At 58.8% G+C, this 68,445-nt stretch overlaps 2 protein-coding genes across 5 annotated transcripts in view; both read left to right on the top strand.

Moving 5' to 3' along the window:
* The window catches only part of DUSP8 (dual specificity phosphatase 8), a 14,920-nt gene extending 14,789 nt beyond the window's left edge, over positions 1-131 (top strand). The window contains exon 7 of the mRNA XM_022565357.2: positions 1-131. This exon is cut by the window's left edge and continues 1,079 nt beyond it. The gene's annotated coding sequence lies outside the window, so the exon portion shown is untranslated.
* Positions 132-13,679: 13,548 nt separating this feature from the next.
* MOB2 (MOB kinase activator 2) lies at positions 13,680-65,238 on the top strand. Of its 4 annotated transcripts, XM_030763164.2 has the most exons (6): positions 15,381-15,450; positions 19,512-20,118; positions 55,169-55,329; positions 56,083-56,176; positions 63,792-63,916; positions 64,391-65,238. In XM_030763164.2, the coding sequence occupies exons 2-6, from the start codon at positions 19,652-19,654 to the stop codon at positions 64,693-64,695; spliced, it is 1,152 nt and encodes a 383-aa protein (XP_030619024.2). In that variant the 5' UTR covers positions 15,381-15,450; positions 19,512-19,651; the 3' UTR covers positions 64,696-65,238. The 4 variants fall into 4 exon arrangements, with proteins under 4 accessions (XP_089770425.1, XP_022421000.1, XP_030619024.2 ...); XM_089914299.1 differs by lacking the exons at positions 15,381-15,450; positions 19,512-20,118 and adding an exon at positions 13,680-13,711; XM_022565292.3 differs by lacking the exon at positions 19,512-20,118 and having other exon boundaries at positions 15,339-15,450.
* The last annotated feature ends 3,207 nt before the right edge of the window (positions 65,239-68,445 follow it).

Raw genomic sequence — 68,445 nt, 5'->3', positions numbered from 1 at the left:
GCGCCCCCAGCCCTTCCGCTGCCCTCCCTCGGCTGGGCCCGCTATAAATACATATTATATATAATGCAATGAAAGGTAAATGGTTTTACTGCGATTTTTATCGAGAAGTAAATATTTCCATTTTTTATTTATTTAAGCTGTTCATTCTGGCAATGACTTGGCAACAGTGCGGGCGGTCCTCGGAGCTCTATTTTTACTGTCTGGTATTTAAACTGAAGCCCACGTTTCTAAGCAATATGAGGCCACCTTCAGTTGCAAGCTGGGGTGCCAGGCCTGGGGTTCCCCCCTCCCCCCTCCCCCAGGAAACACTGCTGACCGTTGCAAAGAGGCTGCTGAGCTTTCGTGCACTTTTTACATAAGGGGAAAAAAAGATGAAAAAACCTTTGCCACAAACTGAGCCGCAGACCCTCCCCGCCCCTCCCCCGCCCCACGACCTCCTCTCCTCCCTCTTCCTTCTCTGCTCCTTTCTGGGCACTTCACCAAAGCCATGGGTGGGAGGAGGTGTCCCGGGAGCGGAGGAGGCACCGCCAGCCCCCCGGCCAGCTCCAGGCGCCACGTCTCAGTGCCCTAGAGGGCACCCCCACCGCCCATGCCCCCGGGCCCGTTGCCTGGCAGGTGTTGGGGGCCCAGGGTGTTCAGAGGACTGAGGTCTGGAAGAGGGGAGGAGCGCGGTGAAGGGGGCTCCCGAGTGTCAGATGACGTGGGTCCACAGGGCAGGGACTGCAAGTGGAATGCCCCCACCCCTGCCCGAGGGGAGGCCGCTGCCCTCTCCTCTGCTTTGGGGGTGCCCCCTAGCGCCAGCTGCCAGTGGGAGAGCCAGCAGGAGGGGGAGCTTGGCCCCAGGGGGTGGCAGGCTGGAGGGGCTGGGCCGCCAGTGCTGGCTCGGCTGGTCAGAGGGGCCAGATAGATTTAGGGGCTTTTTCTGCAGGTGGAGGTCCCTCCAGGAGGAGTGGCTGCCTTGCAGAGGGAGGGGGCAGTCAGCGCCTGGCAGACCCTTATGCCTCCGGGGGTGGGGGCCTTAGCTTGGGAGGGCCGCCTCCACGTAAATATCCCTGATGTGAGCAGATGCAGGAGGTGTCCCCCACGTCTGCCCAACCTCCATAGGGACCTCGGAGGAGAGAGACCCCTGTACACCCCTCTGCTCTCCTCTGAAGCCTCCCCGGTATCTTCAAGGTGACATGCCAGTCCCTACTCCCAGGTGGCTTTTTGGCCCAGGTGGGCCAGCCTGGGGGTGAGGGCAGGAGAAAAGCCCCAGCTACCCCTCCTCGGTCAGTGGGACCCAAGGCTTTGGGAGGCAGGAGTGGGTGTCCCCCAACCTTCAGATGTCCTAGAGTGTCCAGGAGTGGGGGCTGGTCACCTTGGGGAGAGGCCAGGGGCTTGGCAGAAGGGGTGGCCTGGGCAGGACTGAGTCCTCAGGCAGGCGTTGTGGGGCGGGGGGGGGGGGGGGCGTGCCTGCCCCCAGCTGCCCTCTAGCTGTTTCTTCTACTTGTTCTTCTTTTGACCCCCGCCTTATGTCCCGTCATCCCCCCTTTGAACAAAATTTCTGTTCCTGTTCCCTCTGTCCCCACCCCGTCCCCCAAGAACATAAGCTATCATTGTTGTATTTGCAATCTATGGACTAGAGGTTTAACTATTTATTACTATTGGTTAATTATTATTATTATTATTGATTATGTAAATTTGCCTCCTGTCTGTCTATCGCGTTGTGTTTCTGAGGTGACCCCGGGTGTGGAGGATGCACTGGTCCCCACTCCGCGCCCTACCCCTAAGCTGTCCAGGAGACAGTGCTCAGGGCCACTGGTTGGGCCCCACCACCCTGGGGGCAGGTCCCACGGCCCGTTCTCCCCTCCCTCCGTCCTTGTCCAGGGCTGAAGCCCCTGTGGCTTCTGTCCTGGGGCGCGTGGAGGCTGTTGCTCTTGAGATGCTGGTCGAAGTGAGCAGCTGTGATGAGAGAAGGTCCTGTCTCGGCCGCCGCCCCCTGCCCCCCGTGCTGGTGGCACTGGGCACCGGGCAAGAGCCCCTCCCTGGTCACTTCCACCCACTGTCCCAGGCAGGGAGGGGAGGGGGCAGGGCCCCAGCTCTCTCCAAGTCTCTCTTGGCCCTCCCACCCCTCCTGCCGGCCCAGTGCCCCGGCATCAGGGGTCCCCCAGAATGGACCCGGCCCCCTCCTATTATTTGCTGGAAAGTCCAGCGGAGGAGAGGTGGCAGGTCCCCCCGCATGGCTCCCGGTCCCTCTGGACGGGGCCGCCCCACCTCAGAACCCCTTCCCAGCGCGGCCGCTCTCTCATCCCTGTCCTGTCCCCTTCTTTTGTATTTGGAAACAACGTGTTGTAATAAATCCTGAGATGGATGTTTTCTCCACGCCTCCGGCTGCCTCCTTCTTTGGGCTGGTGGGCGGTGGTGTAGAGGGGCTTCCTGGGGCCAGGAGGCTGGGGTGTGGGGCCTGGAGAGTCAGACTGCCCCCGACTCACTGCTCAGAGCCCCGAACCCAGAACCCAGTGGGCCTGCTGTGGCGGAGGGGCAGGTGTACGATGTAGCACAGCCCTTTTTTGCTGTTTCAGGCTACTGACAATTTAAATAACTTAGAACTGTATAAAATGGAGACTCAGTTTTGCCCCTCAGCTGCCCCCACCCCACTCTCCAGAAATAACCACGGGGAATAGTTCCACAGCTCCCTGCACACCTCCGTGTGTGTGCATGCGTGAGCAGCGTGTGGGTACACGCACGTACGTACCACACCACAGCTTGCCTTCCCAACAGAAATGGGGGTCTAGCTATACAGAGTGTCTACAACTGGCTTTTACGCTATTGTTTAAATTACTTATTGAAGGTTCAAGGCCCAAAGGCACACAAGGGTACCTGGTGGGAAGTACTGATGTGTGTCCCCAGCCACCGGCTTCCTCTCCCTGGCACCAGCGCCCCCCTGCAGGCCTCCCTCCCTCACTGCCAGGGCTGTAGAGACTGCAGTGTCAGTGCGGCGGGGCTGAGGCTCCCCGGCCCACGTGTGTTTACAGCGGCAGCTCTGAGCATCCGTGCAGTGCTCTCATGGGACACATTTTAGACCTGACTCCTCTGGGCCATTCCAAAGTTTGCCTGGCCGTTACTATAACAACGGCTCTGACATGCTGAGCGCTTGCTCTGTGCCAGGCGCCACTCTGAGCATTTCCGGGGACCCTCACCTCCCAAGTCCCTGGGCAGCCTCCCCAGCAGGTCTGTGCCCTCAGCCCCAGCGTCCTCTGGCTAATGCAGTGCAACCTCCCCGCAGGGGGTCTGACCCTAACGGAGGTTTGGCCTGCTTATCCTGGGGACCCTCCCCCTCTGCAAGCAGGCAGGTAGCCCAAACCAGTGACACCGGCCAGACCTGTGTCTGTGCATGTGTGTGTGACCACACACACGTGTTATATGAGCACACACACGCGTGTGTAGTAAATGTGTGGTTTCAAGAAGCAAGAGAATGTGAAAGGGCCAGGCCGGGAGGGCCAGGGCTGCCGAGGAGGTAGGGTCCTTGAAGCCTGCATCCGCAGGAGTCCTCAAAGAGGCCGAAAGCTAGAAACACTGACTGCCTCTCTGGCAAGGCTATTTTTAGCTCGAGAACATCTATTTATAACTCTGGCAGCCCCCTGGAGTCAATGAAAGGAGGATTGGAAAAAGCTGAAGGCCATTTGGAGCAGCACCTAACCCTGAGGGAGGTGGGGTACCCAGCAGGGGCCCTGGGGCCAGCGGAAGACTCCGAATCCCCCAGGCTCCCAGGGGTCAACTTGCCCAAGCGCTGAACAAGCCAGGTAGTGAGGCTAGATCTGAACCCTGGGGGCTGGCCTCCCCCCTGCTCTCGACCACCACAGTCTGGTCCCCACCACACCAGGTCTCCTAGATGCTAGGCACCCCTGCTTCTGCCTCTGTGTCTCCCCCCTAGGCCAAGGGCTTTAGGCACTTGATGGCTTTGGGATGCGGGGGTGGGGGTAGATGGGTGGCATGGGATTGTCTGCGGTTGGTCTCAGCTTATAGACAGTGATGCCATGGGCTAGGGATGCCCACGGCCCCTGCCTGGGCCTGTCTTACTTGTGGACGCCCCCATAAGTAGGACACACATTTGGTGGCACACATCTCGGCAACGACCATCAGGGAACTTTGAAAAAACAAGGTTAACTACCGGGCCTGAAGGTACACAGTACGCCTGGGGTCACACAGAGAGGTCACCGGTAGAGAGAGACAGAGTGTGGGCCTGGGGTTCTGCTTGTATTGGGTTCGAGTGGGGGGTGCCTAGGGTTTCGCGGGTTCACTCTTTCTTGGTAAATTAAGACATAAGAGTGGGAATAAGGGAAGGGAAACACGGGGTCACACAAGGGGTCAGTTATCTAGGTCACCCAGGGCTTTCTTCATGGGGACCCTCACGGGTGGGGCGGCCTGGCTCTTTGGCTGTGTAGTTGGCATTGTGTTTATTCCAGATAGATGCCTTTTTTTTTTTTTTTTTTTTTTTTTTTTTGCGGCACGCAGGCCACTGTTGTGGCCTCTCCCGTTGCGGAGCACGGCTCCGGACGCGCAGGGTCAGCGGCCATGGCTCACGGGCCCAGCCGCTCCGCAGCATGTGGGATCCTCCCGGACCAGGGCGCAAACCCGCGTCCCCTGCATCGGCAGGCGGACTCCCAACCACTGCGCCACCAGGGAAGCCCCAGATAGATGTCGTTGAAATGAATGCCTCAGCAATCAAAAGCTTAGTGTCAGGCACTAACTTTACAATCAAAAAAGCTAATTATCAGGCATTTACACTACAGGGGTGGGTGGATGGGTGAGTGGGTAGATAAATGAGTGGTGAGTGGATGGGAGGGAGAGTGGATGGACGGATGGATGGATGGATGGGTGACTGGTTGCATGGATGGGTGATTAAGGAGTGGATGGGTGAATAGGGGTATATGGATGGCTGGGTAGGGGGTAGAGGGATGGGTAAGTGGGAGGAAGGCAGGGAGGGAGGGGAAGAAGGTGGGTGAGTAGTAACCTTCCATCACACCTAGTGCACCTCTATTAGTCGGCCGTATATTAAAGCTGTGTGCTTACCTCCATCCTCCCACTGGACCATAGGCATCCTGTCCTTGCTAAAGAAGGTGCCCAGTGGGGCTTCTCTGGTGGCGCAGTGGTTGAGAGTCTGCCTGCCGATGCAGGGGACACGGGTTCGTGCCCCGGTCTGGGAAGATCCCACGTGCCGCGGAGCGGCTGGGCCCGTGAGCCATGGCCGCTGAGCCTGCGTGTCTGGAGCCTGTGCTCCGCAACGGGAGAGGCCACAGCAGTGAGAGGCCCGCGTACTGAAAAAAAAAAAAAAAAAAAAAGAAGGTGCCCAGTGAACGTTCAATGAATAAACCATAAACTACCAGTGTCGGAGCTGCACACCACTGTAGAGACCCAGTCAACCCTCTTCAAGGCCCAACTTCTCCAATGTCCCCCAGAGGGTCAGGGTCAGCCTCAGTGGCCCCTGAGGCCCCGTCTAGCTCAGACCCTGCTTCTGTGGATGGATCTGTCGAGGCACTCCGGAGGCTCAGAACTGCTGGGGCTCAGAGCAGGGCAGGAGTGAAGAGGGTCGGTTCTCAGTAAGGCTGTGGGTGGTGGTTTGGCCTCCGGAGGCCACGCTGCATGTGGAGAGGCTGGGGCATGTGTAGGGAGAGGGCAGAGGTGGGACTGTGCCCTGCTGGGAAGCTGACCACCTCTGGCCAAGGGATGGGAAGGAAAGCATGGCTCTGCGTGGCTCTGGACGGCAGGTAGGCTGGGGGTGGGGTTCACCTCTTCTGCAGAAAAGTGGTCCATCCTGAGCAGGGGAGAGGCCCTCTGCCATCCAGGAGAAGCCATGGAGACTTCGAGGTCTGAAGAATGGAAATGGGGAGTTGGTGTCCCATTCTCCCAGAAAGGGAGGGGGCTGGGTGCTGGGCAGACAATTGGGGGTGGGGCTGACTCCCAGCAGGGCTTCTTGTGGGTGCCTAGCCCACCCAGTCAGTGGGGGCTCATGAGGCTGAGCCCCCAGAGAAACCTCATCGTTTTTGGCAGGGGCAGGGGTGTCGAGACTAGTAAAAGGCAGTCCCAGGACCTGCTTCTGGCCCAGGGGTTGGGGGTCTCCAGACATGGGGTCTTTTTGAAAGAGTGGTGGGGCCCTGATTATGTGATGATGGTTTTAGAAAGGGAGAAGGGGTTGAGGGCAAGAAAGAAGTGGCTCCCCCTGAGGACGGGACCAAAGTTGGTCTTGGGCAGAAGGGAGGGAAAGAGGCTGCCATAGGCGACCAGTTCCCAGAGCAAGAGCTGGGGAGGGGGACGGGGAGGACAAGTGAAACCCCCCCCCGCCCCCGCCAAAGACAGAAAAGCTAAGGGTCAGGGTAATGCCAGGGCCAGGCTTGGCCAATTCTAGGCAGGTCCCTGGGGGAGCTCCCTCCAGGCTTTCAAACTTCCAGGCCTGGGGAACTGCGGGGGGGGGGGGGCGGGGAGGGGCTGGGGAGGGGGAGGCCTCCGGGAGGCTGCGGCAGGCGGACCTCGGTTTCTCAGTCTCTGTGCAAACACCACATGTGAGACCAGAGATGCGAAGGCCTTTCCTCAGGGCAGCCCAGCCGGGCAACTCTGGGAACAGAAGGAAAGCTGCCCCTTTCGCCGTCAATTAAGCGGGGTACCCCGCCCACCCGCCGCAGCACGTGCGCTCCCGGGACTCCTCGCCGGCGCCTCAACCCCAACCAGGGCGCTCTCCCCGCTTGCACACCTGGGGCCTCCGCGGGGGCCCAGCAGGGCAGGTGACTGTCCGGGATGGCGGTGTTGGCACCATGGGCATCCGGGCGGGCGGAAGCCAGACTCAGCCTGACGCAATTGGCGGACGTAGCTATAAATAGCCAAGGAGAGCTTGAAATAGACGTGGGGGGAAGGGAGAGGGTGGGTGGTGAGGGGCCGGAGTCCTGGAGAGCAGCGGGAGGAGAAAGGGTCTGAGCGCCAGACACCAAGGGAGGAAACAAAGCCCCACTTTAGAGCGCGCCCGTCCGGTGGGTGTTCACACCCGGAAACATTTGCGGAAGCAGGGTGAAGTCCAGCCAGCCCAGTGCCCACATTGGCGGCGGAGGGCGGAGTGGGGGGTGGGGGTCTGGGACAGGATGGTGACCAGTGCCGGCCACAGCTCACGGCCTGGCTCTCAGCCTTCGGCTCCCAGGTGACCTGAGGGCAGAGCGGCCCCTCCTGCCAATGCCTCCCAGGACCGGCAGAAATGAGATTTCGTTCCTCTGCCCCTTCCCCAGTCAAGCCCCTGGCGCTGGAGACCCCTCCAACACCCCCCCCCCCCCCCCCCCCGCCCCACACACACTCCGCAGGGACCCGGCATCAAGGGAAACTAGGCCTGGCAGGAAGGAGGCTCCGCCCCCTGCACCTTTACCTGAACCGTCTACCAGAACCTCCCTGGCTCAGCGGCATTGCCCACCTGCCCCAGGACACGCTGCAGCTTATGGGGGTCCCACGTATCTCGGGCTCTGGACATCTAGGCCAATACTGGGCAACCACAGGCCTGCAGGACTAAGACCCCACGTGGGCCCAGAGGTGGAAGAGAGAACCCCAGGCTCCCTCCCCGAGTATCTCCCCCCCACCCCCGCCCCTACAAGTGATTTCACACCTAGTTTCAGACCGCACTCTCTCTGAGGTTCCCCCACCCAGGCGCCAGTCCCTCCGCTCCTGGCCTCTGCTGGAGGTCTGCCATGGGGAGCTGGGCGGCAGGCGTTAGGGCAGATCAGGAACAAGAGGGTGGCGCGGGAGCTGCTGATAACGCCCTTCCCCGTGAGGCAACCCTAACAGGAAACTCCAGGAAGGGCAGGATTTGGGGTCGAAGGACGGGCTGGGGGAGGGTACGGTCAGGGGCCTCACCTCACCCAGCCGGTGGCTGGCTGCCCTGCTCCTCCCCGAGGGGAAGGATGCGGCTGCACCGCCAGTGGGGGGACCGTGGGCGCGGCCCCACCGGCCAGTGCTGGGCTGTCCCGCTGGGCGGCGACGTCAGCCCAGGTGTAGGGGCGCCCAGAGCCTCTTGGCTGGGGCGGGAGCAGCCGGCCTCTGGGCCCTCCGGAAGCGCCCCCATCACACTCCGGCCCCTGGGGTCCCCCTCCTGGGAGCCCAGACCGCACCCTACCGGCGCGCACAGCCGGGCCAGCCCCGGGCTCCCGGGACCGGGAGGCTGGGTGTGGTGGGTGCTCCGCGCGCTCGCACTGAGCTCACGCCGGGAAGGCCGCGCCCACCCCCGGACGCCGCCAGCCGGGCCCGCCGCGGCGTCCTTCATCCTCAAAGCGCCGCTGCCCCTGGGCTCCCGCCCCTCCGCGCGCCCCGGGCCGCGAGTGAAGGGGGGCGCCGTGAGCACCTGCTTCGCGCCAAGCCCGAGGGCATCGCGCCCCAGCCCCCGGTCCGGCCCCAGGTGGGCAAACACCTGCCGGGCGGGGACGAGGCGAGCGCCCTTCCCTGCGTCCCGGGCCGAGCCACACGAGAGTAGGCCTGCCCACTCAGGGGGCGCACGGTGAGCTCCTCTCCGGCCTCGGGCTCCCACCCCGCGCTCCTGGAGCCGGGCGAGCAGCCCGGCAGCGCCACCTGCTGCCCGCGCTCGGGGAGGGGCGGCCGGTTCGCGGGCCGGGACCCCCAGCCTCCACACATCCCGGGGGCCCTGCTGGCTGGGAGGAAAGCGTGGCTTGGGAGTTCGGGTCTTCAGCGGTCTCCAGCACCACGGCTCCCTGCCCCCACCCTCCTTCTGAGGCCTCGCCTTTGGCCCATCTGCAGCCTCACCTGCTCCGGGCCTCCCAGCCCCACCGCCACACCCTCAGAGACACCTCTGCAGTCAACAGCCACAGCTGTGTCTCCAGCCAGATTTCATCCTTGGCCTTCAGACCCGGAAAGGCCCAGGTGCTGGGTGCCACCTACAGTCTAGCTGGCATCTCGTCTCCCTCCCCTGCCCCTTGCCCACACCCCCTCCCCTCCCTTCCCCGCCCTCACCCCACGGCCCTCCAGTAAGCAGCACAGGCTATGGCTCTTGACTGTTACTTCAGTTCCACTCCCTGCACCCCTCATCTGGATGGTGACGCCCACGTCCAGGCCTCCAGTCTCTGGTCTCCTTCAGCGGCCCCCACCCGCACTCACCTCCACTGAGCGGCCTACCAAGCACCCTCCTTCTGCAAGTCCTTCTCTCTCCCTGGAAGGTGCCCCTGCCCTGGTCTGCAAGTGTGTCCATGGCTCCCCCAGTCTTAGGTGCATGGCCTCACTCAAATCCCCCCCATTGCTGAGCAGATATACACACTTGTCCCCCTCCATTGGGGGTCTGCCTCTGCCCCCACTGCCCAGCAGGGCGTGGCACTGAGAGTCCCTGATCTCTGCCTTCATGTTCGCGTGACATTCTCCTGTGTGTGTGTCTGTGTCCAAATATCCCGCTTATAAGGACACCAGTCATATTGGACTAGGGCCCACCCTCATGACCTTATCTTAACTAATTTCATTTGGAAAGACCCTATTGCCAAGTAAGGTCACCTTCTGGGGCACTGGGGGTCAGGACTTTGGCATATCATTTTGGGCGGGACACAGTGCAGCCCATGGCGGGTGTCAGCAGGTAGACGCGCACACTTCAGGATGACCAGGAAGCCCCTCAGACCTTGCTCACGGCACTGCTCAGCAACCTGCTCTGGGAACAAGGCTTTATGGCCGCAGAGCCGGCCTCCCCCGCTGACTAAATGGGGTCTTCACAGATCAGAGCAGGCACCAGGTTGATCAGTAAAAGCCACTAGGTGGGGCTTCCCTGGTGGCGCAGTGGTTGAGAGTCTGCCTGCCGATGCAGGGGACACGGGTTCGTGCCCCAGTCCGGGAAGATCCCACATGCCGCGGAGCAGCTGGGCCCGTGAGCCATGGCCACTGAGCCTGCGCGTCCGGAGCCTGTGCTCTGCAACAGGAGAGGCCACAGCAGTGAGAGGCCCGCGTACCGCAAAAAAAAAAAAAAAAAAAGAAAAGCCACTAGGCGCCTGCAGACTAGGAGATCTAGCATTTGGAGACCCCCGATCTCGTAGCCCCCTCCCATTGGATGGAGAAGGGTGAGCCAAAGCAGGCTCACGGCAGGGCTGGGAGGACGGCCCAGTCTCCTGGCTCTTTCCTGGGCCTGCTCGTTTCACGGCTACCAGCCAGGGGCCATGGGTTAGGGGTGCTTAGCCTGTCCTGCCCCAGCCAATCCAGGGACTCGAGCTGGGGAAGGCTGGATGGAACAGGGCAGAGGCTGGGGGGGAGGGGAGAGGCCAGGGGCCACCGGCATTAAGCATTAGCATGGCCCCTAGCCAGTGGTAAGTGCCCCAGAAGTAATCCCAGGTGACAGTGATTTTTGTTGTCTCTATGGATACCTGGCCCTGAGCAGCAGTGCCCACCCCCTCAGGGCCTAAGCCAAATGCCCCACAGAGGGGGCAGGGGGAGGGGCACTGGAGCCTGAAGCTCTCCCAAGGCAGCTCAGCCCTCCTGCCACCGCCAGACAGAAGGGCCGCTGAGCGGGCTGCTCCCACGGGTGACGTCCTCCACCGTTCTCAAGTCCCAGGGAGGAGAGCCCCTCTGTGAGGTAGAATGTAGTGGGAAGACGGTGGGCTTAGGAACAGAGGGTTCTGGAATCCCAGCTCTCCACTTGCTCACTGGGGGACCTTGGACAAGTTCCCATCCCTCTAGGAGCCCTGGTCTCCTTCCTGCAACCACTGCCCAGAAGGGCGTGAGGCTGAAGTGAAGAAGCGTGTGTAGGGCAGCCAGCCCGGCAGCGCGGGTCTGCAGCATTGGCTGAAGGCTTGGAAGGACCGATGCCTTGGGAGGACCTTGCAGCTCCCAGGGGATTGGCTTTCTGAGGTGCCTTCCCCAAAGCAGACCCCCAGGCTTGTCTGAGACAAGCAATGCTGACCCTCTACACCATGAGGCCAGCCCTCTCTGCTGCCCTCGTGCTGCTGTCACTCACCCTCAGCCTCACTGGGGACTGTCCCACACATGAGAACCAGCTCAGGAGGCAAGAGGGAGCCACTGTTCTCCAGCCTCCGAGGTGTAGGAGAAAGTGTATCCTTCTGGCCAGGCAGCCCGGCACTGGGAAGGATGCTCTGGACCTCCGACTGGCCACGTCCCCCATCGGCTGTCGGACACAAGGGAAGGCAGCCAGAGGCGGGCCCTCTGCCCACAGCATGGGCAGTGAGTGGGCCCATGGGATGGACAGACAGGGTCAGGCCAGAGACAGTGAAAGCGAAGGAGGACCCAGCAGGGCGCGGCTTGCGCCCGGGGTCACTGTTGAGAGTCAGCTTTCTCCGCGAAGACTTGCCATGTGGTCACTGTTAGCCTGGAAGCCTCATCCTCCACCCCACAATGGAAGACAGCTCCTTCTGGAGGATTCCTGCAGGCCCCCAGCCTACAGCAAAGCATAACTGGGAAAACCACGCCCCTCATTTCCCTGCCCAGGAACTCCCTGCTGGCACACACTCCAGGCGCCCCTCTGGGCAGAATCTGGGCAGAAGGCGGGTGGCTGGTGGAAAGGACAAGGTTGAGGGTTGGCGTCTGCATCAGTGTCCTGTGGCTGCTGTAACAAAGGACCACAAACTGAGTGGCCTACGGCAACAGAAATTTGTTGTCTCACCGTTCTGGAGGCCGGAAACCAAAATCTTTGGTGTCAGCGGGGCTGGTTCCTTCTGAGGGCTTTGAGGGAAGGCTCTGGCCCACGCCTCTCCTTGGCCTGTGTCTCTTCACACCATCTTCCCTCTGTGATCAAATCGCCCCTTTTTATAAGGACACTGTTGGACTAGGTGCCCATGCTATTTCCATTACGACCTTATCTTAACTAATTCAATCTGCAATTTCTCCGTTTCCAAGTAAGGTCCCATTCTGAGGTACTGGGGGGTTATGACTTCAACATACCTCTTTTGAGGGGTTGGGGGGGCACAATTCAACCTGTAACAGCCAGAACGCCTTGTCCCCGTCGTTGGCGTCATCATTCTCCAGAGCGCTTAGCACTGCCTAAAGTATTATATGCCTTGATTTTTTTCATTGACTGTGTACTCCCATTAGTCCGTAAGCTCTATGGGGGTTACTTCTTGTCCGTCTTGTCTGCCGTTGCATTCCGAGCACCTACGGAGGGCCTGTCACATGGTTGGCACACAATACTTATTTGCCAAGTAGATGGATGAATGGAAAGAGGGCTGAGTGGAAAACCTTGCAGTTCCACCTCCCTGCCAAAGTAGTAAGACCACAAGCAGAACTGAACCTCCAGGAAAGTCACAGAGGTTGGTGCTACCACCAGAGAACTGCAAGGCGCAGAGGTCCTGTCACGTTCTAGTTTCACTCATACATGTTGTCTGTGCAGGAGATGGAGGCCTGTCAGTGACTAACAGTGGGTTATTGCAAGTTTAAGGCCCTGATTATGTGGACAGCGACAGCTGTCCTTCCAGATGTGGTATCCTTCCTGGAGCCAGTCAGTACAACAGTCCCCACCCTACCCCCACACCAAGAGCACCAGGAATGGTGAGCTGTCCTTTGCCAGGGTTAGGGGTGCACCACCACCATCTCACTGCAGGGTCACATCAGTGCTTACGCCCTCCACCATGGTTTAGTCCACGCAGAGTCTGATTATGTCAGGATGCCACACCGTTCCATCATATGGACGATGTCCCGTTGATAGGCTGCAGAACCCAGGACTTAGTGATATTCTAGACACTAAAATAACATACGTGGTTGCCAAAGGGATAGATCCCATGAAAATTTAGGAACTTGCCACACCTAAGTGAAATTTTAGAGGTTCAGTAATCTGGACATCCCCTCCAAAGTGAAGGACACCTTGAGCACCTCAACACTGGGAAGAACACACACATTTTGATGGATATATCAATCAGGCAATTGTCTTTAACTTCAAGTAACAGAGACTGGAAAGAACAGCGACTTGAGATTTTTTCAATTAAAGAAGTCCAGAGGTAAGAAGTTCAGGATTGCTGTGGAGGTTCCAGAGTTTCAGCAAGAACTCAAATTCTTTCCATCTTTCTGCTCTGCCGTCATTAGCATGCCTCATGGTCCCAGATGGCTGCAGAAGCTCTAGCTGTCATTTTCCTATTATTGGCAGGAGCTAGGAGACTGGGCCAGGTTGGGGTGGGGAGGAAAGACAAAAAGGATTTCCTGGAAGCCACCCAACAACTTCCACTTCCATCTCATTGGCCACCCTGTCTACATGGGAAGCTGGGAAAAAGAAGGAGGAGGGGGAGGAGGAAGGGAGAAGAAAAGCTATGAACATTGGGCAGCTAACGTATCATCTCTGACCAGTGCTCACTGAGGGTGCTAGTCTCATCTAGTTCGCAAGAGACCTGAGGGTTTGCCAGCTTTGAATATGCTCCAGACTGAGGAGAAGATTTAGCTGAGGCTGCAGTACATGCAGTTCTACCAGTTGGCACTTATGACTCAATGGATCCAGTGGTGCTTGGTGGAGATTGTGGAGCTCTATCGGGTGAACAAGATAGAAGGGCCCCAGGGTCTTGGAGCAAAGCCACATCCTCTTACAAAATAAACCATGATTCTTTGAGATGTGAGTTTTGACTTGCCACTGGGCTCCACTTCAGACCGTACATAAGACCACGGGACGTCTCATGACTATGTGATCTGAATGGCCCATTATGGACTGGGTGACACAAAGCCATAAAGTGGGGTGTACCCAGCGGTAAACCACCATCGGGGGAAGGGGGATGGACCTTCAGTACAGGTAAGCAGCCTGCGCAGGGGGATCACACTCCCGATACTCTGAGTCATAGCTCCCTGCTTCCCCATCTTCAGCCTACACCTGTGACCTTATGAAGTTTCTTAGGGCACTATTATTCCCATTCCACTAATAAAGAAGTTGAGTCACAGGGACATTAAACAATTTCTCCAAGTCAACCAGCCAGTAAGTGGAAGAGCAGGGACCCGAGGCCCAGGCTACCGCGGCGACGTGGGATGGGGGACTGGGGGGGGGGGCGGGTCGCGGGGCAGGAAGATGGATGCAACCTGGGGGGTGGCCCGAAGCTCGGGTAACAGTTTAGGGAAGATTACAGCAGCCGGATGCAGGCAGGGTCCCCAGGGGCTCATACTCCTCGGGGAAGAATGGTCTGGGTCACTGTCCTAGGTAGAGATGCAACCTGCAGATGGCCGGCCACAGGCAAAGTCCTAACTACCCTGGCCACTTGTCCAGCTGTGGAGACGAAGGCCCTGGCCCATATCTGCGTGCTTTTCCTCCCTGAGATGGGACATGCGACAGGACTTCCCCTCGTCCCTCTGTCTTTCCTCATTATTTCTTCTCAGGTGGCTGGTGGTCAAGTGCGCAATTTTCCCCCACAAGCTTCATGATCAGCAAGGCACCAGAGGGAGAGAGGCAACCTCCGCACAGCTGGCGGCAGCTGAGGAGACTCGGGTGGGGCCGTAGGGTGGGGCGGGACCAGGGCCAAGGGCAGCGGCCCTGGGCGGGGGGCGGGGGTGGGGTGGGGTGGGGACGCAGCGTGTCATCCGTCCCAAGCGTCCCATGTGTCCCAAGCACCGTCTCCTCCATTCTTGATCTCAGCCAGCGGCTTCCACCACCGATGTGGTCCCTGGACAGGCACCCGTCCCTCCAGGCATCTGCCCTGTAGGGCAGCCAAAGCCCAGCGCCTGCCCCAGGCTCTCTCCTTCCTTGGGGAAGGAGCCGCCCCACAGACCTCTGTTTGTCTCGTTGACTGTCCCCGCGTCCAGGGCCCCATGGCTGCCAGGAGGCTGGATGGAGGGGTGTCGCGGGCTGGTCTCCGCCGCCGGGACGGGCAGAGAGTGGGGCTCAGGTCACGGGAAAGGCCGCCGGGATGCGAGGGCGCGGGGCTCAGAGGGTCTCGCTCCCTTGGCCGAGCCGGGAGCATCCAACACCGTGCCGATCCTGTCCCCGAAAACTTCCCCTGCTCCCAGCTGACGGCTCAGCCTGACATGCGAAGCTTACTGAGCCTGGAGAGAAGCCAGTGGCCGAGGGGACCCGAGGAGGGGGGGAGGGGCTGCGGCGTTCTGGCGACATGGGGCGGCCAGGGCGTAGGGGGCAGTATGGGGAGCAGGGGGACAGCGAGATGGGAGGGGACATCCCGGACGTGGGGAGACATCCAGGGTGTGAGGGGATAGTGGGGTGTGAGGGGACATCCCGGGGTGTGAGGGGACAGCGGCTTGTGTGGGGACATCCTGGGGTGTGAGGGGACATACCGGGGTGTCAGGGGACGTCCCCGCGCAGGCTCCAGTAGGTGGGTGGGGGACAGGGCTGTAGGGGCGGCAGGGGCGGCCCGGACTACGTTTCCCAGCAGGTAGCGCGCTCACGTCACTTCCGGAGGCGCCCGCGGCGCGCGTGTGGGAGTGAGCGAGCGAGTGTTTACTTCCGGCCGCCGCCGCCGCGAGCTGAGGGCCGAGAGAGTCGGGCGGCGGGCGCGGCGGTCCCCGCGCAGCCATGGACTGGCTCATGGGGTGAGTCGGGCGGCGGGGCGGCGGGGTGGCGAGGCTGGCGGGCCGGGCCGCGGGAGGGGCCGCGGGGCGCGCCGCGGGCGGCACCGGTCAAGGGCGGCGGGCCGGGCGGCGCGGGCCGGGCCGGCGAGGGGCGTCCCCGGGTTGGGCGCGGGGCCGGGGCTCCCCGGAGCGGGGTCGGGGCCGGACCGGGAGCGGGGCCGCGTCCGGCCTGCAGTCGGCGCCCGCGCGGCGCGTCGCGTCCCGGGAGCCGACCCCGGGCAGGCGGCCACACCTCGCCTCTGGGTGTCGGGCGGCGGGGGGAGGTCGGACGGAGGCTGCTCTCGCCGGTCGCCGCGGCGAACTTGCTTCGGGAAGAGATAACTTTGACGCCGGCAGAGAACAGCCCCTTGAAAAACGAGGGAAAAGAAGCAAACAACCCAACTCTGCCAGCGTCCGCCGGGGCGAGGTCGGCGGGGCCGGGGTGCGATCGGCGTCTCCGCGGGCGGCTGCCGCAGGGCGGGGTAGGAAGCAAGCATCAGCACCGGAGCTTGGGCTGGGCTCTCCCTCTCGTCGGCGTGTGTGTTGGGCTTGCTGGAAGTTAGATAAACGTATAGAACGTCACGTCGTCTTCAATAAGTTATTCTCCCTAAAAACATCATTTTTTTCCCTGTTCTTTCTCTTTTTTTTTTTTACTTTTTGAGGATCGAGAAGGGCTGGCACTTTTCACCCAGTAACGTGGTCCTCCATCCGATCTGTGCCCAGCTCTGGTTTGTATAGCACCCCTCTGGAGTTAGGTTAGTTACTCCGGGAGCTTGGGGTGGGAGTGAGGGAGCGGTTGCTGTGTCCTTGCCCTCGACCGGTGGAAGGGCTTGTCTAGACACTGAAGTCCGGGAAGGGAGTTGAAAGGTCCGATGTACGTTTCGTGTCAGTGTCTGTCAGGCCCTAACGGGGTGTAGGCAGAGTGGAGGGTGCTGTCGGCGTAGTCAGGGACATGAATGAGACCCACCCTTCCTGGCAGGTTGGGTGGAGTTTAGTGAAGGGGGAGACCAGACAGCGTGAAGGGTGAATAAAGAGGCCAAAGGGTTGCTGAGTGCGACGGGGTAGACCTGGAGCCAGAGTGCAGGGCTGAGGGTGGCATGTGGGTGATGCAGGCGGCTAGCCGCGGGGCAGGGCCGCTCACCTGGCTTCTTGCAGAGGCAGCACTGCCGTCCCAGCCCCACTGCTTGTTAGCTGTGTGACTCTAGGTGGTTACTAATTCTCCAGACCTGCTTTTAAAAAGTCATCTGTGAGGTGGAAATCATGGTCCTTGCAGCATGGTGTTGTGGAAGGGTTCACTAAAGCGTTTACCACAGTGCCTGGCATTGGTGGATGCTGGTTACTGTTAGTAAGGAGAGATGCTTGTAGGAGGCCTTCGTAACCCACGGGCACCGAGAGTTGAGGGCAGACAGCTGTGTTTGCTTTATTTTGAACCATAGATGCTTGCTTTCTGTGTTTATCAGGAGGGACTGCTTTGGAGGCTGCCTGGCCCCCCGCGAGTCGGTTTCAGGGGAGTAGGCTGTCGACTGGCTGAGTTGAGTTAACAGGGCTTAGGGTCGGAGGGAGCAGCCCGATCAGCTGGGCTGCGGAGGGGGCAGCTGATTGCATTTTGTCTGTGTGTGGTTATTATGTGCTCATGTCCATAAGAAGCGGGTACTCTGTGCCTGCAAACTGACCAGCAGTCCGTTTTTTTTAACTGCCTGAGGTCTGTGCTTTATGGACTGTATTGTCATCATTGTGAACAACCAGAAATTTACCACAGCTAGGCTTAGAAGGGTCTGGTTCTCCAGGCGCTTGTCAGGACTGTCTGGGTAAGATCAGCGGAGCACTTACCTCCCTGTGGGGGGGAGGCCGGGCCCAGTGTTGGAGGAAGACAGCTTTGAAAGGGACAGGCTTGGAGCTGCTGCCTGTGGTTTCTGGGGAGGGAAGGAGCCGACTGGATGTAAAGCAGGCAGTTGGCAGTTCTGAAAGGGAACTAGAGATCTACAGAAAGGGGTTAGGATGGAGTTTGCTTATCTTCGTGCATGTGTTTTTAAACTTGGTGGATTGCATATCAGACTTGGTGAATCATGAATTCTTTAACATTTCCTTAACTATGAACCACCCCCCTTAAAAAAAAAAAAAAGTGGAACAACCTCAGTAGTCAAGTTCTGATCTTCTCGAGAGCATGTTTCCAGGGTGGTGTCTGAGTATGCTAGAGCTGCGAGGCCCGGTGGCCCTCTGTCCCTCCCACAAGCTTACTGAGCGTCTGCTGTGAAGCATGAGGATGCAGAGGCCTGGGCTTCACAGCTGCAGAGGGAGTGAGCGGCAGAGACCCCAGCTCTCCCACCCTGGCCCACCTGCCACTCCACCTGGCCCCTCCTGTGAGGAGAGCCAGCCGGCGGCGCGTGAAGGGCCTGGCTCCTGCCCGACGCCCTTTACATGCTTAATGCTAGGACTTCAGTTAATCCTTTAGCCAGGTTTCAGCCTGGAAGAATTGGGGAAATGTGTGATTTTTTTTTTTTTTTTACTGTTTCTTGATATTTTTATTAATTCACATCATTCCGCGTCAACCGGTTTGTTTGGAATAGAGTTCTCATGTTTTTAATGTTTTTTGTTCTTTTGAGAAGCAGTTTCTCTGCATTTGTCCATCACGGGGACAAAGTATGGACTCAGCTGTAGGCAAGCGGTGCGCCCTCCTCCTCGTCTTCTGATCGCTGTTACGACCAGAAGAGCGGGTTACAGATGTTCGAGTGAGACCGCACCGTCCCTGTCGCTGAAAGGGCCTTGCTGAGTAATGCCGGCAGCCTCATCTTCAGCTCTCCCTGCCGTGTGTGAGGGAAGGGAGGCCTGCAGGAAACCTGCTCAGGGAAGCTAGAAAGAAAGCCAGCATGTCACAACTTGCTGCTGGACTTTGCTGGGGCTCCCTTGCAGGAGAGTTTTGCGACGAGCAGCTCGCATCCGTCGTCTTACTGTATGTTTCCTCTGCTTGGCATTGAGCGCCGAGGTGTGTGGTAATTTTTTTCCTCTTTTTTTACAAAAGTAATTTCTAACTTGAAAAGGGTTGCGCTTCTTGTGTAGGTCACCTCTGGGGTCCTTGGCTCTACCCGTTCTGGACAGCAGCTGACAGGGTGGCACCCTTGCCCGGAGCAGAAGCTGCATGAGCTGGGGCAGCGAGGGAGCCACCCCGCAAGTGTGGTAGTTTGGAGAGAACTTTTGTCCTGTCCTCAGCTGGCAGTGGCAGCCATCTGTGAGTGGACGATAGGCGTGTGGTTTACATTTTACCCGACAAAGCTGGGTCCAGAAGCTTCCCAGCCGGCATCTGGGAATATAGAAGAGGAAACACACTTCCTCTGCTCCTGACTGGTGGGGGCCTACGGGGTGAAGTTTGCAGGGACCTGCCCACCCGCGCCCTCTAGCCCAGCCCGCACCCTGCGAGCCCCTTGCTGGGGCCGCTCGGGCCTTGACGTCAGCACCTCCTTTCCTCCCTGGCGGCAGATTGAGGTGGGGTGAGGCGCAGGGTAGGGCTTCCTGGCTCTGGCCAGAGGAGACAGGCCTCCCGGCCTGGCGATTCACTCCACAGGGCGGTGGAGTTGGCGCTCTCGGGCAGCGCCCAGGGTGTGCTACGCGGTCGGGGGCTTTCGGGCCTGATGGGTCTGCCGGCAGGAATCCTGCACTCAGGTGAAGGGGATCCAACCCCGTGGATGCCGCCTCTGCGGGCATTTGAACCGGATGTTGATGACTTTCCCTTGGCACTTGGCCTCTGGGGAGGGTGTCGCGGTGGCTGGCAGTCAAATCCCATATGAGGGCACCCAGGCTGAGCTTGCTCGATTCTCTAGGGTTTGGGGTTTTTTTTTAACAGTCTCCTTGAGGTATAATTTACCTACCATAAAGTTTACTTGCTTTAAGCGTACAATTAAGTAATTTTTAGTAAAATTACAGAGTTGACCATCACCACAGTTTAGTTTGAGAATGTTCACCTCACCCTCGAAAGAAATCTCGTGTTCAGGGTGCCCCGTTCCCTCCCTGACCCTAGGCAATCACTGATTTACTTTCCATCTCTACAGATTTGCCTACTCTGGGCATTTCGTGTGGAAATGGAATGGAATCACAACACGTGGTCTTCTGTGACAGTTCACTTAGCTTAATGTTGCGAAAGTTCATCGGTGGTGTGTCGGCTGTCCTTTTTGTGGCCAAATGATATTCCATGGTGTGGAGACACGCACGTGTTGCCTCTCCACGGACACCTGGATTGTTCCTGCTTTTTGCTGATCCTGAAAGATGCTGCTGTGACCCAGCCTCTTCCAGCCGTGAGCCGGACCACTTCCTGCCACGAGACCTCCAGTCCCGACTGCGTTCACCGTCTGTCCTGGGCCAGACCCCGAGCTCAGGATCAGTGTCGCCGATGGAGAAGACAGTCCGCGCTCTGTCAGGCTGGGCAGCAGGAGCAAATGATGTGGCGGCAGAGGGCGGGCCGGGAGGGCGGCTCGGGAGGGTGCACAGGAGTTTTCCAAGCAGAAAGGAGGAAAGGTCACGGCCCAGGAAGGAGGAACGGCACGTGCAAAGGCATAGACGCACGAGGAGAAAAACTGCGGCCAGTGGGCCCCGGAACCTGTGGTTGCAGGGCACACGCAGGAGCAGCTGCTTTCCAGGCAGGCAGTCACTGTGGCCTGGGTGTGTGGCAGTGCTCGCCTGGGGCTACGGTGCATTCAGATTCCTCTAAAGAGGGCCACGGTCACACAGAGCCCTTGCAGAATGAGCCCCACGTGCCTGGACACTCTTGGGAACGCGTCATTTCTCATTTGTCCTCCTGCTTGGGGTGTCTGCAGGGAACCCTGCACAAGTGTCCCCGGGGACCCACCTGAGCACCCCAGGGAGGCTCTGCGGGTGGGCAGGGCCCGGGGCAGCCGCAGTGCCCTGTTCCAGCCTCCGTCCTGGCTTCTCACCCCCAGGCGTCACTGTCTGCTGGGCTCACCGAGGCCTCTTCTCAGGATGCTGGGGAAGCCGGGTGGCACTGGGGCGCTGGCTGCTGGACTTGTTGTCCAGAGCTCATGGTGGCCTGGGAGGGGTTCGCTCGAGTGGGTGCTGGAGGCTGCCTCTGTGGGGATGCCTGTGTCGATGTTCTCACTGTCCCAGCCTGTCCCACATTGTCCTTGCTGTGGTCCTGGAAACTTAGACGCACCCAAGCACACGTTCTTGATTTTGTCAGGGACGGGCCTACGTGGCCTGGGAGGGAGGCCGAGCCCAGGCATAGGTGTGCTCGGCGGGGCACCCTCCGTGCCTGTGTTGGGCGCGTCGGCCCCGCAGGCTGGTCTGGGAGCTGGTCTCAGTGCCCAGCGGTGACTTCTGTGCGTGTCCCCCGCCAGCAGTGGCCGTGTCCGGAAGAGGCGGTGGCGCGGGCTGTTCCCAGCTGACTTGGCTGGAGGGCCTGCCGTTCTTTGTCTTCCTCGTGTTTGTTTTTCTTTCTGCACAGGATTTCTCCCGGCCCCGGGTACCCCCGGTGGTGTGCAGGGCTGTTCTATGGGACAGAGCCTGGGGACATGGGACTAGGAACAGTTGGAACCGGAGGATAGAATGCGGATACTTAAGGAGAAGACAAGGAGGTCGTTGGTGGGTGACTGGGCCACGTGTGACCCGTGGTCCTGTTTGAGCGGAGCCGTGTGGCTTTGGGCCGTGGCCACGTTCTCCTCGTCACCTGGTTTTCTTCTCTTTGAAGAAGTTTCCTTTGCCGGTGGGAAAGAGGTGCTGTGCACGGTCACCTGCGGTGGAATATGCATGCGTCCTCCCTGCAGTGGTTGGCATGTGTGTCCCGGGGATGATGCCGCACGGAGGCGCAGAGCTCCCACGGAGGGATCCTGGCCATGCTGGGAAGCAGGGTGGAATCTGGTGGGTGCGTGCTCGAGAGCCATTTTAGTAGGGCTTCTGGAGTGTCTTTGAAAAGGTGCCATTTGAGCTAAGACCTGGGGAGGTGAGAGATGGGAACAGGGCTCAGGGGCTGGATGGTTTGGGTTTGAACCCCGATTGCAGCTTCACGAGTCATGCTGTTTTACCTCCCCAAGCCTCAGTTTCATTGTCTGTGAAATGGGCGTAGTAGTAACCTTCCCAGCGGGTGGTGGTGGGATTTTATGAGGTGTCCACCGTGGAGAAGGCCCTCTGTCCCCTCAGAGTGAGGTGGGGCTTACCTGGCAAGGCGGCGCCTGCATGAAAAGTGAGTGCAAGGGCTCCGCACCCTGCGACCCCCAGGCCGCCTTCTCACTGTCACCTCTGCCCTGCCCTTGGGAGTGCTGCTGTGGCAAGGACCCAGCCCTGTGTCCCGACGCACGGCTGCCCTTAGCCCCGCAGCCCAGGTTTATGCAGTAGGTCTGGCTCTCGGGGTGACTTGTGCGGAAGGCGAGGGGTCGAGGGGTCAGGGGCTTGGCGCCCTGGAGGCCGCTTGACCCCATTCCCTGCCGATGGCGCCTTCCATCTGTAACCTGCCCGCTCCCGGTCCCCTGGTCGTGCCACACCCCCCTTCCCCCGCCAGGTGCCAGTGCTGAGTGTCGCTCTGGGGCTGATCCCGGGGTGGCGGGAATGGCGCGGCCTGAACTGGCTCACCCGGTCCGCTCTCCCGCCCCCGGGGTGCTGCGGGAGCTTCCCGGCCACCCCTCGCGTCTCCCCTCCCGCCGAGATGGCGAAGCTCGGTATGGAAGGTGGAAGGTGCTGTGGCGGCCTGCTGTCGGTCCACGCCTTCTGCACTGAGAGTCTGTCCTGGGCTGCTAGAGGGCCATGTGCAGAGGGCGCAGGCCTGGGCTGGGCTGCCAGGCTGGCTCTCCAGCAGCTCTGTCCTCCTCAGATCCCGCACTCGTATCCCCTTGTTGGTGCGGTCCAGCTCTGGTCGCGACAGGCCCCTTTGGCCTGTTCCCCGGGTTCCTCAGGACTGAGGGTTGCAGAGGGGCATAGAGGAAGCGGTTATCACCTGTCCCAGCTGCTCATTAGTGAGACGCTTCCAAAACAAATAGGCCTCTGGGCTGTGGCAGTTTTTATTCCACGGGGTGGGGCTGCCTCCCTCTTCCTGCCAGCCTGCAGGCTGATGGGAGCCGCAGACCCCCGGGCAGAGACTCTTCCTGCAGGCTTCTCAGAAGTGATGCTGGGGGCTTCTCCCACGGGGAGTGATGTCTCCCACGGGGAGGGCGTTCTCGAGGCGCGCCGGGGGCTGCAGAGGAGGCCTCCACGCTGGGTTCTCCAGCTGAGTGTGGACTCCTTCCCTACTTCCAGGCTGGCTCAGCAGGTGTCACGGCCCGAGCAGGTCCTCAGCGTGGCCCGGGGGACACCCTCGGGGAGGAAAAGTGTCTGGAGGCGTGGGGCTGCACCCACTCTGGCCCTCACCGCCTCAGCCAAGGCTTCTGAGTGGAAGGAAAACAGGGGCTTTTTACGACAGGGGCTTCGGAGTGGCCGGCCTGCTCCCGCAGGCTGGGGCTCGCTGCGCCTCCAGAGCGCTCACCGCCCGCTCAGAGACCTTCGTGCTTTTCGGTGGTTTGGGTCAGGCCTCTCGTCGGGGCAGCTCTCCCTGTCGGGCCCTTTCTCTGCACCCTTATGGGCTCCTTAACCCGGCTTGGCTTCCTTGGCTGCTCATCAAAACAGCCCCGTGACTTGTTTACAAGGACTCTTCTGATTCAACGGATGGAGACGCCGGCCCAGTGGCCCCCGGGCAGGGAGGGGGACGGAGGTGATGTTTACTGAGTGGGGTCCCCCCAGCCCAGCAGGCGGACGGGAGACAGCCGGGCGCCCCCACCGCCGCAGCTTTATCTCGGCGGGGCCTTCCTAACAGCTGCAGGGGCCTGGGAGCGGAGGCGTGTTGAGTGGGGTGGACAGGAAGACCCAGCTCGTGGCCTTCACAAGGTCCCTCACCCTGCCACCCATGCCCCGTAGGAGTGGGAAGGAGCCAGTTTCCTTGCCGCGGCGGGTGGAGGGCATGGTCCCACACGATCCAGAGGCCACTGACACAGGCTGGGGGGGCCGCCAGTGAGGACAGGTGAGGTTGGCGTTCTTCGTATGTCCCCGTGTGCATTAGTGCTGGTTGGGACCGGAGGAGAGGTGGGCGTAGCGGGCACTCGGCCCCTGCACTCTGCTGGCCTCGGCGGGCAGGGGGAAGACGGCGCTCTCGGGGTGTCGTCAGCCCGCTGGAAACTGAGTCTCTGGCTGCTCAGAGAGGGGGACCTGAGGCGTTGAGTTCTCTTCTCAGACTGTTTCCTGTGGCCCCGCGTTGATGCCGCGAAGGGACCCAGAGACACTGAGCCTGGCGGCACTGAGTTGCTTTCCTCGCCTACCGGGCTGTGCCCGTGAAGGGCCAGTGCTGACTCGTGCCCACTTTTGGCTCCAGGGCCTGGTGCATTGGCAGCTCGGGACCTGGTCCCTACGTCAGGTGAGGGACCCTCCCGTTGCCCTCCCCACGAGCGGGCTGCCTGCCAGTGGGTCTCCACCTGGAGTGGTCTCACCTTCCAGGGACGCTGGGCAGGGCCTGGAGGTGTGGTGGGGCATTGCTGCTGGCCCCTCGTGGGTGGGGGCCAGGGATGCTGCCCGGCATCCTGCAGTGCAGTGGAGGAAGGCTGCCGGTCAGTCTGCGTCTCCTCGCGGGAGGGCTGGGGCGGGAGCTGCTCGTGTGCGCGGGCCGTGCGTGCTTCCGTAGAGCGTCGTCGGCCTGCTCTTGGCTCAGTGGTCTAGCTTCTTATGACTGGGGTGAGTTCTTTCTACTTTAACGGTATTAAATGCCAAGTATTAAGAGGATAGAACTTGTTCTTAAAGAGACAGCTAAGAGCAGAGAGAGGAACTGGGAGTTGCTAGAACCCAGTCAGGGGGGGCTGTCTCACCGGCCCCTCCCGGCTAGCTGTGCTTCCCTTGGGCATGCGTTCTGCTGGCAGATGAGGGGACGGTAGGTGCAGCTGTGCTGGGAACCTGACCAGGGAACCCAGACGGGTCGGTGCTGTCTGCGCAGCAGGAGGCCCGAGTGAGCAGTGGGACAGCGAGTTGCATGTGTGTGTGTCTGGGCCAGGAGAGCCCCGGGACCTGTGTGTGCGCCTCTGGGCTGCGGCCTGGGCAGGGCCATAGGGACAGACCAGAGCTTGTGCGCCCTGCCCTTTTCCTTCCTGGCCGCGTGTGAGCCCACACATGTGCACACACACACACAAGCATGGGGACTGTGCGCGCCATTTAGTTGATTCTGTCGGGAAAGACATTCCATCTATGCTGCCATCACGACGTGTTCAGGAGGCCCTTGCTGGTCGGGGCCGTGTGTGGTTCCCGAGGCCGTGGAGAAGATGGCAGGCGGTGGGCGCAGGGGTGACATGGAGAGCTTGGAGCAGTGTCGTCCTCCAAGGAGCCCAGGTGAGCTTGGGATGCCCCCAGGCCCCTCTCGGGAGCTCTGCGCGGCAGGAGTTCAGGGCTGAGCCGTCCCGAGTGAGCGAGCAGCTGTAGCCTGGCGTCCGCCGACCCTGCAGGACACTCACTCGCACCACCCTCTTTCCAGTCCCACTGCCCTTGTTCTCTCTTAGCTGTTGAAGGTGATGAATGAACAGAAAAGGAGTCACAAGAAGAAAATCCAGGCCTTGGATCACCCCCTGGGCTGCCCTGCCTTTCACTCCTCCCCGCAGGGCTGGCGTCCTCTCAGAGGAACTTCTTGCTGAGAGTGTGGGGCGGGTCATGCTTGGTGACTTTCCTTCTGTGTCCTGGATGAGCTGCGTGGCATCCAGGGGCCGGAGGGGCTTCAGCGGGCGTGCAGGGCTGAGCCTACCCATCTTCCTGAGAATCACCGACACGGGGTGTGCACTGGGGACCACTGGGGCCGCGGCTTTTTCACAGGACAGGGCTCACTCCCTGCCACGAGAGGAGTGTTTTCTGTTGGCCGAGGGTCCTGTGCCCTGCTCGCCCGACGAAACATGTGGCAGGTGCTTCCCTTTTGGGGTGTTCGTCTTCTCTCCCAGACCCACAGGTAGCTTCGCTCCCTCGCCACGGGAGCAGGCAGGCAGGCACCAGGGCACCCCGAGCCAGGCTGTGGGCAGCTGGCCGCGGGGCATCAGCCCTGCAGGGTACCGGTCCCAGGAGGGGGTGCCGGCGAGGAGGGCTGAGCACCCACTCCGTGTGCCGTCTGCAGGTCAGGTGATCTTGGGGTCACGATTGCTTTCCGAGCCCGGGCACCCGGATCAGGGGAGGGGGCTCCCAGCCCCTGCCCTGCAGACTGGTTTTGGCTGGGATGTGTTTTCTGGGAGATGCCTGCTGTGTGGCAGGTGTTCCTGTGACCGCGGTCAGGTTTACTAGCTTCAGGGACGCAGACGTGCTCATGCCCCACAGAGCGTTAAAAGCACCGAGGGCATGCGTTGGTGGTCTCGCGGGTCGCACCCGTTATCACGCAGGCTGTCCTTGCTGCCTCCCTGCCCGGCCTGCTCCCTGCCTCCGAAGCAGGGCGTCGGATTGGGTCTGGGTTGCCACCTGCAGCGGGCCCTGGGTCTCGGGGTGCTGTTTGCAGAGCGCTGCACCGCCCCACATCCGCTCTGCGCTGTCCGAGTGAGACCCCGGCGCTTCTCTGGACGTGGGCACTGCAGCAGAGACTGAGAAATGCCTTGTGATAAAAACCCTTGTTTTCTAGTACATTCTCGTGTTCCTGCTGGAAGGCCTCCTACCTTTTTGGCTGAAGAAGTGCAGGGCTCAGCTGAGTTCTGTCAGGAGCTCCCGGCATTTATAATTCATGTGAAAATAACTGTGTCCTCTTGTCATGACCTTGCTGGCTTTCATGCCCTTCCTCCCAGGCCAACCTAGTGCAGCTGAGTTTTAAGGATGCGTGATTGTCAGCCCCACGAGGCAGGAACGGTCCGTACATCCTTGCTCGTGTGAAGCCGTGGCGGGGTTGGGGGGGAGCTGTGCTTCCTCTTGGGGTGCTTTGTTTTTTTCTTGTGTGTCACCTCCTCATGGGACTTGTGGTTGTAGGTGGGAGCGTTGGTGGTTTGCCGGCCCCGAAGTCTGAACTGTCACCAGGACAGCAGTGGGGCCTGTTGTTCACGGCAGATGTCCCCTCTCTCCTGAGATGGCTCCACGCCAGGGCGCAGCGCCGCCACCCTGATGGTGGAGCCTGTGCCCCTGGGGGCGTCAGTGGAGCTCATGTCCCATTCACGCAAGATCCAGGGCCTGCCCAGACACCAAGCTGGAGTCCCTCCCTGCCTCGCCCCACCGGGGCCCCGCGTGGCCGTCCACACAGCACGGGGTTGGGGGGACGTGCACAGCGCCGACCTGGAAGCAGGTCTGTGCCCCCCGGAAGCCCTCCCTTCTCTGCTCTGCTCGGGGACTGGGGCGATTCCAGTTTACCTCCCAGCTGGAGACCTCCCTGGGCTGCACGTGTGCTCCGTGGGACCTGCATGGTCGTTTTCTGGATGGAGCAGCTCTGCTGTGTGCCGGGGGCGTGGGGTTGCAGTGGCAGGGGCCCGAGGGGTCTGCTGTCGGTATCCGCCCTGCCTCGGGTCCACCTCCTCCTGCGTGCGGGTCCTCCCTGCTCCCATCAGCACAGGCAGGACCTGTGGGGACAGGGCTGGCCGAGGGCCGGTGTTGGTGGCAGTGCATGTGGTGGTCAGAGACACTGCCTCTGCCATCTCACAGACTGGCCTCCGGTCCCCCGTCCACCACCAGCTGTGTGACCTTGGCTGCTGTGTCAGGTCTCCAAGCCTCAGGCGATCCCCTTGTGTGGGGGCCTTGGCACCTCGCTGGCGGGCGGCGGTGTCCTGGTGTCTGTTCCTGTCGTGCCTGCCGCGGTGACTGTGTGCTGGGAACAGGCACTGCTGTGAGGGACATGGTGGCTGCGTCTCCATGGTTCCCTCGCCCTGCGTTTACCCGTGGTGGGGGGATGTCAGGGCTGGGCACACAGCTGTGCTTCCACAGCATACATGGACCTTCAGGAATCAGCGCCTGTGGCGCTACAGGGGGACGATGACGGTGCTGGGCTTGGGCTGGCTGTCCCCAGGGGAGGGAGGCCACGGGACTGGAAGGTGGGGTGGGGGTGTAGTGAGGGAGCTGCCCCACCCTGTGACTCTTCCCAGAGCCGGGGAACTATGGGACCACAGGCCACCGGTCTTTGAGTCGGCTCTGGTAGCTCAGGTGTAGGACCAGGACTCTGCACCTGCACGTGTGCCCGGCTTTCTGCTGATTCGCAGTAGCTGGGGTCACAGGATCCTCCTGGTCACACAGCAGATGGGAGAGCAGTGGTAATCACGGGCCCCTGCCGGCCTCCGGGAGCTGGGTGTACCTGCCAGGAGCAGTTCACAGGCACCACTGCACTGCGCTTTTCCGTCTCTCATCTCTTTCCCAGAAGTCCGGGTCACTTGACTTCTAACAAAAACAATAAAATGTCCCCTAAAATGACGTTTGGAGGGTCTGGGGTGGAGACTGCACTGTTTGGCCTGTGCGCCTGGTCCTAGAGCCTGACTGCTCACACACCCCACGGCCCTGGCTGCAGGGCCTGATTCAGAAGCCAGTTGTGGGTGGTGTGACCACATGAGGGTCACAACTTCACTGGGCTCCCTCCAGGCGGGCCCATGGTTCCCTGGGCTGACCCAGCTCCAGGGCCACAGGCTCTTCTAGACCCGGGCACCTGTGGGTGGAGTTGGGGAGTGTGTCTTTGTCTTTGGCTCAGATCTTCCGCAAACCACCAGAGTACTGACCGTGCTGTACTCCTGCTTAAAAGACCCTCTGGACCTCCTTGCCTAAGGGATGAAGTCCCCATTTCCTTCCATCCCTGACCCCCAACCCATGGGTGCCCGTTGCACTGCAGCCTGGTCAGGCCTCTGATGTATCCTCTTCAGCCAAGACCCCTGGCCTGTGCTCACGCTGTCTCCTTGGCCTGGAGAGCCTCCTGTCTGCCTGCCTGACTCCTGTGTGGCTTTCTGGCCATGGGCTCCTAGAACATTTGACCTCCACCTTCAGGGCCCAGTCACAAATGGGGGCAAGGATGGAGCTTCCCAGCTATCTTCTTAAAGATGCTTGCCCTGTCTGTTAGAAAGAGAAATTAAGAAAATGATCCCATTTGCAATAACATCAAAAAGAATAAAATATTTATGAATAAACTAAGCAGGTGAAAGATCTGTATGCTGAAAACTATTAAGACATTGATGAAAGAAATTGAAGAAGACATAAAAGATATTTTATGTTCATGGATTGGAAGAATTAATGTTGTTAAAATGTCCGTACTACTCAAATCACAGTCTACGGATTCAGTGTAATCACTACTCCAATGGCGTTTTTCACAGAAATATAAAAAATAATTCTAAAATTTGTCTGGAGCCACAAAAGATCCCAAAGCAATCTTGAGAGAGAAGAACAAAATTGGAGGGATCGCCGTCAGTTATTTCAAACTATATTATAAAGCTACAGTAATCAAAACAGTATGGTATTAGCATAAGAACAGACATAAAGATCAATGGAACAGAAGACAGAGCCCAGAAATGAACCCATGTGTATATGGTCAACTGATTTACAACAAAGGAGCCAAGAATATACAGTGGGGAGAGGACAGTCTCTTTAATAAACGGTACTGGGAAAACTTGACATCCACATTGAAAAGAATTAAACTGGACCACTTTCTTATGCCACACACAAAAATGAACTCAAAATGGATTGAAGATTTGAACATAAGACCTGAAACCATAATACTTATAGAAGAAAACATAGGCAGTATGTTGACATTGGTCTTTGTGAGGATTTTTTTGCATCTGACACCAAAAGTAAAGGCAAGAAAAGCAAAAATAAACAAGTGGGACTACATCAAACTAAAACCATCTGCATGGCAAAGGAGACCATCAACAAATGAAAAGACAGCCTAGGGAATGGGAGAAAATATTGGCAAGCCATACATGTGATAAGAAGTTAATACCCAAAATATACAAGGAGCTAAAATGTACAAAAGACCTAAATAGACATTTCTCCAAAGAAGATACACAGATGGCCAAGAGGTATATGAAAAGATGCTCAACATCGCCAGTCATCAGGAAAACGCAAATCAAAACCACAAAGTGATACTGCCTCACAGCTGTCAGAATGGCCATCATCAGAAAGAGAAGAGGCATCAAGAGTTGGCGTGGATGTAGAGAGAGGGGAAGCCTTGTGCACTGCTGGTGGGAGTGTAAATTGGTGCAGCCACTGTGGAAAACAGCATGGAGGCTCCTCAAGAAACTAAAAATGGAATTGCTGCATGATGCAGCAGTCTCACTTCTGGGAGTATTTCTGAAGGAAATCATTACCTGGAAGAGATTTCTGTACTTCTACATGCATTGCAGCACTATTCACAATTGCCAAGGTATGGAAATAACCTACGTGTCCATCGATGAATGAATGCATAAAGAAAACATGGTACGTGTGTATGTATATGTAGATCCTTCAAGAGGGAAAAGGCCGGCCACCCGGGGACACATAGTGCACACGTCACTGACAGAAGGCACATCCAGACCCTGTCAGATCACAGAGAAATGGGCAAGAGGCTCCGCGAACGGACAGCTCCCAGGAGAGTACACGGTCTCGCCCTGGTCAGAGGAAGGGGCCCGGCCACGCTGCTCTTCGCCATGGGCGAGGGGCTGCCCAGGGCTCAGGGTCACCTATCGCTGCTGACTTCACGTAACTGGACAACCAGACCTACGTAGATAGTCTTTCCTTTTAACTCTTTTACACTTAGTGTGCACACGTTTAGGTTCCACCCTTCCCGAGCTGTGGGCCGAAGCCCCGCTCACGTTGAGGCACACGTGCACCTTCAGCTCCTGAGGCGCCGGGTGGTGTGGACAGAAGGGGGAGAACACGGTGCCAGGAGAAGCCCGGCCGCTGCCTCTGGGGCCAGAGGCAGAGAAGCTGCAAAACAAGAGGGGCCCCAGATAAGCGTCGGCTGAGTGACTGGCATGGCCCACGTCTCTTACTGAAGGATTTTGAAAGCAGCCTTTGTTAATGAAAATCAGCAAGACCCTTCCTTTTCATCTCTGCTGATTCTGGAGTATTTAGTTTAAGTTGCCTAAAAAGAAGGCCCACTCTCCCCGCTGCTGTCTGCAGGCTTTGCCCTTGCTCCGTGTCGCTGGCCGGTCATGTCAGAGCCCCTTTGCCTGGTTGTGATGTCGGGGATGCCAGCATCCACTGGGATTTCTGGACAGGCTTTGCTCCAGTGAGTGTCCTTTTCCATCAGACCTCGTGTGAACACCTGGGCTCTGGTGGCCCTCCCGATAGAAATCTGCTCTGTGTCATGGTGGGGCCCACACGAGTGCCTGTGGCGTCCCCCTCACAGATTTCCAGAATGTGCTGGGCCCCACTTGTAGCTTCTCCCTCTGTTCCATGTCCAGTGTCTTCTTGGTGCCACAGTCTGTCTTCGTCCACTTCTCCACTGGGGTGGCTGGAAGCCACCCAGAAAGGCCCCCGTCCCCAGTCTCCTGTGCTACCGCAGTGTTCTGGCCTCCCTCCAGCCTCTGTTCCTTCTGTCGGCTCCCCTTGCTGGCCATCCCTTTGGAGGCAGGGCAGCGAGGCCTTGGGTCTGTGAACCAGGGTCTCCTGTGGCTGGCCTGGGGGGGGGGGGCGGTGCCTGGTGCCGCGTGCATCTCATCCCCCTCTGCTGGCGTCTCCTGGCCTCTTGCTAGCATCCCAGAGAGGCGGCGGGGCCCTTCCTGCACGCCAGCCAGCCCGTGGCCAGAGTGCCCGGCAAGACAGGTCTGCCTGGCCATCTGCCTTGGAGGAGCCCCTGCGAGGCACCTTGTGAGGCGAGTAGCTGGACACCCAGCGCGAGGTTCCTGGGTCAGGTGTTAGAGGGGATCCCCAGGCTGCCTTCTTTGTGTATCCCGTGTGGCTGTAAGGACCCAGCACTGCAGAGCTTCTTGTGAGCCAGTGGGGTCTGAGGGCATGAAAGCAGCCACTTTGTAAAGGGGACCGTGGCATGTAGTGGGCACCATGGCAGCTCAGGACACTGCGACCCTGCCCCCTCTCGCTCGCTTACCCACACTGGGTAACTGGGGATTCTGGGGAGAGGGAAATAAACCCTTAGCCCCATCAGAGCTGACGGACAGATGAGCAAGGCCCCGTGGGACAGCTGACCACTTCCTCTTGCGCTCCAAGCATCCTCTGGGCCCGCAGAGGGCCCATCCTCGCACATGGCCCATTCTCTGCCCACAGAGGTGATGGGAGAGAGGTGATGCCAGGCTCTCACAGTGGCCATAGGCAGGCCGGGAGCTTGGTCTAGGAGACATCTGACACAGACCTCTCTGTGTGCTAGCCAGGAAACCTCCCTTCTCAGAGCTCACAGTCTTTGTGTGGTCCCCACTCGCCTCCAAGGTCAGAGCTGGGCACTTACTTTTGTTTACTTTGTGTCTCATTTTCTCTTCATTGGGTGACAGGGAGAGAATAGGTGTGAGCCTTCACCTTTCTGAGGTGTAGACGCACTGATGAAGGCTGCGTGCCAGTGTAACCCGTGTGAGTGTATCATAGTTTACCTGAGGTTGTTGTTTCCTGTGAGGTGGTCATAAACACCGTTGTGGGTCCATCTCTCTTTGCTACTTGTTTTTTTTTTTTTTTTTTTTGCGGTACGCGGGCCTCTCACTGTTGCGGCCTCTCCCGTCGCGGAGCACAGGCTCCGGACACGCAGGCTCAGCAGCCACGGCTCACGGGCCCAGCCGCTCCGCGGCATGTGGGATCTTCCCGGACCGGGGCACGAACCCGTGTCCCCTGCATCGGCAGGCGGACTCTCAACCACTGCGCCACCAGGGAAGCCCGCTACTTGTTTTGTAGGAAGCCCGTTGGGGGCCCTCCCTTGATGCTACATCTTGTCACACACTTTCTGTTACCGGCTGCCTGCTGGGTGGCCCAGGCCCTGCCCTGGCTGGCGCTGTCTGTCCTTTATGGTCCTCCATTTGATGGGTGACGTGTCAGTCCACTCTCACCGTGTTTCTTCTTAGTGGGGCTGAGCCCGTTTTGATGTCTTTTATTACCTTTTATGAGCTTTCCTCTGTGAACTGCTCGGCACAGCCTCGGGATGCTGTTCAGGTTCGCGTGCTGTGCTCACCTGCCAGGAAAGGGATTTTTTCTTGCCCGTGCGTCCTGCGCAGAGGGACTCCCTCCGGTGCCAGGAGCTGGTGCCGCACTCAGATGTAGTAAGACCTTGGAAGCAGCTGGGCTTGGCGCCTTCTCTTTGCACAGCAGGGAGATTTCACTTTTCTACCCGCAGACACGCTTGCCGGGGCTCTTCTTTCTCTCACCGCGTCAGTTCCGTTCATTTGGAAAATGCTCCCTCCCATCGTGTGCCCGAGGCTCCCGTGCTCTCCTGGCCAGGCCCAGGGTGCCCAGGAGCCAGTCGGCCTCCGGCCCGAGCCCCACGCTCTGCGAGTGGGGACACGCTGGACTGGTGGGCAGCTGCCATTTCACAGACGGAAGGAGGCACAGAGTCGGGCAGCTGCCCCGTCCCGAGGCCGGGAAGTGACGGCCCCCTCTCTGCTCGGAGCCCACCGAGCCTGCTCTCGAGGCCTCTGGGCTGTGTCTAGGGGCCCCCAGGAGGAGGACCGACCCACCTCTCGGCCCTGGGCTCTCTCTCCAACACAGGCTCTGGGCCGGGGGTGGGGGGCGGTGGGGGGCACGTGGAGCACCTTGCCGGACTTGCTGGAGGAGAGAGGGGGGCGCCCCGCAGGTTGAAAGCGCCGTTTTTTCTCCCCGCGTGTGGCTCCTTCGTCCACCAGAGGGCGCGCCGGGCGCGCCGGAGGCCGCCAGCGGGGCCTGGGGCCCGGGGCGGGGCTTGCGGCCACTGGCCACCGGGAGAGAGGAGAGGCGCGAGCTGGAGCGAGCTGGAGCGCGCGGGCGCTGAGTGGTCCCTCCTACTGCCGGCCGCCCGTCACGTCCGCGCGGGCTGCTGGCTGCTGCCGGTCCGCTGGGTGGCCCGTATCATACGGCGGACCGGCAGCGGCCGGTGGGCTTGGCTGGAACCGCCCGATCGCCTGGGAAGGTGGGAGCCGCGGGAGGACGCCGGGCCTGCACGTGATTCCCACTCCCACCTGCGCGGGGGCGGGGGGCGCCCCGCCTCATCCCCTCAGATGCTGGGCGGCCTCAGTGTTTCAATCTCTGAGTGTCTGGAAGGTGAAACAGGTGTTTTGTTGTCTCAGGCGGTCCGCCGCTGGCCTGTTCATTTTACCCTGCTTCCCGCTCCCCCGCCCCACGCTGGGATTTTGTTTGAGGGATTCTTGACAGCCTGTGCCCACTCCGTCTGGTGGCACCCGTCAGGGTGACGGACCTCAGGGGAATGTGTCCATTTTGTGCCCGTGTTTGGTTCCTTGCTTAGCTCTGAGCTCTGGGGAGGCCCAGCTCTGGGCCCACCGCCACTGTCTGGCTGTGTTTGAGCACCTTTCTAAGGGGCCGCCAAGAGGAGGGTCTGCATTTTGCTGCTCGCTGACCTTGAGTGAAGTGTTTACTTCTCAGGGTCCTCATGAAAACAGCAACCCCACATGGAGCTTACTTTCTACTTGGCCATTCTGCCATGATGGCCTGAGGCCTGGGACAGGGGCACTGCCAGGACCAGGGACTCTGCCTGTGGCCCCAGCAGAGGGGGTGGGGACCTCTCTGAGACACACAGGCCTTCTCCAAGGGGTGTCAGAATCTCGAGAGAGGATAGGGTGTGGCTGGTGGCAGTGCGGTACCACAAACGCGAGGTGCCGTGTGCACCGGGGCTCGCCAGGGGCCCCCCTTTTTGAGCAGGCCTCCCATGTGCCGCGCCCTCCCTGTGCAGGCAGGAGCCTGGGTTAGCAGCCTTGGCCGGGCTCCGGGTGGAGAGTCCAGTGGGCGACAGATATGTCCTTTGTCCTTGATCTCTGGGCACATCTCCACAGAGACAGTGGTGTCCGTTTGGAAGCCTTGGGCTGGGACTTGGGTTATATCCCATGGCCTTGGACAGGGTGCAACTCACCCTCAGTGTTGGGTCAAGGGGTTTTCTTTATTTTATTTTATCTTTTTTAAAAGAGAAAGGTGAGTATATGATTCAATTTTTTAAAATTTTATTTATTTATTTATTTATTTATTTTTGGCTGTGTTGGGTCTTCGTTTCTGTGCGTGGGCTTTCTCTAGTTGCGGTGAGCGGGGGCCACTCCTCACTGCGGTACGTGGGCCTCTCACTGTCGTGGTCTCTCCTGTTGCGGAACACAAGCTCCAGATGCACAGGCTCAGTAGTTGTGGCTCACGGGCCCAGTTGCTCCGCGGCATGTGGGATCCTCCCAGACCAGGGCTCGAACCTGTGTCCCCTGCATTGGCAGGCAGACTCTCAACCACTGCGCCACCAGGGAAGCCCCCAAGGGGTTTTCTGACTCCCTGGCATCGGAAGGTGGGGGATGAAGGGAGGGGTTATCCTGAGGTGCTGCCTGGGGCGGGGGGTTGGGCAGGGGCTGAGCTGTGCCGGGAGACTGTCTAGATGAGGCCAGCCAGCCTCGCAGGCAGGGCAGGGCCTGCCTCTGTGAATCTGCCTTAGCTGGGTGGGAAGCCTTCCCCACAGACGGGCACAGGAGATATGGGTATCAATTGGTAGCCGAGTGTGGGGGCCGTCAGGAAGGGGAGAGCCCAGGGGGCCCTTGACGGAAGGGGAGCCGGGGGCCACCTGCCAGTATCCTGTGTGGCGCTTGGCCCTGATGCCTGAGTAGGCTGGGCTGGACTTGTGTGTGGAACCTACCCCCTGCCCAGGCCCACTGGAATGAGAGCTGAGGGTTCTGGAAAGGCAGAGGCCCACGGGAACAGAGGTGGGAGAAAACAGCAGACAGAGGAGGAAGTTGGAAAGCTGGTGAGCAAGTGGAGCGCAGGCTTGAGGAAGCTGGAACCTGAGCGAGCTGGGAAGTTTCTCCTGAGGAGCCTCAGGATGGCTTCTGGATCTGTGGGACCTCGGAGCCTCCGAAGGAGCTGGTTGCAGGTCTGGAGGTGCACAGGAGAAGCAACTAGACACCCTGCTCCCTCCCACCTACCTTGAATCTGAGGGTTACTGTCCGGAGAGCACGAGTCCAGCACTGCATCAGGGCCGCCAGCATGCAGGTGAAGCCTTGAGGACATCCCGCAGCCACAGTGGTGAGCTTCCCCAGCCCAGTCTTGGACCCCAAGACCTGGCAACCGCAGTCCACTCTCCAGGTAGAAGAGTACCTGGAGTCTGACCCGCCCAAGAGAAAAGACCTGCAGACGCTGACAGTGGAGGGGCTGACGGACAGCACCCGTGCTACCTGCTATAGGGAGGCACACGGTCCCCCAGTGACATGCCCTGAGTGCCGCCCGCGCACTCAGAAATGTCAGGGAGCTCTTCAGTGCCACCTTTAAGTATGAGTGGGTGGCCAGGGCCACCAGGTGTTTTGTGGAACGTGTGAACAGGAACGGCAGAGACCAAAACCTAAAGAAAGAGAGGGAGCAGACTCTGAACAACCAAGTAAAATGAGGCTGTCGTTAGTTTCCTCAGAGACTTACAGACCATGGAGAACCCTGGCAGGTAAGAACTGACTGGTACAAAGAAGGAACATCCAGAGAATTAAAAAGAACGCTTGCAGGTTAGAGGTGCGATAGCAAATTAAAAATCTGATAAAGGGATAGGAGATAAAATTTGGGTGTATTCCCCAGCAAGTAGAACAAAAAGTCAGGTATGGACACCGGGAGTGCAAGAGTAAAGACAGTAGAGCATCAGTGCAGGGGGCTCTGCGGCCACAAGGGAATTCCAGAAAGAGCAGGAAACAGAAAGAGGGAATTTTAAGCAACTCAAAAATTTTCCAGAATCACAGGAAGTGAGTTCACCCCATGCCCCACACAGTGAATGCTCCCTGTTCCCACAGCAGGGGACACGGTTGTGACATTTCAGAGCACAAGGGATAAAGAAAGGATTTCAGAAGAGAGGAACAGAGAGGAACAAAACAAAACAAACCAGGAATCCGAACAAAATTCCAACCTGGAAACTAAAAAATAATCTTCAAGAGGCTGTCAGAAAAGGACTTGCAACATGGACTTAATTTCACATCAGCCAAACCGTTAATCCTGTGTGAGGATAGAATAAAACTTGCATGTGAATTCTGAAAAAAACAGTGCATCTCATCAGCCCCCTTTCAGGAAACTTCTGAGGAGACCCAGTGCCGAAGGGAGAGGAAGGGGGTCTTCGGCCTTGGGAGGGACAGCAGCCCTGCAGAGGGCTGGGGAGCTACCTGGTCAGAGCTGGTCACCTCCGGGGGTGCAGGGAGGGGCTGCAGCTGAAGAGCCCCGGCTGAGACTTTCATTCCGGGCTCCCTGTCAGGAAACCACTCAGAAAATGCTGAGGGTGGTTCAGGTTACTTCCGAGGCGTTGGATCCAATCGTATGTCTTGTTTGGGGCCTGTCCTTATACAGATCTCCCTCAACTTACCGTGGGAATTACATCCTGACAAACCCATCCTAAGTTGAAAATATTGAAAGTTGAAAATGCATTCAGTACACCTGACCTCCTCGCCTGCCTTAAATGTGCTCAGAACACACAAGTTAGCCTACAGTTGGGCCACATCGTCTCACACAAAGCCTGTCGTACAATGAAGTGTTGGATGCCTCGTGTAATCGATTGAATATTGTACTGAAAGTGGAAAACAGATGGTTGTGTAGGTCCAGAATGGTTGTGGGTCAGGTTCACCCTTGTGATTGCGGGCTGACTGGGGGCTGCACTGCTGCCCGGTCTCACTGCTAGGAAAAGGTCAAAATGCCAAATTCCAAGTACAGTTCCTACTGAACGTGTTTTCCCTTTGCACTGTCATCAAGTCAAAAAAATCACAACTCAAACCATAAGTCAGGGATGTCTGTATTCTTAATTTTCCCAATTAATAATTCCTGGCTTCAGTTTTTAGACACGCCACACTAAACCTAACTCCGTGTGGTCGGCGTGCCTTGCCTGGGGTGGCTGTCAGCTCGCAGACACGCGTGTCCACGTTGCTCCCCCAGCATCTTTCCGTCCTTCCTCATCCTACGTGCAGTGCTTACTTTTTAAAGACATTTTTTGGGAAAAGGCATGACCAGTGGAGGGAAGCTCACCCATAATCCTGTATTTCATCATGAAGTGAGTTCTGATGACGTCGGTCACCTGGACCCTGGGCGCAGGCAACCACCTTTGTGAACACCTTTGTGTTCACCTGGCGGGAGCAGGTCACAGGCTAGACATCCTCTAGGCCTGTCTTGGTAGCGATCAGCCCCGCTCTTGTCTCCGAAGTTACGGGATTGCATTGGAAAAGCGCGCGCGTGTGTGTGTGTGTGTGTGTGTGCGTGCACGCGCGTGCGTGTGTGAGTGATATGAGTGGTGTTGAGGTGTAATTTACGTTCCGCGGCGTCCTCCGAGTTGAAGTGCGCCCCTCGATGAGGATGGATTCTCGTGGGCAGTGGCGTTCCCTTCGAGGCACCGCCTCCCCGTGCCCTCCTGCCGCTCCTCTGCTTTCTGGACCAGTTCTGCCTCTGGTCTGTGGTCACCGGCAGCCGTGCGGCAGTTCATTCTCTTGATTGCAGAGCAGAGTCTGTTGTGTGGCGGGGCTAACTTGCAGTGGTGGGCGCTGCCGTCTGCACCCCTGTCCCGCGAGCGCCTCTTGCCTGCGGCTCCTCTGGCCTGAGCGCTGCCCTCCTGCGAGCCGGGCCTCGCCTGGAGGAATCTGAGGTCTGGGCTGCAGCATATCTCGCTCTGGCTTTCCTCTGACTTTCTGACACTCCCACGTCGGATGCCTTCCCTCTAATTTAGAGAAGAAAACAGATCTCCAGTCGGAGGCGAATATGCCATGGGGACTGCTTGACTGCCGGCCGCCCTTTGACCTTGGTGAGCCGGGTGTCCAGAGGAAGAGTCTCCTCCTTCTCCTGTGTGACCAGCTGCGTCCCCTTGTTTCTCCCATATAAAACCCCCAGGTCCAGGCCCTCACCAGGCCTGATGGCCGCAGTGGGAAGTGGACAACGCAGGACACCAGCCTGGCAGGGTGGCCGGAGCCCTTTGATGATCGTTGACCCTCACGGCCTTCTGAGTGCCGTGACCCAGGCGCGGCCAGGTTTGTAAGCGTGCCGTGAAGCTGCTCAGCTGGCTGAGCGCATCTTATGCTCATGTGGGGCGTGTGGACGTCTTCAGGTCTGCAGCTCTGACAGTCGCCGCGAGTTCTCCCCGGACCCCTGACGGGTGGCGTTCCTGGCGGTGGTGAGGGGACAGCCTGGGGCCTGCGGGTGGGGGGCTGTGGGCAGGAACTCATTCTCCGCCTCCACTGGGCTCCTAGCCTGACCTCTCTTGGGGTCCTTCCCTCTCTGGAAACTTCCTCCAGCCCTTCCATGTGCAGTGGACCTCTTCCATCTCTCTCTGACGTTTTTCTCGGGAAAGGCTGTTTCTTGATTGGATTTTAGTGTTTTGGGTGGGGGGAGATTCCCAGTGTTGGTGCTGGAGTGCCTGTGGGGACAGGCCTGTGCGGGGACAGGCCTGTGCGGGGACAGGCGCAGGCGTCTCCCTTCTGTGTGCACTCCGAGCCTCCTTCCTGTGGACTGAGCCTGGGCTAAATCTTGCCTCCGAGCCTTTTATACCAGCGGGGAGGGCGGGGCGACTTGGCAGGACCCACATCACCCTTTATCACCCTTTTCTTAGGCGGCCTGGGCTCCGTGCCAGCTTGGCTTGTGAAGACTGGGCGGGGGGGCAACAGTGTCCTAGTCCCTGGCCATGAGCTGGCCTCTCTGTGGGCATGGAGCGCACTGGGGAGCGTTGCTCCTGGCGCCCCCAGGCCCTCACTGGTCACCACCTGGCTCTGCATCTGCTCGTCTGGCAGCCAGCGCCGCAGGGGTCAGATGTGGCTACTGCACAGCCTGGGCGCCCCTGTGGTCGGTGGTGGCCAGGGGCCCAGCAGACCGACTAGGCTCCACCAGCCACTCCCACTGGGTGGCATTTGGCTGGACTTGAACCTGAAATGCCACCATGACGTGTGGGGCATTTCTCTGCCTTGTAACTTTGTGCTGCTCTCCTGGCCCTGAGCCCTGCAGGGGTGCAGCCTGCCTCCCCCCTTCCCTTTCCAGGCGCTCTTCCTGCCTGGCCTCCGCCCTGCTCCAGCATCTGGGCGTTTCCACGCTCACCCTGGCAGCCGGGCTCCAGGCTGGCACTTGACCTCCACCCTGACCCCACAGGGTGCTGTGCAGGGGTGTTGGACAGGTGTGTGAGGGATGTAGGGTTAGCCCTGGAGGGCGATGGGCCGGAGCCCGGCCCCGTTCTCCCCCAGCACCAGCAGACCTAGCCGCACTCAGGCTTGGAAGGGGCGAGCCCAGCAGGGGCTTTCTCACGCCAGAGGGGAGAAGGTACAGCAGCCCTTTCTCCTCTCTGGTGTGAGGCGTGTTGGCAGTTTCCCGGGAGCGGTGGTGGATTTGGGGCTTCTAACTGCAGCCGCTTCCTCTGCCGAGCAGGGCTGAGTGGGAGGCGGGGATCCGGCCCTTGAAGTCGGGCTCACCCACCTGCCTCCTGAGCAGCTGCCTGGGCTGTTTGTGACGAGCCGCCGAGGGCCCTGCGTTCTGCCGGGGCAGCTGAGCTTTAGCCAGGCATAGAAATAAGCTTCCTTCCCTTCCAAAGGTGCCTGTCCCCTCGGGGGAGGGGGTTGGTGTTAAGAGCAGAGGGTCTGGAGCAGGTGGCCTGTGTCAGATCTGGACTTTGCCTCGGCTGTGCCTCCGTTTCCTCCACTGTGGGATGGGGACGTCAGGGTTCAAGTGAGTGAACACTGGGAAGTCATTGGAGCCCTCGGGGAGGCCACAGGAATGGAGTTGGGGCACCGAGGCCCAGGAGTTGGGATTCCGGGAGGTCATTTCCTGTCTGTCGTTGCTGGTGCACGTGCACGGGGCTCCCGGGCCAGCGCGGTCTCGGGAAGCAGAGCGAGGCTCTTGCCACCCGGCTCGGGATGTAGCAGGTCCACTCGCGAGCAGGGGGAGGTGAGGAGATGGCCTCAGCCAGCTGTGGGAGGGGCTTCTCCTTCCTCCTCTGTCCCCTGGGTGGTGTGGGGTGAAGACCTCTGTCCCTGCACCAGAGGGTGTCGCTGCAGAAACCCTTCCACTCCTGCCTCTCCCACCACTGCCGCGTGTGTCCTGAGTGCTCTTCCATTGGTCCCAAGCTGGTTTCTTGGAGTGGAACTCTAGTTTTCCCCTCTGAGATCCAGCGTGGTTACCCCATGGAGTGGTGACCCCGCAGAGTGGCGACGCCATGGGGTAGCATTGGCTGCGACATTGGCAAGGCGTCCCAGCACTTCTGACTGAAGTCACAGAAGCACCTTTTTCAGTCACTCCCGGGACCTTTCCACTCATGAGAACAGTGACTTGACCCCAGCAGTTTTCCCATACTCCAGGGCACCAGCTGGCTAGGCTCTTTGGGGCATCTGGATGTGGCCCCAGCGTGGGTGGGTGGCAGTGGGGGATGGGCTCAGGAGCCTGCGGGGGGAGGGGCGGACACTGTCTGCAGGCCGGTGCGCTCCTGGTGCTGAGGAGAGAGACAGGGCAGGCCTGTGAGAAGATAGCCTCTGTGTGGCCGTTCCAGTCCCCTAAAACCTTTGCCTACTTTTTCATTTTTGAAAACATAGACGAAGCTATTTGTTACCGTGAAATGGATCAGTCCTACAAAACGGAGTTGAGAAAGTGGTAGTCAGCCCGGTAAGTGCCGTCCAGTGTAGAAATAAGACATCCCAACACAGTTGTCTTCTTTTTCTTTCCTGTGTTTCTACAGTGAATCATTCATTGCAACATAACACATGCAGAGAAAGCACAACTCTGAGTGCACGTGTGTGCGCGGGTTTCAGGTTAGCGCACCACGCCCTGCCCATGTCACAGAACCGGAAAGGAGGCAGCACGCAGAGGCCCTGCGACCCTCCTGTCCCGGCCTGACATCTGGCGCCTGGTTGCGCTTGGGTGTTCTGTGAATGGAATCCCGAGCCAGTGACCCTGTGGGCGGTGGCTTCTTTCACTCTCCACAGGCCTGCGGGACTCACTGCTGGAGCGCCGGCAGGAGCTCCTGCTCCCTTGTTGGTGTGTGGTGTGTTTGCCTCTGGTCAGCTTTTACGGAGGTGTAATTTACATCCCACTGAACCTGGAACCTAAGCTTTGTTGAATTTCAGCAGAGGTGCGTAGCCTCTGCCCACCCACAGGGACAGTATAGAACATTGGACGTCCCCTCAACACGCCCTTGGGCCTTGGCAACCACTGACCTGCCGCCTGCCTTCTGTTCTGGCTGAAATCCATCTAGAGGGATCCCCGAGTGTCTGGCGTGTGGGCTCTGCCCCTTCTGAGCTGCCTTGAGGCTCACCCCGGTGCTTGTGTGTACTGCACTTTCTTCCTTCTGTGGCTGAGAATTGGGCTCTTTCACAAATAATACAGTTGGCTCAGCCGGAGCCCATCTCCGCTGTTTCCCACGTGTTCGCAGATCATGAATCGCGCTGCTGTGGGCACTGACAGCGTCTTCGTGTGCCCGACGCCTTCGTCCTTGCTGCAGAAAGGAGAAGAGTTGCTGGATGGCTGGGGAAGGGCATGTGTGGCTCTGGAAGACTTTCGCCCTGTCCTCTCCACCCACTCCAGCGGCTCTGGTTTCTGCACGTCCCGCTCAGCCCTTGTTAGCCTCCGTGGCCGGACTTCGGCCGTCCTGGTGGGTGTGGGGTGTAGCTTCTCTGGGGAAATGTCTATTACAGTCTCTTGTCCATTTTTCAGTTGCATTTTGAGAGTGCTTTGTCTGTTGGGGACAGAAGTCCTATATCAGTGTGTGATTTGCAGACCTCCTCTCCCAGTCTGTGGCTTGTCTTTCCATTTTCTTACTAGTGTCTCTTGGGGTACAAACATTGTTACTGTTGACGCTGTCCAGCTCCCCGTCACCTTCCGTGGACTGTGCCCTTGGCGACTTGCTCTGTTACGTGCAAGGACTGAGCGTTCGTTCCCGCTGCTTCCGAACAGAATTCCCAGTTTGGCACGTGGCCCTTTCTGCGTGTCTGGGGCTGGCCTCCTGGAGGGGTCAGGGGCAGGCAGGCAGGGTGCCCGGGTGGACGTGAACACCTGAGTCTGTGTCTGCCTCCTTTACTGGAGCTCATGCGTGTAAAAGAGGTGCAACTGGGAGGGCGAGGAGAGACGCATTCTGACACCAGCCACGTACCTGTGAAGGAGTGGGAGGGCCATGGCCCCCAGCTGCACGAGCTTGTTCACAGTGCCGTCAGGGGCCGGCGGGGCAAGCCTGGGGTGGGGGGCAGGGGCACTGCGGGTGGCCAGGGGAGGAAGGGTGGGAAGAAAGGGCACCATTGCCCAGCAGCCGTACTCGCAACTCACACGTGTGCTCATAAACACGCACATACACTCACAACACAGACTTACCACGTAGATGCACATACCTCACACACATGCTTGTAAGTACACACATACACTCACAGCACACACAACACACGCTTGCATAGACACACAGCTCACACATTCATACCCATTCGCATGTACACACATGTATACACGACTCACACACATACAAATACATACACACACCACTTTATTTTGTTTTTAAAAACGCTAGTTTTTCCCCCAATTTTTAAAAAAAATATAAATTTATTTATTTATTTTATTTTTGGCTGAGTTGGGTCTTCGTTGCTGTGCGCAGGCTTTCTCTAGTTGCGGCGAGCGTAGGCTACTCTTGGTTGTGGTGCACGGGCTTCTCATTGCGGTGGCTTCTCTTGTTGCGGAGCACGGGCTCTAGGTGCATGGGCTTCAGTAGTTGTGGCGCACAGGCTTAGCTGCTCCACGGCATGTGGGATTTCCTGGACCAGGACTCGAACCCGTGTCCCCTGCGTTGGCAGGCAGATTCTTAACCACTGCGCCCCCAGGGACGTCCCCAGGGTACCTTTTGTCTCAGATATTTTAGTTTCCATATCTACAAGTTCAATTTAGATCTTCAAAAAAAAAAAAAAAACCACTTTTTTTTTTAAATCTCCTTATCACGTGTCCAGTGTTTCTCCTGTCTCTGGAACAGATGGGATACAGTCATGGTGACTTTTTAACACCATTGTCTTCTGACTGTGTCATTGAGCCATTTTGGGGTCCTTTTTGATCGATTGCTTTGATTCCTAGTAATGGATTGTTTTCTTCCTTTCCTGAGGTTGTTTGGATGCAAGGCCTTGGGGTCTTTGCCTTGTTCGGTGCTGGGTATTTTTGTGTGTCTGTGTTCCTTGGACTCAGTTGGAAACGATTGAGTCTTTTCAGTTCTTGTGTTTGTTCTGTGTTGGTGGGATTATGGCGATGTTTCGTTTCAGGCTGGTTTTTCTCACCACTGACACAGAACCTCTGGAGGTCTCCACCTGGTGCCACTCTGGCTGGTGGGGAAGGAGCTCTTTTTGGGCCCATGCGAACCTTGAGGAGGGTCCTGCAGATCCTTCTGGGTGGCTTGTCCCTCCCGCAGCAGTTCCTTGTACATGTGCCCTGTCCCGAGCTCAGCCAGGGACCCCGCGGGCCCCCTCAGCACGTCTGCCGAGTTCTCTCTGCAGCGCTTTCCGCTCAGTGTCCTGTCCCCCTGGGGCGCTGCCCCCTGACCTCTGGCTGTTTGGCCTCTCAGACTCCCCGCTGAGACGCCTCAACTGGGATCCCTCGGGGCCCTCCTGGGTCCCCTTCCCACCATGCCGATCCATCCAGGCGGGAGCAGGCCACTGCAGCGTCCCCTCGCCGGTTCCCGTCTTGCAGGGATCACCGCGCTCTGTTGCCTGACGTCCAGTGTCTTGAAAACTGTCATACATTTGTCCAGTGTCCTGTTGTTTGAAGCAGGAGGTAAAAACCGGTCCTCATTACTCCCTCTCGACTGGGAGTAGACGTCCCAACTGGCAGTTTTAAGGGCTTTCTGGTTTAAAAGGTGCACAGGCTACAACATGGATGAGCCTTGGGGACATTATGCTCAGTGAGATAAGCCAGAAACAGAAGGACAAATCCTGTCTGATTCCACTCACGTGAGGTCCCTAGAGGAGTCACATCCATAGAGACAGGAAGTAGATGGTGGGTGCCCAGCGTTGGGGGAGGGGAGGGGAGTGAGTATTTAATGGGGACAGAGTGTCCATTTGGGAGGATGGGGAAGTTCTGGAGGTGGATGGGGGTGATGGTTGCACAGCAGTGAATAATATACTTTATGCCCCTGAGCCGTGCACCTAAAAATGGTTGCAACAGTAAATTTTATGTCGTGTATTTTGCTACAATAAAAAGAGTATTTAGAAATGTTTGTTTTTTCAAGCAGCTGCCTTTGTGAAGCCCTCAGTCCTGCCGTCTTTTGGCTGTTGTCTCTTGGTTCCCTCACAGGAGCAGTGTTGAAATTAGCTGGAAACCCCTGCCGCTCCCCTTCCTCTTGCATCTTCTGAGTTACGTCGTGTCTGGTGCTCCTGTCATGCAGGGTTGGCTCTCCAGGTGGGATGTGCTTGGTGCTCACACCGCCCTCAGCAGGTGTCCTTAGAGCGTCGCGTGTGTCAGGTTCGCCTGGAGAGCTTCTTCACCCACATTCCGGCTTTTCTGCAGAGTTTCCGGTCAGCCGGGCTGGGGAGCCTGAGAACTGGCATTTCCGACAGGCTCCCAGGTGATGCTGGTGATGCTGGCCCAGGAGCAGGTAGAGAAGCAGCCGTGTAACTGTGTGGAGGCCTTGTGGGTGCAGGAGCACGTGAGCTGCACGCCCCTCGCGGAGCGTCTGCCGCCTGCACAGCACTGTTGATGCTGGGGCAGGACGGGTCTTTGTGTGGGGCCTCCACCCACAAGACACCAAGAGCACCCCTCACTGGGAAAACTGCAGACATTCTTACACATGCTTTTTCAGAACATAGAGGAGGAAATACTACTTAACTAATTCAGTGAGGCTAAAATAAGACAAGGACCTAACAAGAAAAGGACAATTGCAGAGCACTGTCCTCCGTGAACACAGATGTAAAACTGCCTAAGAAAGTATTAGCAAAGCGAATCCGGCAAAAATACATAAAAAGAATAACAGGTCATAACCCAGAGAGGGTGTTTTCCCAGAAGTCTAAGCTTAGCTGACCTTTGAAAATCAGTCAGTATAATTCACCACATTAACAGAATAAAGGAGAAAAAAATCTCAATTAGATGTAGAAACAGTGCATGACAAAATATTCACGTAAGCAATCAGCAAACCAGGAATAGAAGGGAATGTTCTCAAGTGGTAAAGGGCACCCGGAAAAAATCTAGAGCTCATATCAAATGTTCAATTGAAAGACTAGACTGAACATCTTGCCCTGCGATCACGAACCAGGCAAGGATGCTCTCTCTCACGACTTCTGTTCAGCACTGTGCTGATGGTCTTAGCTGTGCCATGAGGCAAAAAAAAGAGAGAGAGAGAGAGAGAGAGAGAAGAAAAAAAAGAAATAAATAAGTATTGGAAAGGAAGAGGTAGTTTGTTTGGGAAATAACAGGGTCATATATACTTATAAAATTATAGGAAACTGCAAAAAGTCTGCTAGAGCTAAAGAAAAAAGGTGAATTTAGTAACATCTCAGGATACGGGATGCAAGCTGCTTGGGCTCACAGCTCCTGTAGCTGCTCTTCTCCAACCTGTGGCCCTCAGCTCAGTGGTTGGCCAAATCCCCTTCCATCTTCTGTTTCCCATGGCACTGCCTTGCTGTTTCTTCTAGTCTAGACTTCATTTCAGTAACTTTCATTTGTGGTTCTTACTTTGAGTTCTTTTGTCTCTCTTTTCAAATCTTTCTTTTTTTTTTTTTTTGCGGTACGCAGGCCTCTCACTGTTGTGGCCTCTCCCGTTGCGGAGCACAGGCTCCGGACACGCAGGCTCAGCAGCCATGGCTCATGGGCCCAGCCACTCTGCGGCATGTGGGATCCTCCCGGACCAGGGCACAAACCCGTGTCCCCTGCATCGGCAGGCGGACTCTCAACCACTGCGCCACCAGGGAAGCCCTCAAATCTTTCTTTAAATCACTTTATTTCTGAGGTTTTCAAATTCCAGTTTATCAAGGTACAGTTTTCATCTGTTTTGTGTGTGTGTTTTTGGAGTGTTCTAGTTATTACTCTTCCTTATTCTTTTCTGTTTTCGTTGGACTCAACCTTGTAGCTTTTCCCACTTGCTCTTAAGTGCACCAAATTTTCCTGCACCTTCAACTAGGGTTCTGGGCCCGATGGCTTTGCTGCCTTCACAACACGGGAGCCTCTTCTTCTGTGGTTTCACAAAGCCACTCAGAACCTCCAGGTTTATCACCATCAGTGGGGGAGGTCGGAATGATCCCCGGGGGTTGGATCAGAGATGGAGGCGTCAGGATGAACTCACGTCTAGCCTAATGTGGTTGCAGTGTACACGTGAGTGGGGATGTAAACATATAGATTGGCACGCACACCCGTCTCCTTGCTCTGTCAGCTGAGAGAGTCTAGGAAAGTGACATCCCAGCAGCAGTGGGATGACCAGGTCAGTTCTCAGTCTTTATTTATTCATTTTATTTTTTAAAATTTATTTATTTTTGGCTGTGTTGGGTCTTCATTGCTGTGCATGGGCTTTCTGTAGTTGGGGCGAGCGGGGGCTACTCCTTGTTGCGGTGCACCAGCTTCTCGTTGCAATGGCTTCTCTTTGTTGCAGAGCACGGGCTCTAGGTACGCAGGCTTCCGTAGTTGTGGCACACGGGCTCAGTAGTTGTGGCTTGCGGGCTCTAGAGCGCAGGCTCAGTAGTTGTGGCGCACGGGCTTAGTTGCTCCGCGGCATGTGGGATCTTCCCAGACCAGGGCTCGAACCCGTGGTCCCCTGCATTGGCAGGCGGATTCTTAACCACTGCACCACCAGGGAAGTCCCAGGTCTCGGTCTTTAATTTTCTCCAATAGAGGGACCCAGGGCTTCTTGAAGAAGAGTGGCTAGCTGTGGGACCAGGGCAGGGAATATAACAAGATGAGCCTAGAGGCACCTTCTGCTCAGTTATTCCAACTGCCCGGAGGCTGTGTCCTCCCAACCCAGGGCCTCCAAGTCTCACTCGCTCACTGGGTGAGCGCGGTGCCTGGGTTCCTGCCCTGGTCCTCACGTGCAGCTGGGGCTCTGTCGGCGTCCCCAGCTTTGCCCGGGCAGTCAGCCTGCCCTACTACACGTCAGGTAGTCCTCTCGGTGGCTTTGGAGTTGCCGCCGCACAGAGCTGGCCTGAGCCTGGACGGATGGTTGGCCGGGCCCTCTGTGGGACACAGCGTCGGGGACAGAAGCCTGGGCTGAGGCCGGGGTGCTGTGCTGCCGCTGGACGGGGCTTCTGGACAAGCGTGGCCGTGCTGCCCCCATCGGCAGCAAGCTGTCGCCATGGTCAGCCAGAGATGAGGGCTGCGGAGAGCATCGTCCTCTTTCACACGCTTGCTTCTGCAGTCCCTGGTGGTCTCCTGTGGGGCCCAGCTGTAAAGGAGGCCTCGGCCACACAGCTTCTTGTGCCCCCTTGGGAGGCCTCTGGCCGTGTCCGTTGGGGTCTCCACCGCCCACTGCCTACGCCAGCTCGGCTCCTGCTTGGGGCGCCCCGGCCTTGTCTTCCCAAGGCTGTGGATGCAGACACCACACGCCCGCGTCTGCACTCTGCAGGTGCATGCTCAGCCGTTCCCTGCAGCCCAGCTGGGGCGCCCGCCCAGCCCCGCCTGCTCAGAGAGCTTTCCCGGCCACATCGGAAGGGCCCTCGTGCCACGGCGGGGCCTCACTGACGGGTCCTGTCTGTGGGCTATGCCTGTCCCCTCGGCAGTGGCCTCGCCCCACGCTGCGCCCGCACGGCGCCACTTTGAAAAGGCGATTGAGACACTCCCTCGTGTAACCAGACTTGGCCGGCCTCCGCCTGTAAAAGGAGCAGCTGTTTGTCCCTGCCCGGCCAGAGCCCGTCTTCCTCCCCCGCTGTCCTCATTGGCTGGCGTGGCTGGCTCCGAGTCAGGGCGAGTCAGGGCTGCTCGGAGGGCAGGGCGGCGGGGAGCAGCGCCGGTGCCGGGGCTCCCACTTTCCCAGCCTGCTTCCGCGCTGCCCATCATGCTGGGAGACCACAGCAGTGTCCCCACAGACCGGGCTCTGCTCAGCCAGCCCCCAAAGACTGGGCTCAGCTGCAAGATGGTGCTTCAAGCAGTCGGCAAAGTGCTCAGGTGAACGTGGCAGGGACGGCGGGGCTGTGTGACTGTCCCTAGTCCCTGCCCCAGGGCTCAATCTCGGGAGGAGTGGCCGTAGTTGTCCTCTGGGTCAAGCTGCCGTGGTGTGCAGACCCCTCCGGTGGGACTGGGGGGCTGATGGGCCCCGGGCAGGCACGGCCCCACCTGTGGATGCCTGGGAACCAGCTGGACACGGTCAGAACTTTGTTTGGCGTGAGGTTCTCCTTAGAGTCCTGCGCTTCCTGCTGTTTGGGCGGGGGGGGGGGGCCTGAAAGGGAAGTGTCTGGCCCAGAGGGTCTGGGTAAGAACAGGGGGCGCCCATGACCGGTGTCCGTCTTTCTGATGAACCACGTCTCAGACCGCAGCAGACCTGCCTCGTGCCCTCCCGAGCCTGCTGGACAGAGCCTTCGCTGCCCCCGGCGTCTGGCCTCTGGTCCCTGGGCAGGATGACCAGAGTCTGTCCACCAGCGGCCTTATCTAGAGAACTGCCCTGGGCCTTGTCTGCTGTAGGGGCGTTACCAGAAAAGCAGGTTCTGACCTCTTTTCTCACCTCTTTTTCTGACCTCCTGCAGCAGAGCCTCCGGTGTCCCACACGAGGGGTTTGGAGAAACTCCAGCGCCTCTTCTGTCTCAGGGTGGAAGTGTCTGTTTCAGGCATTCGGGAGAGCACTGGGGGGCCCGGCTCAGCCCAGCGGGGAGGGGAGGGGGCCCAGGGTAGGCTCCTGGCGGGGTCAGGAGCGCTGTCCCTCCTCACCCAGGATGTGTCACAGTTTAGACTGAAATCAGGTTTCCTTCAACGTAATAATCTTGTATTTGCCTGTAATTTGGGTGGGTCGTAACTTTTAAGTGAAAGTATCTTTTGCTTTTCTAATCCTGTCTTTAATTGCAACCAAGCTAAGCAGGCCTCTTGGTCAGGGTCTGGGGTGAGGGCCAAGTGTGGCTGGTGGTGGGACCAGCAGTGAGCTCTATGACCTGTGTCTCCGGCTTCCTATGGTTTGCACCCTCCTCTCCCACAGGGGCCGCCCTCTGCCACCCAGGGAGGACTCACGGGGAGTCTGCCCTGCGATGTAAGGGTGTGGGGCAAGCTGGCAGTGCCCCCTCCAGGTCGTTGGTTCAGATCAGGAACGGTGACGTCCCCACAGCGAGTGGGGGCCGGTGCGTGCCTGTGTGCACATGGCATGGTGGGAGGGGCCCGGACGCCGAAACAGGCTCCACGGAGGACAGGAAGGCAGGGCCAGCCCTCTGAGCTGTCTGCGAGAAGGAGGCCAAGGCCGTCCCCCTGGGGGATCCGAGAAGACTTCCCAGTGAAGGTGGCGGTCCAGCCAGGTGTTAGAAGAAGAGCAGCTTATTAGCTCACGGGTAGGGGAGGATGCGGGCTCTGGGCAGCGTGGCCGCCTCGTGGCTGCGGTTCTGGACGGAGCAGTGCCCCGAGCACCTGATGTGCATGGACGGTGGGTCTCGGGTGTCAGCAGCCCTCGCTCGTCTGCCCCGGTGGCTTCCCTCTCAACGGGCCTCTTATTTTGTAGGGGACGCACGGCTGTGAAAACGGGCCTCTTATTTTGTAGGGGACACAAGGCTGTGAAAGTGTTCTTTGTTCGGGTGCTGACTGCCAGGCTGTTAAACCGAGAGGTGACCTGCTGACCTGCGTGTCTCTCTCCACAGCATCTGCCTCGTGCAGCCCGTGGGGATTTGACAGGCGTTCTGTGGGGGTCTTCCCAGCCCTCAGCCTCTGAGTTTCTGCTCTGGGAAGGGGCTGGTCACCAGGGCCGGTTAGGACCTGTGAGAACATGGTCCAGGCGGCAGGGTGGGGTGGGGGGGTGTCTCTAAGTGTCAGAGTGCGGTTTTCCCAGTCCCACTGCATAGAACTTGGGGGCTTGGGAGGGTGGGCATCCCTGTTTGTGGGCTCCTCCTTTCTAAGACCACCTGTGGCACCGCCCAGTGTTCCATGGGGCCTTCCTGTGGGACCTTCCCGGCATCTGTGTTTTACTCTGAGTCCACATTCACACATCTGCAGGAGCCTCATAACCCCACTCCCCACCCCAGACCTTCGACCCCCTCTGTCCCGCAAGGCTGACTCCAGGCCGCCCCACCTCCAGGCTTGCCCACCCTCCTTCAGGCCTCCAGGCTCCCTTGACTTCCTGCAGGTGCCCCCTGCCGAATCTGCCCTGCATCCCCCTCCTGGTGAGAACCTTGGCCACTCTGGCATCTGTGCCAGCATCTGGGGAGCACTGCGGGCCAGGCACTGGCTGGGGGTGCTGGGGGGGAGGACAGCAGTGCGGGCGGGGCCCTGAGGAGAGAGGGGAGCCTCCCCCACCTGCCTGTCTCGTCCCCTGATCCAGCGCCACCTCACTGGCTGCAGCCAAGCCGGCTCTGTGCCTGGAGACCACCGGCCCCTTGCCCAGCACTAATGATGCCTGGAGGATTCATTTGTTTGTAAAACCCGGAAGCTGCTTGCTACTCCCTGGAGGGCAGGACTGTGCCAACCAAGGCGTCCTTGTGGTGGCCCCCAGGGATGGCCGTGCCTGGGGTCTGGAGTCTGGGCCAGCCGAGTTGCCTTTGGGTGGAGACAGTGAACTGAGCTCGAGGCGTGGGCCTTCGGCGTTCGGTGGGTTCCCTCGGCCGCCACCCACCCCAGCACTCGGGGCTGTGTGCAGGCGGGGCCCGCGGTGCATCCACGTTCCTTGGGCTGGACCCCTCCCACACGCTTCAGCCGTCTCACCCGGTGGGCTGGGCTGCATGGCCGTCTGTGTCTGTACCCAAGCCACACTGAGCCGAGGGGCCATCCCAGGGGACTGGGCGGAGTGACCTTGGGCGGGGTCGTGTAGACAGGAATCTGCCAGGCCAGGCACATTGGCGGAGGGACCCAGCTGGGTCCATGCCTCGGGTGTGGGGACCGTGCACCCCCCCCGCCCCCGCAGTAAAGGCCTCAGGAGCAGGGGAGGCTGAGGGGTGAGGCTGTGTGGGCATCCACTGGGGAGACCATCAGAAGGTGTTTCCTGCGGAGCCGCGGCCCCTCCCAGGTGTTTGGCGTCGGCCGGGTGGGACTCGGCCTCAGAGCCCACAGTAAGACGGGGGGGTTCTCCGCGTGTGCCCACAGCCGTATTCTTTCTCCCAGGAGGGCGCGGCGGACCTTGGGTGGGCTGAGGCCTGGCGTCCACCCTCCTGCCCGCGGCCCAGGGGTTCCACAGTTGTCCCTCCACACCGGGGCCATGCCCAGCCTTCCCTTTCATGGATTTGTGGGAGCCCTAGCTGGTAAGGGGGTGCCTGGGCCTAGGCTGGACAGGGCCCGTTTAGGAGCCTGGTGCCTCTGGGCGGAGAGTCCCGTCCTCTCTGCCGACACGGCCTCGGGGACCGAGGATGGGTGCCGCTGCTATGTCACACAGCAGCCTGTCCCACTTCCAAGGTCACCACGTGTCGTCTGAAACTCTGTGCTGTAAGGGGCCGAGCGTCTTGGCCAGGAGCCTTCACCTCTCTAGAAAGGACAGGACTTGGGGTGGTGGCACTCAGGTGTGGCAGGCCCTTCCACATCCCCAGACCTCGCCCCAGGCCGGCTTGTCACTCAGTCCTGCCACCACCTGGTCAATGGCCGTCGTCTCCTGGGGGAGGGTGTGAAGGAAGACTAGAGGACAGGGCAGAGAGGTCCGGGCCGGCCGACCTGGCAGGAGAGCCGTTCCCAGCCGTGCTGGGTCTGGGGGCCCCAGGCCAGCGCTGGGTGATGAGGCAGGGCCTGGGGGCCCCGGGGCGTTCCTGCCTGTTGGTTGTAGGAGGGCCGGTGCCGACAGAGGAGTGAGGCGGGGCGAGGAGGTGGAGGCCTCTGACCACACAGATCATGGCCCAGAGCCCCCTACGCCTGTCGCACGGAGCAGAAACCCAGGTCCTCCTGGGGCTGCCTCCCCCGCCCCTCTGAGAACCAAACATGGAGGGTGCCCTCAGCCGGAGGGGCTCTCAGTCTCCCTGGAAGGAATGTGTGGGCACGAGGACACCACACCCTCAGCACAATGGCACCCCCGAGCAGGCCTGTGCCCGAGGCCCCGTGACGCCCCTTCGTGAAGGCCGCTTCCTGCTGCCGCTCTGCCCGTGGTCGCTCATGTAAAGGCCACCCGGCCGCTGTTGCTGCCGTGTGTTCCCTGAGCGCGGGGCGAGGAGGCGGGTCTGGCAGTGGCTTCACAGCCCAGGCCCCCGCTCATCCCACCCTCACGTGTGGTGGCGGCAGCCTCCACACCCAGACACTGAGGCTCCGAGTAGGTGGCTGGCCCAGGCCAGGTGTGCACTGTGGCGGGGGACGGGCAGGTACACGCTTGGAGCACAGGCGAGGGGGTCGGTTAAGCCTGGCCGGGCTTATAGCTGGGAATCTGCCCAGTGGATGGACACTCAGGGGTGACCAGAGCAGAAGTTGGCTTGAGGTTGGAGGTGCATCCTGTGTGCTTGGGGCTGTGGACACGGGGACCTTCCAAGCGAGTGCAGGCTTTCTGACAGGTGGCGCGTGGCTCAGCAGCACAGACCCAGGGTCAGGAAAGCACCCCACCCACCCATCTCCGCCCTCAGCCCTTCTGGGGCCCTGTCCCCCTCTGTGTACACTGGGAGCGGCTGCAGGGCCCCCACAGCCCGTGCCCACACTTGTCCCCAGTGAACAGCCCCACCTGCCCGCCGTGGGGACCCCCAGAGTGCCCCCTGCTTGTGGTTGTGTTTGTGCAGTGTTCACACCCACGCTCCAACCCACCCGGGCCCGTCCCCAGGACACTGTGGCCCCTGCCCAGCACTGGCCTCTGCCGGCGCTGCACCCAGAGGCCAAGCACACATTGCCTTTTAAGGCAAAGATCTGCTGTGAGAAGCTGAAGGGAAAACATTTCCCTGGCATTCAGGGAGCATTTTTCCTTCCTGTTTCTCTTAAATAAACCACTAGCAACTTTTCAAAACAGAAGGGAAAAAACGGCAAGGTCAGGAGCTGCAGACCTTTCATCCCGTGTGACACCCCCCGCGCCGCCAAATGTGGGCCTCAGCGGGGCTGGCGGGGGTGGGAGGGACACAGAGCCCTTGGGACAGAGGACGGCAGTGTCTAGTTTGTGCCCTGTGCGGGGCCGCAGTGTTTTCACCCAGGCGCCGGAGGCAGCGACGGGAGCGCCTCTCCTTCTGCGGGCACTGAAGACCACGGGGGTATGAGCTGGTAGGACCCAGCCGCGAGCCCCAGCCCCTGGGCCCAGGTCCTCGGCCCGCCCACCCTCCCCTGCAAGGTAGCGTCCCTCCGGCCTGTGGCTGCCCCTTGGGGTGGGAGGCCGCACTGGACTTTGTGCCGGCCCTCAGTCTCCCTCGATCATCCTCTGTCCCAGGTGATCCCTCCTTGAGAGTCTACAGCCGGAAGTGGCCTCTTCTGGTCAGTGAGACTCAGGACAGTGTGACTGATTTGCAGTTTGTTTTCTGGAAATTGTGATGTCTGCCACTAAAGATTTCAGTCATTCAAGTAAAAGAAGCAAGAGACTAATCCGTGCTCTTAGGGGTTTTTTCCTTCAGTTTTTCAACCCACGCCGGCCCAAGAACCCAGTCTTAACCTTGAAACGTCGTGGGCCTACAGGTGCAGGAGAGAGCAGCCTTGCTCCACACTGGCTGACGTGGGGCGGCGGCGCCTGGAAGGCAGCCCCTCGGCACACCACTCACTTCGCCCAGCTCGGGCTCCGGCCTGTGGCAGACACGGTGACTCGGGCTGGCGTCCCGGCCGCAGGCTCTGGGCCACTCTGTTGGGCAGTTTTCCTCCTTAGGGGATGTGCCATCTCCTTGGCCTGCCTGGGCCGCACACACCGTGGCCCCGGCTCCGGCCTTGGGGGCAACTGGCGGGAGGCTGGTTCTGGGGCCGCCGCCTTCTCCGCCGAGGTGGGGCTGAGGCTCCCTCAGCCCCAAAGAGCTTTGGTTCACGGGTTAGGTACTGGCACTCGCTGTAGGAGAACAAAGACGTTGCAAAAATACGTATTCGTGCATGTAAAAATAGCCATAACAGGCCCATTCTGTGCTCTATGACAGCATGTTTTTAATGGAAAAGAACTGTTTTCCTTACCAAGAAAGATTTAGTGAAAAGTGGTCATTTCATCAAATCTCTGTAACATCTGCTCACGCCTACTCCTGTCTCTGCCTGGAACCTGCACCGTGCACTACTTGGGAGAGAGCGCAGGCCAGCGGGCAGGTGTCAGGCGGGTGAGCCATGAGCTCGTGATGACAGGAGGCCTCAGCGGGGTGGCCTGGGGCGTCGGCATACAGTGGGTGCTCGGTAAGGCCGGGCTGCTGGATCATCTGAGCAGCAGGACGCATGGTGGGGCTGCACAGAGGCTCAGGGCCTGGCCGAGTGGTGCGCATCCCTGTGTCCCTGCAGCGGGACCCCAGGCCCAGGTGGGGGCCAAGAGGGGCTGCAGGGCCGCGGTGTCACGTGTGGCGGGTGAGCCGGCTGGTGTGGCCACCACCCCACACCCTTCGATGGGCCCGGAGCTCCCTGCCTGCCCTGGGTTCCAGGTTTGGGCCCCTGACGGTGGCAAGGGAGGGCACGGGCGCAGGGCAGCTTCCTCCCACGCCTGGGCCCACAAGAGCAGAAGCCCCCGAGGCGTCCCCTGGCATTGCTCGTCTCCCGGGCCGGCCCGCAGCCTCCACGCCTGCATCTGCCGTGACCCCGCACTCCCTTGTCTCTGCAGGAAGTCTAAAGCCAAGCCCAACGGGAAGAAGCCCGTTGCCGAGGAGAAGAAGGTGTACCTGGAGCCGGAGTACACCAAGTCCAGGATCACCGACTTCGGGTTCAAGGAGCTGGTGGTGCTGCCCCGGGAGATCGACCTCAATGAGTGGCTGGCCAGCAACAGTGCGTGGGGGCGGGCTGGCAGGGCCAGGAGGGCAGCCCCCCGTTTCCCGCAGGACCCCCTGGAGCTGGTGCTCAGCACCCCCTCCCTCCGCAACCACCCGCGTCAGCTGGAAGCCGAGGCCCGGGGTGACCAGCCCTGCCGGGCACTCAGGGTCCCCTCAGATGCGGGGACTCAGTGCAGGTCCTGGTCGCACCTGGGGACAGGACACCAGGGCCAGGGGGGCACCGTGGGACAGGAGCATGGCTGCAAGGCCGGCAGTGCTGTGGTGGCGGGAAGGCCATGGCGGCCTATGGGAAGGGTGGCGGACTCACCCCCGCCTGCCGGACAGGCTCAGGGTTCGTGGGATGCCCCATGCAGGGCAAGGCGCCAGCTCTCCTCCCGAGAGCGGTAGGCTTTGTGGCCATGAGCTGGTGCTGCCACCTGCCTTAGCGGTGTCCCCGATCAGCTGGTGACCATAGAGCAGGGTGTGGTCAAGGGGCTGGGGTGGGAGGCTTGCTGCCCCACCCCTCGTGGAGGGGACTCTGTCTCAGTCTTCGGGCACCCTGCCCAGCTCAGCACCGTCTGGTCCGTGCCGCCCGCTCCCGAGGATGATGCTGCGCTGGGGCCTCGGTCTCTGGTCTGAGATAAGCACCAGCCCCCACAGCAGGGACCCGAGGAGAGGGACTCTGGTCCCCCCGGGCCTGCAGGACGCTGCAGACGCAGAGTGGCGCCCCGGTGTGGTTTTCACGCCCGGCCTTTCTCTTCCCTTCCAGCCACGACGTTCTTCCACCACGTCAACCTCCAGTACAGCACCATCTCAGAGTTCTGCACGGGGGAGGCGTGCCAGACGATGGCCGTGTGCAACACGTGAGTCACTGCCTGGTGCGGCCCTGCCCCGGGGGCTCGGGCAGGCTGTGGCCGTGCCCCCGGCCGCTGCACTCCGTCTTCTCAGACCCCACGCTCGCGGCCTCCGCTCGAGGCCTCCCAGTGGCTCAGTGCCTTCCTCAGCAGGGTCCTCACCAGGCTGCCCCTCCTGTCCTCATGGGCCCAGGGCCTGGCAGGGCGACGGGAAGCAGAGCCCTGCAGAGGTTGGGACCCCGGTGGTGTGGGTCCCTCCGGGGCACGGGTGCTGGGAGCCAGCCAGGGGCTGACAGGATGCATTCCTGGGGGCAAGGGCATTTCCCCAGGACGTGCCCGCTGGGCTTCCTGAGACAGCAGGGTGTGTTTCTTTGCTGTGGCTCCTGGCCCTACCGGCTGATGGCTCTAACCCAGAGCTCCTGCTGTGTGTGGAGGCCGGCCCTACCGCACCCCACCCGCTGCTGGTCCATGGGGCTGGGACGCCTTGGTACCTTCCCGTGAGGTGACGTCCTGCAGGCCTGGTGCAGGCTGTTCTCTTTTGGAAGCACGTGCCATTCGTTTCCTCAGTAAGCAGGCATCCCTGAGGGGCTCCAGGGTACCCCACTGCCTCTGTGGCAGCTCTTGGAGGCCACATGGATAGGAGAGCCACCACATGGCCCTGAGCTTGCCACCGGCCCAAGTAGCAGAAGCCACAGAAGAGGCCACAGGCAAGAGGCCAGGTCTGCAGGGGCTCATCCCGGGCGGGGTGTGGCTCGGGGGCACAGAAGCTCCTTTCTGACATCTCCTCTGCAGGCCAGGGGCTGATAGGAGCACATGTGAGCAGCGGGCCTCCACTAGTGGACACGTCAGTGCTGCCGTCCGGAGTTCACCCTGCCTGTAGGCTGCGGGCAGACCCAGCTCAGGCCCAGACATGTGGGCCCTCCTCTTGCTGAGAGCCCACCCAAAGCCTCAGCACAGGCAGAGGGTAGAGTTCCCCCGCCCTTCAGAGGGCACAAGTGCAGAAGACAGCTGCTCTTCACTCCTTACTTACCCAGTGAGACCCATTGATGGTATGCTCAGGTGTCACGTGTGTCCCCAGATAGCCACAGCCAGGCATGGCCCAGGGAGGATGGGGCAGTGTTGGGTGGGCAGTGCTGGGAGCAGGCTTGAGGTGAGCTTGGGGCAGGAGAAGAGCATGGGACAGAGTGGCCTCTGTAGAGCAGACATGGCCACAGCAGCTGGAAGTGGGCAAGGGCAGTGCTGCAGAGCCAAGTGTGTGGCATCCTTGGAGGACGTTTGCCAGCTGTGTGCCTGACCAGGCGGCATCACAGCTGGCCTATGGGCTGGCGAGTGGGGAAGCCGGGGCCCCTCCGCGGCACCACATACCCTTCCAGTATCGATGTGTTTGAGAAGAGGCTCCTTGAAAGAGCATAGGATTTGGTGTCAGGCAGACGTGTGTCTAGATGCTGGCTCTGCCATGTAAAACTTGGAAATCTGGGGATTTTGAGAATTCTACTGTTCATTCTTCTCATCTGTAACCTACTTTGTAGGGTTTTTGTAGATTTATATGAATTGATATGCATATAAATGCTTTCCTAGGAATCATTTGAGATCAAGGAGTGGAAACACATGAATTAGTTTAATAGGAAAAGGGAGGTCTGTCAGGGTCCACAGAGCCACTTGCTCTCCCGGGACCATCCAGTCCACCCGGCGCCTGGCGTGGGGCTGAGGCCCAGGCCAGAGGCCCTCCTCCACCCTGCTGGTGCCTGAAGGACAGAAACCAAAGGGTAATGTTGGAGTCCCAAAAGAAGAGGAGAAAGGGCCATGCCGAAAACATATTTGAAGAAATATGGCTGAAAACTTACCAAGTTTGGTCAAGACACAAGCCTGCAGATTCAGGAAGCTTAATGAACTCCAAGCAGGATAAACCCAGTGAATCCACCGCAAACACATAATCAAACTGCTGAAGAGCATCAGAGCCAGCAGCACTGCACCTGTGGGGATGTGGTGCCGGTGGCTGTGGCTCTCCTTCCCCCCGCTGGGGGCCAGGAGGAGGCTCCATAACATCGTTCAGGTGCTGAAAGGAAAGAGCGGTCCCCCCGGGAGTTCCACGTAACGCTCCTCAAGAATGAAGGTAAAATAGAGACACTTCTCAGAGGAAGGGAGACTAAGAGGGTTGACTCGCAGCCAGCAGAGCTGCGCAGGGAGCTCTTCACACAGGAAGGAAGTGGTGCTAGAAGGGAAGGCGGGACAGCAGGCTTCGCGGAGAGCAAGAGACGGGAGATGTGATGGGCCGCTCCACTCTCCTTCAGCTCTTTAAAGCGTGTCTGGTGGGTGAGCAAAACCCATCACCCTGTCTGATGGGTCTTCAGCGTGTGTGGATGGAACACTGAGACAGTAGTAGTGTCCTGGGGCAGGCAGAGAGCCCTGCCCTGTGTGCTGGTTGGCTCTGTGATTCCACTTGTGGAGGTGATTCTTGGCTCCAGGTACAGCATGGAAAGGTCATATGCGTTTTATAATCCTTTGAGCAATCTCTTAAAAAAGTTACATAAGTGACATAGTCAAAATCATAATAGATAAATTAAAAGGAAATACTAAAAATAACGCAAAAGAAGGCAGGAAATATAAGGAGTGAAAACAAAGGGAACAAAGAGTAAACGATGGTAAACTTAAATTCAGACAGATACAGTGAATGTCAGTGGTGTGAACGTGCCGGTGACAAGACAGATCATAAGAATGGATTTCAGTGTACACAAGAAATTCACTTTTTTTTTTTTTTTTTACCGTGCCACGTGGCATGTGGGATCTTAGTTCCCCGACCAGGGGTTTGAACCTGTGCCCTCTGCAGTGGAAGCGTGGAGTCTTAACCACTGGACCGCCAGGGAAGTCCCAAGAAATTCACTTTAAATGCAATGACATTGGTAGGTTAAAAGTGAAAGGATGCAAAAAAAAAAAAAAAAGTGAAAGGATGCGAAAATATATACCAACAAAGATATACCAAATCAGAAGAAAACTAAAGTGGCTATGTTAATACCAAAGTAAACTTCAGAGCAAAAAATAACTAGGGATAAAGAAGAAGATTGAGTTATTTACAAAAGAGTCAATTCATCAAGAAGTACTGACCTTGAATGTGTATGTACCAAACAACAGAGCTTTTACACAAAGCAAATGGACAGAACCAAAGGGAGAAACACACAAAATCACATTATGGTTGGAGATTTCAACATTCCTCTCTTGGTAGTAGACGGAACTAGTAGGCAGAAAGTCAGCAAGAATCTGGAACTAACAACACCATCAGCCAACTGGACTGAATTGACATTTACACAACACTCCACCCTCGGCAGTAAAATGCACGTCCCTTTCAAGTGCACTGGGATTATTCATCAAAATAGTGTAGATCATATCCTGGCTCACAAAACAGACCTTAGCAAACTTTAAAGAATCAGAGTGATACAGAGCAAGTTTTCTGACCATAATTACATTAGAAATCAATAAGAGGACAAATCTCCAAACATTTAGAAATTAACATACTTTTAAATAGTCCATGGGTCAGAGGGGAAGTCTCAAGGGAAATTAGGAAATGTTTTAAACTGAACTCAAATGAGAACGCAACATATCTGAACTTGTGGAGTGCAGCTAAAGCAAGGGTTAGAGGAAAGTTTATAGGATTAAACCACTTGTTTTAGAAGAAGATCTCAATTCAATCTAAGCTTCCATATTAAGAACCTAGAAAAAAGAAGAGCAAAAAAAAAAAAAAAAAACCCTAAATTGAGCAGAAGGAAAGAAATGGTAAAATAAGAACAGAAATCACTGACGTTGATTTCTGCAAACAGTGGGAAAAGTTCATGAAACCGTAAGCTGACTCCTGAAAGGATTGGTGAGATTGAGGACCTTTAGTAACACCAACAAAGGTAAAGAGAGAAAAGGTCCAGATGATCCATATAAGGAATGGAAAGAGGAAATGATGATAAACCCAGGAGATAATAAAGAAACATCACAAAAATCTCTGCATACATTAAATTTGACAGTTTAGATTAAATGGACCAATTCCTTGGAAAGCACAAAATATCACAATTTACCCAAGATGGGTAATGCAGTAAGGCAAGAAAAAGAAATAAGAGTCTTTAAAATTGGAGAAGAAGAAAATAAAAGTGTATTCGCATACAACATGATTGTCTATGTAGGAAAAAAAAAAACCCCAAGGATTCTAGCAAAAAGTCGAATGAATACATTTAGCAAGGTCAGCACACAAAAATCAATCATAGTTTGTATACTGGCAGTGTACAATTGGAACACGAAATTGATAAGATTATATCATTTACAGTAGCTCCAAACACGATGAAATACTTAGGTACAGACTTAAGGAAACATGCACAGGATCTTTATGCTGGAAACTACAAAATGCCGATGAATGGAATCAAAGACTGGCGTAAATGGAGAGACGTACTGTGTTCATGGATGGGAAGACTCAACACACCAGAAGTGTAAATTCATTTATTGCAATCTCAGTTAAGATCCTAGCAGAGTTTTCATTGATATAAACAAGCTGATTCTAAAATTTATATGGAATAGCAAAGTCACTGGAATAGCTACAATGATTTTTGAAAAAAGGACAGTCAAGTTGGAAGAGTCCCACAGCCTATTTTGAAGATTTACTATAAAACTGTGGTAATCAGGACAGCATGGTGGTGGTGAAGGAAGAGACACAGAGATCAGTGCAACAGAATAGAGTCCAGAAATGGACCCCCACAAACATGGGCCCTTGATGTTTGACAGATACAAAAGGAATTCAGTGGAGAAAGGACAGACTTTTCAACCAGAGCTGTTGGAAAAACGAGTCATCTGCATGTCCTCTTCTGCCAGAATTAACTTGAAGTGAATTCTAGATATAAAACATGAAACTTTTAGAAGAAAACACAGGAGGAAACCTTCGTGATAGTGTTAGGCGAAGAGTTCTTGGTCGTTGACACGAGCCACAGTCCATAGGCGAGAAAGAATCCGTAAACTGGGCTTCATCAAAATTTAGAACTTTTGCTCTGAGAAAGACACTGTTAGGAGAAAGGGAAGACAGACTGCAGAATAATCCCATATCCGAGAAAGGACTAGTGCATGGAATGGATAAAGAGCCCTCACAGCTCATCAGTAAGAAAATCTGGTCACAAGTGGACAAAGGACTTGGACAGATCATGGAAGAGGACCCAAGCAGGGCAGGTGAGTACCTGCGAGGCTCTGCCTCATGAGCAGGTGGAGAAATATGAATTCAGACCACGCTGCAGGAGCGCCTGATAAAACGCGCCGGGTGCCGGCGAGGATGGAGGGCGTCCCGGCAGGATAGCCGCTCCGAGAACGTGTTGATGGTTTCTCAGGAAACAAGGCGTTCACCTACCGTGGGCCCAGCTGTCCCACTCCTGGGCGTCCACACTGGAGAAACGAGAACTAGTGCTCATACAAACACCTGCCTGGGAGGGTTTTAACAGCCTGACCCGTAATTGCCCCAAACAGGAGGCCACACACGTGTCCTTCGGCAGGTGAATGTCTGGACAGACTGGCGCGTCCACAAGGTGTCCATCTCAGTGGCATGGATCGCAGAGCCCGGCCCAGGACATCGTGTGGCGTTCCTGAGGACACGTCACTAGTGTGCTGGGGACTGACCAGCAGGCCGGGGGCCAGGGTGGGAGCTGTGCCCCGTTGTGGGTCCTCTATTTGGGTTAAAATGCATAAGACTGCATGCCCAAACCAGTCAGCTTTACTGTGTGACAGTTCAAAAATAAAATGAAAACGAAGAAGAGGAACGTTGAAAGCAGAGTGTTGCAGCTGTCACGCAGGCGGGGCGACCACAGTGCCCCGAAGGGGCTGGTCTCTCCGGGCCTGACATCATGAAAACGTTTCCCATTTTCTAGCTCCGGTGTTTTTTTCTGAGTGTGGCACCCGGGGCCAGTCGCATCCAGCACCAAGCAGGGTGGGGAATCGCTGGGGCCGGTGTCTGACCTCTGGCTGGGGCCCCTCCCAAGCTGGTCCGGGGACCCCAGGGGCTGTTGTGAGGAGAGGGACGATTCATTTGTCCTTTCACTGAGCATGTCCTCAGATGGTGCCGATGTCCGGGCAGGGGAAGGACGGTCAGCAGGGCCACCCTGTGGTGGGGAGGGCTCTGGATCCCTGCTGGGGGCCGGCAGGGAGCTTGGCAAGCTTCTTGGGGCTTTGTCTGACCAGCTCGGGGGCCTGGTGGGGCAGCCTGGTCTCCCTGCGGGGCCAGCAGTGCCTAGGGGCAGCCTGGGAGCAGGCGTGGCAGGGAGGGCTCTGCTGAGGTGGCACTGCAAGTGTAGTCTGCCTGCTAGTGGGTGGGGTGGGGCTGGGTGGGAGGGGCAGGGGTGGCAGTGGGCGGGGCCTGATACCCAGTGGCAGTCAGGGCTGTGTCCCCTTGTCCACTGAAGGTTGGCCTTTTTCCTGGTGGCCTGTCCATTTGTGTGTGGGCTGTTTTCCCTGTGTTGTAGCCTGACCCCCACCCAGCCCTGCCAGGGGCACAAATAAGCTAACCGGCCCTGGGGGCGGGGAAGAGCCTTGGTTCCTGCTAGAGGCAGTGGGGGGCAGGGGCGCGGCAGGCAGCAGGGCTGCCTTGAGGTCACGTGGGCAGGCCGTGCCTTTTTATTTTGGCTGGAGTCAGGCTGGCCACGAGAGATGGGGACCTGCTGTCCTGACGACAGGTCTGGCAAGGTGGTGGAGGTGGATGAGCCCACGTGGCTGTCAGCCAGGGGAAATCAGGGCAGGGTGCTCAGAGCCAGCCTGGGGTGCTGGCCTGGGATAAGGTGGGATGGTGAGGTGTTGGGGGAACCTGGTCTAAGCCAGTTCTGAAGCCAAGTAACGTCATCTAAATGGGGGCGGGGATGCCGGGCGGAGGTCTCCATGAAGACCTGCTGGCTGGGGCAGGGGTGTGGCAGGGTTGGCGGCTAGGCCACGGAAGGGGGTGCTCTGGTCACTTGCTCGCTCACTGACAGATGCAGCCTGTGTCCCCCCAGCCCCCCTGTGGGCTCTGGTGCAGCTCTTGGCGAGCCAGCCTTAAGGTACAGGGCCTGCTGTTGGGAAGACTGGAGCCCTTGGTGGGAGGGATGCTGGTGGCTGCAGGGGGAGCCCACCAGGGGTTTGTGTTTGTTCTGCTGGAGGATAGGTCATGTTTACATGAGCTAGGAGACGCGCTCGGTTTCACGGCTGGGCTTACGCAGTGAGAAGAAAACCCAGGTGTCCACACCCCGAACACCCTGGCCCAATCCAGCCTGAGGACTGTCTGCCCTACACCCACCCCCGTGTACGGGGCAGGTTGAGGTCTTTGGGGGGCATCCAGGGGCCAGATTCCCATGTACAGAGGCCTCCTCACCACCCGGCCCAGGGCAAAGGTTTGGCCTCTATTGGTGGCAGCAGGGATGCTACTGAGGCTCGAGGCCCAGCTGACAAGTCACAGCAGGGCCTCCGGGAAGGGATAGGCACAGAGCGTGGGTACCTCTAAAATAATGTGTAAAACAACACGCGTTCCTTTGAGAGAATGAAGCCTGAGGCCACGTGTAGAGCAGAAGGTGCGCGTTGGTTTCCTGATGCTGTGTGCACAGCCAGCTCTCCTGGCCGCGGGCGTCACCGCCCCCCTCTGTCCCCACAGACAGTACTACTGGTATGATGAGCGGGGCAAGAAGGTGAAGTGCACGGCCCCCCAGTACGTCGACTTTGTCATGAGCTCCGTGCAGAAGCTGGTGACCGACGAGGACGTGTTCCCCACAAAATACGGTGCGTGGCCCCTCCCACCCCAGGCTCTGGGACCTGCGGCCTCCACTACCCCGCCTCCCCCCATGGCCGGGCCCTCGAGGTCCCCTTGCCGGGGAGGGGGGGGCTTGCAGCTGTCGAGCAGCACCCACGGCTGTGTACAGCCCTGAGCAGGCCCGGCGGGGTCCCAGACCCACCCTGAGCTGCCGAGGGCAGCACCTGGCCGACAGGAGGTGCCTGTCTCCCGGGTCCCCCCTCCTCTGCGGCCCAGGCCACAGAGAGCGCCCTGGGCGCCTGTCCCGGCTTTAGGCCATGCGCGGCGGGGTCCCGGGCCCCTCGTCACAGAGGCACCCAGTACAGCTCGGCGAGCAGCCACCCTCGCGGCCCCGCCCCGGGTGCTGGGTCACTCAGGTGTTGCGGTGGGCGGCTCCGTGAGGGCTGCGGGGTCGGGGGGCGGCGCCGTGGGGCCAGGGCGGGCTGACGGCCCCCTCCCCGCAGGCCGCGAGTTCCCCAGCTCCTTTGAGTCCCTGGTGAAGAAGATCTGCAAGTACCTGTTCCACGTGCTGGCGCACATCTACTCGTCGCACTTCAAGGAGACCCTGGCGCTCGAGCTGCACGGACACTTGAACACGCTCTACGTGCATTTCATCCTCTTCGCCCGCGAGTTCAACCTGCTCGACCCCAAAGAGACGGCGGTCATGGACGACCTGACGGAGGTGCTGTGCGGCGGCGGCGGGGGCCGCGGGGGCGGGGACGGGGCGGGCGGGGCGGCGGGCGCACAGAACCACGTGAAGGAGAGGTGAGCCCGGCCGCCCGCGTGCGGAGAGGCGGCGCGCGGAGTGTGGGCGCGGGCGCTCTGCGCCGCCGGCACCGAGGACTTTGGGACTCCGCTCGTCTGCTCAGCAGACACTTAGGGACTGCCCCTGTCCAAGTCCCCTTCTGTGGGTCCGTCTCTCCCGGTCTTCTGCGCCTGCCCCGCCACCCGGCTCGGCCTCCGGGGAGACACGCGACAGGCAGGGCTCCTTCCCCCGAGGTGGGGACCGCAGGCTTCGCTTCCACCGTGTTTCGTCTTGGTTAGAGCTGGGGGTGGCCTTCTCCTTCTCTCTCCCGCTTGGTCTGGACCTCGGCTGTTGGTGGCTCAGGGCGGGTGGGGAGGGGGAGGCCGCAGAGCACCGAGCTGCGGCCCTGTCTCCCTGCGCTGCCCCCGCTGCCCAGGAGGGGCCCCCTGGGCTGGCTGGCTCGGATCCCGGTGCCCTGGCGGGCGGCTTGTGCGGAGACGCGGCCGGGGGCAGGGGGAGAGCCTGGCTTCCCTGTGCGGGTGTAATAAAAAGACTTCTCTCAGGTCAGCGCCTGCGTGTGTCCTCAGCGTCTCGGTGCCCTCTGGTCTGGCCACACTCCCCTCTCCTCTGCCCTCCCCCGCCCCTCTGCGCCCCTGGGGCAGTGCCCTCCCCTGCAGCCCGGGCGGTGGAGCCCTCTCACTGACCAAGGCTGTGCTGGCCAGGGGCAGGTGCCACCCTTCCTGCAGGGGCCGACCACAGGCTCCCCTGCTGAACGTGTCTGCGCGGGACGGGGGCCGTGCTTTGTGTCTCGAGTCTCCAGGGGCCCTTGACCACTCACTCCCTGTGCTGTGCCCTCTCCACGCAGGTGGCAGGGACCCTAGAGTGTGGGCTGGAGTCGGCTGGGGGTGCTTCCCAGCCAGCCCGCCCGTCCCAGGGGCTCTGCTGCAGGGACCACCTCTGGACAGGGCAGCACTGCCTGAGGGGTGGGCATAGGGAGAGCTCGAGAGAGGGGTGTGTGCCTGCAGCGCAGGCTGGGCAGGGTGGCCATGGCGCGAACAACCCTGGAGCTTGTCCAGCCCCCTGTGGGCGGAGGTGAGGGGCTTCTGTAGGGCCCTGTCCCCCGACCCTGTACCTTGCATCTTATGCCTGTTCTACCGTTGTATTTTGGAAGTAGGTAACTTTCCTAGGTCCACAGGTTCAACATGGAAAGGAATTTTGTGCTAGGATGGATCAAAGTCTCACTTTTACCTGATTCAGATGATTTAGATGAGATTTGGGGTTTGACTTGAAACCATAATGGGTTGAGACTTTTGGAGACCTCAGGAACGGGCGGTGTTTTACACGTGAGGTAGATGTGGGACTTGCTAGAGGGCAGTCTGCGGTAAGCAGAAAAATGCGCACCTCCCCCCGCCAAAAGAAAGAGTCCACAGCCTAATGCCTGGAAACTGTCAACATGTTACCTTCCATAGCAAAGGGGGCGTGAAGCTGCAGGTGGAAGTAAGGTTGCTAATCGTCTGAACTTGAGATGGAGAGATTACCTGGGCCCAGTATAATCACAAGATTCCTCAAAACTGGGAGGGGGCGGCAGGAGAGGGAGAAGCAGAGAGATGGCAGGGTGAGAAGGGCTCATCTGATGTTGCTGGCTTTGAAGACCGAGGAAGGGACTGCGAGCCAGGGGCGCAGGCGGCCTCAAGAAGCTGGAAAAGACAAGGAAATGGATTTCCCCAGGGCCTCCAGGAGGAGCGCAGCCCTGCCAGCACCTTGATTGTAGCCAGTGAGACCCATTTCAGTGAGACCCAGTTCTCGACCTCCAGAGATCTTAAGATGGCACATTTGTGTGGTTTTAAGCCACTTGGTTTTTGGTAACTTGTTACAGCAGCAATAGGAGACTCATACATCTGTGAGACGGGCCATTGAACTCTCACAGGGTCATTTTGAGGGCCCACAGAGATGACCCACTTCACCCAGGGCCTGACTCCAAGGATGAGTGTGACAGACGGCAGTGCTTGGGCTTGTGACTAACAGCATAGACCCCGCAATCCCACCTGAGGCCCCGAGGCGGCACTTGGCTCCCCTCCCTCGTGTGTGTCTGTCTCTGCTGCCCTCCTCCTCCGCAGACGTCCCTGCCTGGAGCTCACACAGGTTTTCTCTCCTCCTGGTCCCGGCCACTGTCTGCTCCCTGCCAGAACCCCCACCCCTCGCTGAGTCACACCGAGGACCTGGGCTGGTGGTGGGGAGCGGCGTGGGCCCAGGAAAGGCGAAGTGTGACGGGGGAGTGGAGTGGACTTGGTGGCCGGGGGTGAGGGCAGGAGGAGTGGGCACTGAAGCCCGGGGAGAGGGGCGGGCAGGATGAGGCCAGCCCACCTCCAGTAGCGCGCTCCCTGGAGCAGCCTCATGACGCCAGGAATCGCTCCATCTCACAGCCGAGGAGCCTGGGGCCCTCTGCCCCAGCTGTCCACTGAGAGCGTGGACAGAGTCTAGGGCGGGCTCCTGGCAGAGCGGAATGAGGGCTGGGCCTCTGCTTACACACCCCCTCCCTCGTGTGTGCCCCCGCCCACTCTGCCTCTGCCACCCGGTAGCACTCAGAGCCCCTGCGGGGACACGGGTCAGACTGTCTCCCCCCACCCCCATCCATGATTGCTTTGGCGAGCACACCACGTTGTTTGTTCACCAGGAACCCAGCTCCCAGGCCAGTCGGGCTGGCTACCTGAGAGTGGGGCCTGAGAAGTCATCCTCTCACCGCCATATCCTTTTTGTTTTTCACAAGTACCCATTTAAGTGTCTACTTCATAGAAATGGTGTGAGGGCCATTCGGCTTAATGCCCAGCGTAAAGTGCTCAGAAGGTATCTGGCACGTGGCGAGTCCTCATGTGTTGGGTTTTATTTTATATTTTAGTAAGTATGTGACACTAACAGTTTTTGAGCCTGCTTTGGTTCAGAAGTGGGATCGCAGGAAAGTGGCCCCTTCCCCCTAAAGGAGTGCGGTGGTGGGCATACGGAAAGCTGGCCGTCTGCTGGGTGTACTGTGGTATTTCCCTTTGGGGACTCCATCGTGTGCCCGCTGAGGTTGACACATCAGACTGCAAACGTTGAGAGGGCCAAGTGGGAGAAGAGGAGGAGGCCTGTGTGTGTCAGCGGCTCTTTCAGTAAAGCACATGCAGAACCACAGGTCAAGGAACCCTGGTGGCTTGGCCAGGAGCCACGTAACCATGTTCCCTGCCGAGACGTAGCAACCAAACCCCCTCCTTCAACTTGGCTTTTAAGCTAAAGTTAATGGGACACCATGCAGTCCAGAGACAGCAACAGGACCTGGTCCCAGAGTACCTTCTGAGGCCTCCCTCAAAGGTGGAGTGCTGTGTCCGGGGCTGGGCAAAAGAGGGCCCCAGCTCCATGTCAGCAGACCCTCATTCGTGTCCTGGGCCTTGTGCCCTTCCAGCAGAGCTCCTGAGCTCACGACTAAGCCAGTGAAGCATGGCACGCTCCTGGCGCTCTCCAGCAAGGGGGGTGTAGGAGGCAAGAGCACGAACTCTTTAGGGCTGATCTGTCCGCCCTCAGGGACGGATGGCAAGGGTGGAAACAGTTTGTCACGTGAGGCTGGGAGGCTGCTACCGGCATCTAGTGGGTAGAGGCCATGGATGACGCTGACATTCTGCGACGGGCAGGACGGTCCCCACCACAGAGAACCACGCAGCCCCAAGGTCGGTAGTGCTGCGGTGGTGTAGACGGCTGGGTGCAGAGTGGCCAGGCCACACCTGATCCCCTCCACGCGTGGGG

The sequence above is a fragment of the Delphinapterus leucas genome, chromosome 7 (assembly GCF_059928025.1).
Source record: "Delphinapterus leucas isolate spDelLeu-1000000601 "Yukka" chromosome 7, BTC_Dleu_Yukka2, whole genome shotgun sequence".
NCBI classification, from domain to species: domain Eukaryota; kingdom Metazoa; phylum Chordata; class Mammalia; order Artiodactyla; family Monodontidae; genus Delphinapterus; species Delphinapterus leucas.
The sequence above is the reverse complement of the archived record's forward strand: the minus strand, read 5'-3'. Positions and strand labels throughout refer to the sequence as shown.

What these genes read in the sequence shown, in the direction of transcription:
- MOB2 (XM_022565289.3), top strand. Translation starts at nt 47,921, where the DNA reads ATGCAGACACCACACGCCCGCGTCTGCACTCTGCAGGTGCATGCTCAG. An exon ending in TGAGTGGCTGGCCAGCAACA is followed by an intron (nt 55,330 to 56,082) that starts GTGCGTGGGGGC and finishes CTTCCCTTCCAG; the next exon opens with CCACGACGTTCTTCCACCAC. An exon ending in ACGATGGCCGTGTGCAACAC is followed by an intron (nt 56,177 to 63,791) that starts GTGAGTCACTGC and finishes CTGTCCCCACAG; the next exon opens with ACAGTACTACTGGTATGATG.